This window comes from Stegodyphus dumicola, chromosome 7 (genome assembly GCF_044657685.1).
Source record: "Stegodyphus dumicola isolate Sdum_Otavi_A_Nest chromosome 7, ASM4465768v1".
Taxonomy (NCBI): Eukaryota; Metazoa; Arthropoda; class Arachnida; order Araneae; family Eresidae; genus Stegodyphus; species Stegodyphus dumicola.
Window position 1 is genome coordinate 88,034,342 of NC_140774.1, and position 72,089 is coordinate 88,106,430.

Genomic DNA, 72,089 nt, shown 5'->3' on the forward strand with positions numbered 1-72,089 from the left:
AAAGTGGAAGCTATAATAAATATACCTTTTATCTGAAGATGAAGGGCCTCCAAACTTAATTTGATTTCAGGTGACGTAGGCTCCCCATTTCATGAATCCTACATGTGTACTATATTTTATAATTCGGTACTTATAAATTCATTCCGCGGCTGAAGTCTTGCTCGAAAGCGATTCTTCGGAATAGTTGAACTCACTGGTCTTTCAGCTATGTCATCAACAAGAATATTACCTGAAGTGTACTAAACTGGGTGGACGGATTTTGGTAATCGCGAGAAAGGCGGTAGGGCCATACGTAAAATAAGAAACTCTTTATGTGGGATTCGAGAGCACACCATTGGTTTCGAGCTAGTAGATAGCCTATGCTAGCTACCAGGTCTGGCTCTAGCATTTTAAGGAGGCTAAGCAATCAGTACGTTTGGTAGCCAATTTAAATAAAACATATGCACAGTTCAAAGCGAAATTACTTTTACTTTACCTAGAACTGGCCCTGCTAATTACTATATTACTTACCAGGATGATGTCTTAAATCGTTTTTCTCATAAATTACTAACAATGGCAAAGTACTTTTTTTTGCACTTCTTGTTTTAATAAAATGTAATTTCGATATTAGAGTGAAATAAAAAGTCTGATGTGGGCATCAAAGGACTTCTTTGTACGGCCTATTAAATATTGTTTTTAGATCAACAATAACTGATTTTAAATATTGTTAGACTAACTACTTGTATAAACTGTTATTATATATGCAGTTAGATTTCGTTATTTGTCAAAAATTATGGTTTTTCAATTTGACATTGCCACAAAATGAATATTTTCGTCATTTAAAACACTTCTATAACTGGAAGTACATGACTACCACCAAGGATTGCGAACATGAAAGTCGGGTAAAGACTTTTAACACTCATTAAAGGTACGATACATACATCAATACGTTTGCTGCTGCCTGTGAGAACACAGAATTCTCACAGTGAACAATATGTCATCATCGATTCTTGAATCGTTATCGCGCGCTACCACGGGCGTCGCAGTGTATAAAAACTGGAAGAACTGGTTTTTTTCCTTTTTCTCCCTGACGTCGTGTTAAGTTAGTGTGTGGGACTTCACGCACACTCAGCAGTCGCCATAGTTCCTGCATATTTTCACGTGGAATGTCGTCGTATTATGCATAGAAAGAAGCAGAATTAAGAGATGTAATATCTAGAGGAAAATGCTTGGTTTGAGACTCACGAAGTCCTGCTGCCGTGAATAACATAGAGGAAAAAAAAAAAAAAAAAAAAAAAAAAAAAAAAAAAAAAAAAACGCTCAAGCAGATTATCAATAGGTGTTCGACTCCAAGATGTGCTTGACGTGGTCACCACGTGATGATAAGTGTGTTAAAAATGTGAGTGTGAAAAAAGAAGAGCTTGCACGTGTGTAATAAGACTGCGCGACAATACGAAAATGAATATGAGAAAATTTCGACTGCAGATATATTCGATGAGACAGGATTGCAATTTATCTACGAATAGTCACATTTCGGCATTCACCGACCATTCCATTTTAATTTATCACGTTGTGTGTATTTAAGTTATGATATTTTAATAGTTTATATGCGTGTGATAAATGTTCCTTATTTAATCCAGAAAATGTGTTTGATAAAATAAATGTGAGATTAGAAAAAGAGAGTTACCGACTGTTGCATGCCTTATTGGGTAGGTCATTTTATTCTTATGAGTAAAGATCATGCAATGTACTAATTACTAAATTTTAGTTTAAATATTTGCGCGGAATTAATTTGTATTTGATACTCTTAGTATCGTTACTTTTAGGCGGTCACGCCAACAACACCACACTGCCAATTGCAATCAAAAAGGAGGTTCATAACTAGATATTATAGCAGTTCCATGCATAAAATATCAAAGGTCTACGGCTTATCGTTTTTGAGTTATGCGAGATATATATATACATAACATACGTACGTGTACAGACGTCACGAAAAAAATCTCTTTTGAAACGGTGAAAATGGATATTTCCGTTGAAAAATGATACACACGTTTTTTCAAGATTACAGCACTTCCTTTACTTCTTACAAGGAAGTAAAAATATAAAAGTCCCAAATTAAAATAATAATAATAAAAAAAATCTGAAATGTTTTAGATTTTAAATTGCGTCTAAAGGGGCGTTTTTTTTTTTTTTTTTTTTTACGTTTTTGTATGTTGCGTTTATTTCTTAAATATCATGTTCTTTGCGCTTAAACCATAAAATTTACTTCAATAGCAGTGTCGCAAAATAATTTTAAAATGAGCATATCTTTGGAATTTCCAAAGATGTTCGAAGGAAATGTTCGACGCGCTGGAGATAAAAAGTTTTTTTTTCCTCCCCGTAGAGTGTTGCCATTACTCGCTTTTAAATCGTTGGGTTTGTTACTCAAAAATTCGTTAGTGTTTTACAAAATATGAAGCCGATAATAAAACAAATTCCAAATTTCAAATTTAAAAATGGGATTTCAGATGCCCTTAGACATTTCCACACTGGGATCGTGCCAGAGTAATATGAGTAAATCCCAATATGAGAAATTAGCAAAGAGAAAGCTAAAAATATTTTAAGCGAACAGTTACCTTAAGCTTATTAGTTTAGGAATTAAATCGTACAGGAATTACAGATAAAGAACGCAAAATTATACACAGGTTTTTTTCGTAAATTTACACACATTTTAAAAAGGTCTATGAAATCAGAAAATTGGTGAATCAGACTGCGCTTTGCATATAAAACCTCTTAGGTCGGTTTGTTTATTTGTTTATAGTAAGCAACATTTTAGTCTGTGAGACAGATGACGTTGTACTGTTTATACTGGGAAAACGAGCAAATTTTAATATTTGAAAGGTGATATGCAGTCGAGAGCACAATTTGGAATATTACACTATTACGGCATTGTAATATTGTCGCATAATACAAAAGAATAAATGCTGTACAATCTTAATTATTTTTATTTTATTTACAGCGTGCTCCCACCTATTGGTGCAGAATCATCTATTGGTTAAACTATGAGTTAAGATGACTTTTTTTTTTTTTTTTTTTTTTCATCTCAACACGATACAAAATTTATCTTTGTGGTAAGTCTTAAAGTTGCGAACAGGGCCAGTGCTGGACATTCGCCACCGTTAAATTTTGCTGTTTGATGCCTCTGTAAATCAAAAAATTTTGTCGCTCCTAAATTCGCTGCCCGTGCATTAACTAAATTAAAATTCAAAAATTTTAAAAGGTATAACATGACATTCTAAATGTGTAAAAATATAATTTTACATTAGAAAATTAAAACAAACTACTATAAATATTTCGTTTTATACTTTAATATAAAAACAACATCTACTTTATTTATGACCACAAAATCGAAACAATTTAAAAAAAAAATTAATTTTTACGTAAAATTCCGAGACAGGGTTTATGTTCAAGTCCCTCTCTTCCAAAAGCTTTCGTTATACAAACACACATACACACACACACGCTCGCATATTGAAACAGGTCCTTTATTTAATATCAGTGAAACAGAAACTATTTAATGCTTGGTTTCGTAGAGTAAAACCGTAAACATGCTTTGAAATATATTTTCGTCATCATTAACAGAATTGATTCATGCAGAGTATTTTATTAAAATCTTAGAAATACAAATATAATAACTGATCAGTCAAATCATTATGATCGCCCCCTCACACTTCGAGAATGTGCAGGTGAGAATAACGTGTCAAAGTAGGAGCATTACTTAGCCACTACCAGAGCTACTGAGCCATCTGGTATGATTTTATGCATATTTATTATGTCATGTTCCTCCTTTATTTAGTTTCTACCACTGGACAAAGTTCTATAAGTTATCATATGACCTGCAATCAAGGATACACTGAAATTTTCACTCAGTGGTTCTAAAGATCTTAACTCCAGAAATAATGGTTCCCCCCCTCCTTGATTCTCTTCTCTGTTTTTTCCATAGAGGAAGGAGAGAACTTTATATTCATACCTCCATAGCTCTTTCTATTAGAGGATTCTACTCTACAGACTCTTCATTGTCATGTGTCTCCACTGATATTATGGTATGAGTGTGCGGCAAGAGGTTACCAGAAGAGGTGTCGTAATATGTGACTAATCAACAGATATCAGACATATTGTAAAGCTATCTTACCATTTTATATAGCTAATATCCAAATTACTTACAATTCAGAGAGTATATATAACAGGAAATGGGAAGTGTAGAAACAAGAACAAGAATTAAGCTATTAATGCTAGGCATTTCATGAGATATTTTCTGGCAGAGGCCCTTCTACGATTTTTTTTTGTGTATGATATTTTTTTTATGTGTTTTATTTTGTGATTTTTTTTTATGTGTATGAGAGAAATTTATCAATAGCCCTTATAAAACTAAGCGTTATTTAATTAAATTTCGACCAGATGAAGACCAAAAAACCAAATTATTAAATTAAAAAGAGACACATAAACTTTTCGCCTTCCCTAATGACGTATTTAAAAATTATGACAGCCAATGTCATATTCTTCACTACCATTAATTAAATGAATAGTAGGAATTTGAATTTAGTGCTTACAGCAAGAGTGGGAATGCATGCAAGTATGAGTAACTCTACTACAGAAGAGGAAGAAATTTATTTCTTGAATGAAAAAATTTGCATACCGTGACAGGCACTTTGTAAGCAAAGCCATCATGTCACATTCCCAATGTGCTTATTACTCAAAGGCTGTCAACTTTGTCTCTGAGTAATTTAAAAGTTACGGGCGTTTTGAAAATTAGAATGGGCTCTAAAGGCTGTTGACCTTGATCTTGCGTTACTTGTTGAAACACAAGAAATTAACCAGAATCATTAATATATCAATATAAGCCATATATTTCAAATGTAAAGTTTAATTATTGTGATGCAGTTTGTTCGAAGTAATAAATTGTAGATCGTATGAGCATAGGAAGGATAATGCGTGGCAGCTATTAATTCATTTGACATTTAATAAAGATTTACTTTCTTTATTTTCATGAAAGTTTAAAGGTTGTGGTCTGAAAGCCAAACATTAGGTTTTAATAAAACAATAATAAAATTCAGTAAAATTTTAAAGCCTAAAATGGGTTTATCGGAACCATACGAGTTTAAAGTTTTCTTAAATAAGGAAAAATATTAAAATTTCATATTTTAGGCAGATTCCTTTTCTCAAGTCGAGTTATAATGTTTCGTTGTGTATTTTTCGCCGCCTTTCATTTTTTTTCTAGATTTTGTTCTGTTTATACAATTCCCAATTTTTTTTCCCAGCTAAAAAAAAAAAAAAAAAAAAAAAAAAAAAGTCTTTTATACAATAATTTTATACAGTATAATTATACAATAGGAATTAATGTACTAAAAGGAGAAAAATAATTTATGCTATAGTTTAATGGGAGAAAGAGATTACACAATTCTCTTATTTAGAGAATTCTTCTACAATTTCATATCGCGAATAATAAAAGCGTGGCGCACCTAATTAACAGAATCTATTAGCTTAATTCCATTGTCAAATGTGTAAGCCATCATCCTTTTTAATTCACCAAGGGTACATTTATTATTCGCGAAGTAAAATTGAAAATGAATTCTGTAAATATGTAGAATAATTAATCTATTACTCGCGTTAAACTGTATGATAACTTTTTTCCTTTTAGTGCTTGAATTACTGTACCCATTTTAAATAAAAAATACTGCATAAAAACATTTTTTTTTCTTTTTAGTTCAATTACACGTTATGAATACAAATTAACAAAAGTTATGAAAAAGAATATCGCAATTTCGTCACTGGTTGCGCCGAGATGGCAAACTTAGAAGCAATTTCTGAAAACACTTTGAACGTTGAAAGTTTAAAATCGTAAACATCAACTAGCCTAAAAAGGGAAAAATTTTGAAAAATTCGCCAAAAATACAGCTCTTATATAAGTTTCACTGAATTTTTTTCTCTGCTGTATTAGATGGTGGAATAAAATTCTGATATATTTAGTTTGTTCCTTAAACAATAAATTCGACAACATTTCACGAAGTAGGTTAAAATTAAAGACAAAATTCCGCTCACATTGAAAGATCCTGAGTGAATAAAACAAAAGCTTAAAAAAATAAAATTCTCCTTTCTTTATCCATAGGTCGTATTCAATTTTTCTGTTTGTGGACCTTTTAACCGTAACAAAAATCTTCAATCTAAACTACATAGCCTAACAGGAATTTTTTTCATAGATGTATTCCTAAGAACGTTCCATTAGTAAGGAAAATAACAGAATTTACTTTCCTAATGACAATCGAATTCTTTGAAAAGTACTTTCCAAACATTTTATTATTCTTTGAAAACTTTGATATAATATTAATATTAGTATTTTTATTCACAGGTATTTTTAATTTACTAAGAAGAGAGGTTATCCTTTAAGCTTCTTCTTTAATGTTTAATACCTCATAATTTCTATTTTTGATTTACAAGCAGTAAAATTTGTTTAAGAGAGGAAAAATGCTAGAGTAAATATAGTATAAGTATTTTCTATTCATTTAAAGTTTTATTATTTTGAAGATTTTTCTCTCTCTCTTACCAAAAAAAAAAAAAAAAAAAAAAAAAAAGAAAGCATTTTCGAAAGGGGGGATCAAAAAAAAATAACGGTAAGGGAGAAAAAATGTTTTGAGATGTAGCAGAGTTTGAAAGATGTAATTTAGAAAGAAAAGATGTTTAGTATTTTTTTACTCATAGAACATAACTGTGAAAAGCCTGAAAAAAGGAAATGTCCTAACAATGTTAGTCGCATATTATACTTAAGAAACTTTTGCATGCCAAGCATTACTCGGCAACAATAAAAAAAGGGGCATTCACCCCCTAACTTTGTTTTTTAAATCATGGTGGCGATAATGAAGCGATAAAACAGCTTGAAACTTACATTCATTCCGATAGAGTCATAACATCATTTTTCTCTGAGACGAGGCTTAAATTTAAAATATATAAAGTTCGAATAAGTAATGAAAAGCCATAAAAAGTTGAAAAAATAAAATAAATTCAGTGCTTTAAATTAAATTTCCTAATGAAACAAAACATTCTTCTCAGTTCATGACGCTGAAAGTTTAATGACCCGAATCCGATCGACATTTACACTTAAAAGACTTGACTTGTTTTTTGCGCTTAGTTCTAATAGTTACTTCGTATTTCTGGAATTAAAAAGGCGAGGTATGCAAATAAGGGCTTTTTGTGTCATGTTGCATGTATCTGGTAAATAGCGATAAAACTCCAGAGATCGAAGAGAAAGAACAGTGTTAATAAGAAATGAAAACTGATTATTTTATCCATGGAATATTTTATACAGTACTCCTCAAAATGCTATTTTACTTCTAAGAAGTCGTTAAGAGAATATATAATTACTTAAATCTGTTTTGGACAAAGGTTGTTTAAACTGATTTCATTGAGTTCCAAACAGGTTAAATAAACTCACGGAGTTTTAGAGACTGGTCAGTTAGTGGTTACCAGAGTAATTTCTACTGCTTAAAGTTGCATGAATGTAACCATTCACGTTCTTTCTGCCCAAATAAGAAGCAAATACTTTAAATCATGGTCGTTGGCTGCAGATGGTGCTGGCACATAGAATGCGTAATTGCATAACAGAATGATGAAAGCAGACAACAGTAAAACAGAAAAGAAAGCAGACAACGGAGAATATGCGACGAATTCCAAAGAAAATCTGGGGGAGAAAGTTTGGTGGTTTCGCAAAATGTTTTGATTTCAACTGAAGTTGTAAGAATTATGTTAATTTTATTAACAGTTAAATTTTGAGTTAAAGTTCCTTTCCTATCGCTTCTTAATTTCAACTTAAAACTTCCGGCCAGAACGTACTTTTAGAATCATGTTTGAATGCACATTGAGGAAGAGCGGTATTTAACGGCGAAATTCAACTGTCTTAGTCAGAGAGAACCAGAGATTCTGGTTAGCACGCGTCCGCCTTTTTAGGCTACTCTCTCTCACGTAATTTTTACGCCCGGCCGTACTTTATAGCTTCGCAGTCAATTAGTGTCAAGGGGCCAACTCCGTTAGAATCTTGATAACTTACACTAAAACCTTTCAGTTAAGAATAGTTAAGTTTTAATTCTTAGTTCCTAAGTTCAAGCCCGAGTGTCGGCTTTATTGTAAACGCCAAGACGAAGTTCTGTTAAATCTTATTTGAATAATAAAGGGTTTTTTAACCCTTTCCAAGTTTTGATTACTGTCTCACAAACTCGAGCGATTATTCGTTTACCAAGTTCTTAAGATTCTTCAATTTCAACTGTAACTTAAAAGCACACAGTACAGAATCTTACAAAGTCTTATTCGTTGATTGGATAAATCATATTTGCATTAGCAGTTTTATAAAGATCATATGACAGATTAATTTGGAAAGGACGCAGTTTAGAGGTTAGGTGCTATGTAATTGACAGAAAGAGGAAATAGCCAAACGAAAGGAAGAATACGAGTGGCTCTTGTCAATTAAAATGAGAAGATCGTTTTACATATTTTTTCATCTTATATACATAAATTAAAAAAACTACATCGAAGCCTTTTATACCTTTATTCATCGTGTTATTCATTTAGTATACTTCACTCCTTCTGCTTTGGCAAAAGTACTGAACATTCTGGAAGGTATGTTTCCTTAATGTGGTTATTCCTCTACGCCCATTCGCAAAAATTTAAAAACTTTTAAGGCATCCATTTCCGTAAACGCTAAGACTTCAAACTAAGGACGCTGGGGCTATCTGCCTAAGGGAGAAATTCCTTCGTGGAGGGTTTTCTAAGGGAAACTGCTTCGTATATACATTATGCATGGGAAACACACGAAAATGCCCATGCAACCAGCCCGCTCGCCTGGATTCGAACCCAGGTCGGAACTACCAGTATCCAACGATTTTACTGCTCGGCCACCGGTGAGCCCTTTACCTGATACCAGATTTTTAAGAAAATACTCAGCTAGGCAAGCGAGCAAACATCTATATGGAATTAACTGTTTAGAGATCTCGGATTTCATCTTCCGCATTTTTATTGATGATTGCTTCTTATAAATAAAGAGAAAAGCGAAGTTACACTGCAAGAGCCATCTACGCGTTAAAAGGTTCATTGGATTAGAGCCCTTAATTCTAAAACCACGGCAGGCACGAGGCAATTTTGTCAGTGACTGTGCTCAGAAGCAGATACTTCTAGTACTTTCCGGATTAAGGAAATGGATGTTTTGTAGATAGCCAAATCTTGGTGACACATCGAATATTGAAAATCCAAACAGAGAAGTCCACATACTACAGCTGAATCAGCCGCGAATCCAAAGAAGGGAAAAAGTAGACATAAGCAACAAAATATTATTTGAATATTATTTGAACATTTTTAAGAAGTTTAAAAACATAACTGAAATACTTTTATAAATATAATTAAATAAAAAGAGTTAAAATATTTATGTCAATTAAAAAAGTATTCAAGATTTCATTAAAATGATAGATCTTAGTTATAACGATTTTCGGCAGAAAATATTTTGGAATAATTCTGTGGCAGCAGAATTTTTATTGAAATTTAAATAGTATGTAAAGTTCGCGTGGTACATAAAATTTTGCTTCTGTTTTAGTAAGAAAAATATTTATCTACATGTTTACTTTAAAACAGCTCTCAAACTTACAATATTAAAAAGATGACTTCTAAACTTTAATGTAAGTACTTAAAATTTTTTAGTTCTGAGTATATTTTTAAGATAATGCTGCCTAGAATTTTGACTTTATATTTCAGTACTCGGATAGAAGTACTGGAAATGATACCTCAAATTTCTTAGCTTTTGTTTATTTAATATATGACTGTTAATAAAGACGCAGTATGGTATCCGGCTGATTTTTAAATTCATTTTAGCGGAGAAAACTAGAGAATCAATAAAACATAAGAAGAGATTGAATATACACAGGAGGAGAACGTAAATTTCCTTCTGCTAAGTGTCAGTTTAATTATGAAAAACTCAACATTTCGCGTGTTGTGAAGTCTTCAATAATTCTTTGTGAATATTCATAAAGCCTATGAAAAGTAAGTAAGACTGTAGAGACATTAGGTAATCGTGGGAAGCAGAAGAGATGAAAAATTAGCAACGCCTTCGCCGGGAATCGAACCACGGATTTCTGAAATACCGGCTCAGTGTGCTGACCACTACACCAGGAAGGCACGCTAGGAAGGTAGGAGAAATACCTTACAAGACTAGTGAAAGCGTTACGAAGAATTTTGAGTAATTAAGTATAAGTGCTGAATTAATTGAAATTTTAAAAAAATGAACTGAGTTAACAAATTCAGCCTTTGTTTACACATCTTTAGTTCCAGCAGGACATTAATCAGTAATAGTATCAAAAACTGATAGTATTTCAGAAAGCAGAGTACGCATAGCTACAGGGCAAAACAAATGAGGTTAACAAGCAAACTAATAGAAAACTCAGAAATGAAATACTGATCAACTTCACTTATCTGCGATCCTAATTTATATCATGCTTTGAGTCAGTGGTCTTTAACTGGTAGCCAGCGGGCGTGCGAAGACCGAAGCAGATTACTTCCATTACCATTAAAACCCGCCAGAAAATCTGTATATAAAACTGATTAGTTTTCCAGTGTGATACAAATATTCTTCAAGGATCTGTACAAATCTAATTAGCTTTTATTCGTGTTTGTAAAATGATAAATAACCTCAATAACGAAATGTTTTAGTAAGAATAATCATTTTGTTTGGGAATACTTTTATATGTGTTGTCGTCTGCTTGTTAAGTACTGACTTATTTTATATATATATGCGGTTTAAGTGTTTACCGCCGATAGTTTATTGGTTGCTTGCGTAACTGTAAAGGCTAATTCAGAAGTCAAACAACAAAAATCAGCGTTATATTTACAAAATCTGTGAAAATTTTGTAAATATAACGCTGATTTTTGTTGTTTGACTTCTGAATTAGTATTTATTCGGCGTGTTATTGTGTCTTAATTAACTGTAAAGGGTTTTATTCCCCGTGCAGTGTAGTGCGTGACGAATATTATGAGAAAGCTAAGCCAGAAAAATTAAAAATACAAGAGCACGTGCATTTAACATTTAATAAATAAATTTAACATCTATATATAATAGAATTCGGAACTATGCAACCGGCGAAAACCGGTAAGGATGAAAAAACAAATAAAATGAAATAAATAAATATTTTTATTAAATGCGTCTTAAGTGTCTGTTTGTCGTCGATACTTAATTGGTCGCTTTCGTAACTTTACTAGCCAATGGGGTGAAGTTGCTACGGCACAGGGTTGTCGTTTCAATTGAGACGTAGACAATTTCCTGTAAAACTTGCCTTTGCTATAACCATCAATAAGTCTCAAGGCCAAACGCTTAACCCATTAACCTCCAAGGCTACAAAGAATGTTTCTTTTCTCATGAAAATAATAGCAAATATTAAATCAAGCATGTATAACATAAATTTAGCATTGAAAATAAAAAAAAAAATGCTCTTACTTGTGCAAAAAGCGAGTGTTGCGTTTGCACAACGTCAGCGGAATAAGACTACGGATGTTTAGTGACTACGGATGTACTCGTGTGATGTTTCTTTTGAGTGGAGCGCAGGATTACTTTTTAGCTCTATAACGTTTTATAAATCTACAAATCACTTTACTTGTAATTAATTTAATATAAAATATACATTGTATTTCTTTTACAAATACAGATTATTTCAACTGAAAGATTCAAGCATGAAAAGCTTGATTACAATCATGATGTAAAGCTACATTACATACTTATCAGAACAGTCTGGCTATAGTACTCTTTACAAGAAAGTCTTTTGTTATCAACGAACTTTACGATAAAATGTCTACCATCTCCATGCAATGGTTTTTGAATGCTGAATTTACTAGGTCTCCCTGTTGCTGATCTATTTCTGGCTAATTCTACACTCTCAGTAGGAGTTTGCAAAAGGAACAATGCATTCTCGCTTCTGAAATCTAAAAGAGACTATGTATTTCCAGTAGTAAAAAGTGGTGATATTTAGTAAGTTTAGATACGGTCTCACCCCGTATAATTTATCAGTATTGTCAATTTCATTATTATCAAATGCAAATTCTGCTTCATATTCCTGTACTGCAAACGTGATATCGATTCTCGTACAACAGGAACAGAAATGTCTTTATCAAAAGACCAATACATTTTTTCTTGAGGTAAAGAATGATATCCTGTAAGCAATAATATTCCAATAAATTTTCTCATAACAAATCTTCTTCTTTTTTTTTTTTTTTTTCTGAGCGTATATATTTGTCTATTCAACGAGAAGAGAGTAAATGTCTAAACCAAAAAGAAAATCGAAAATCTGCGCACTAGTTTTATCTTATATTTTGTCTTTTATAATTTCTCTTCTATCTCTTTCTTCATGTTCTTTCTGAGACATAACTAACAGTTCCTTTTTTATCCACTTCAAGATTTCAAGTCTTCTGCTTTTTAAACTTTTTAGTATGACTATAACTGCTTTTAGAAGGCTGAAACTTACTTCTTACGTGAATTTCAACTTCCCCAGCATTATCATTTGGTAAACTATCGCTATCATTATTTAAAACATTGCCATTTCTTTCTTCATTGTCACTAGCTTCTGCAATTTCTTGGGAAACAACATCAATATCAGTTTCATTCTGTTTATTATGCACGGGGAATAAAAAGATGATTATTAACATTATCATCATCTGTTTCTTCATCAAAAAATCTTTGAAAGGCTTCTTCTAATGTAAGATACCTCGTTCTAGGCATTTTTAAATAACCAGAACATCGAAAGGAATGAGTGAAAAAGGAGACTGACTACCCGTTTCCTGCTGACGTTGCATCGGCGCTACACCTATTTTCCCTTCCTTCCCAACACAAATATAAACATCTGACTGATGTAATGTTCTGATAAACGGTGACCTTGACTAAAAACATATCACTCATAAAGACGGCGATTCTTTCGTTAAATATTTTCAGCAAAAATACCTGGTCGAAAATTTTGCTTAAAGTATGTGAATAATTATTATAAACAAAATGATTGTTGAAGGCAAATATTTTTTTACAGAAATAATCTTCATAATATTCCCTACACAAAATCATCTGCTGGTATAAAATATCTTAGGTAGTTATATTTATATACCCATTTATTTTGACCGTTGCGTCAACGCAACACCAGCAACTAATGGGTTAAGCGTGTTGGCATTTTTTTACCTCAGCCTGCATTTGAACACGGTCAACTTTATGTTATCTGTTCAAGAGTTCGTGAAATTAAAAATTTAGACGTATTCGGACGTAGAATTAAAAATAATGGATGGTCCCTGCAAGGCGAGCTTAAAAATGATGGAAAGGTATACACAAGAAATGTTGTGTACAAAGAGATCTTTGACAGGGGAATTAACATTTCATTATTTTCATCACCTTTATTTATTGATCTACCGGTGACTCTTAAGAAGCCAGTGGTTTCCTTCATTGTACTATACTTTAAATAATTAAGCAAGTAGAAGGGGGAAACCCCGTGGGGCAGTAAGCAAAGGGGCGTCCCCGCCGCCTGCCCTGGGTAATTCAGTTTGAATTAGCAGACACCTTTGCACAAATCATTTTAATTACAATTTATAATATCTAGAACCACCGGGCTTTCTAGTTTTAATATAACCGCACTAGCTTTAAACAAAACAAATGATACATGTTATTAAATAATTTTTAAGGGTCAACATTTAATTTCAATTTATTGTTGTTCTAAAAACAACATTTTTTAAATTTATGTATTAGAATGCAGAGTTCTCTAGATATAATTAGTAGAATTATATGCTGTAAATAAAACATTTTTTTTCATTTTCTGAGAATCTTTGATATGCAAGGTTTCTTTATCCAAGAACTTCTCTATTAAAGTCTTTGTGGAGCCTAAGGATCAAAGGTAGATAGTTTGATAGCAGAAAATGCGGTGAATTTTCGGATTGCATTGTAAACTTAGCATCCGCATATATAACTTTGTAAAGTTAACCAGTATTTATTAATCGTAGTTTAAATAATATTTTTATGTGAAATATGTCAAGAAAGAAGATTTAAAACGTCTGGCAGATGAAATTGGCCAGGTAGTGCCACTACCAGCAAAATTATCGGATTTAAAGAATATTATTCTAAATAGCAATGAGTATAAAAGTGATTTAGATATTGTTAAGAAATCCTAAATAATATATTATTGATGACTGAATCAAGAACCAAGATCAATACTTTAAGTTAGAGAAAATTAAATTAAATATTGAAGCAGAATTGGCAAGAATACAAGCTAAAGCTCCAAGCGAAAGTTTGATTTTTTCTCAGCCAGTTTTAGAAACTAGTAGCTCGAAGAAAAAGTTTATTTCGCTTAAAATGCAGTTTAGACTGGTTTAGCGATGGATTGAAAAAATAGCTACCATTTGGGAGACAATTTGAGCGTATTGATTAAGATGATGATATTGCTCCTAAAAACAAATTCTAATATTTAGTGCAAGCAACCGTCATTGGTTCAAGAGCGAGAGAGGTAAGGAAAGTTTCCCACCAACCGGGAGAGATTTATGCAAAGGCTGTAAGTAACTTAAAGGCTCGTTTCTCTAGAGAAGACATTTTGGTGGAAATATATGTTGCGGAGTTGTTGAAATTAATAATCTCTGTACAATACAACCCAAAAAAGTTATCACTGATATCCCTCTACAGCAACTTAAAACTTATTTGCGAGCTCTTGAAACAATGGGAGTAATAACGGACAAACGTGTATCAGTTTTATATCCAATGGTAAAATACTGCTTCGACGAGGATTTTCTAAAAGCTTGGAATAGAAGCCAGTCTTCCAATTCTGTAAAGGGTGAGAAGGAACATCTGAATAACTTAATGTCATTCTTCAAGGGCGAATTAGAGGTAAAGGAAAGAATGCCTTTGGGGATGTCGGCTTTTGATTTAACTACAAATAAAGATAGGAAGAAGGTGTCCAGAAAAGAAAGAAATATAACTTGGAAACTCAGAGTGGCAAAATTCTACAATTATCCATGCTGCTGACGTCCACTAAAGAATTTGAAAGAATGTAACTTGGATGAGAGCTAGTTTCCTTTAAAAAGGGGCATCTTTCTCTTTGACGAATACCATTATGACTCCGTAATAACAATAATAATAAAAAACTTCTCAAATATAAATTAAAATCCAAAGGTATTCATACTTCTAAAGCCAACCTTATCTCTGGTAAAAAAAAGACAAAATGGTAGACACGTGATGTAAAATCGTCAGTTTAATTTCTTAAAAGTTAGTATAAGCTGGATAAAGTTAGTATAAGGACTTAAACCTTGAGATGATAATTACGTGAGTAACTCTCAGTAGTACCATTAAGATTTTGATCCTATTGGATATACCGCTTCATGAGAGGAAGACAATGCTACAAAAGGCTTGGAACATGAATGTGAAAAGGGAAACAAAAATCACTGGTAACCAGGAGCGGTTACAGTGGTTTAAAGAGTGTAAAATTAAAGATTCTGAACTACTACCTTTGTATTTTTCAAAATTTAATTTTATAAGTGATTAAATCTTAGTTTTATTTTTTTTACCTTGTAGGGATTTATATTTATTTTAAATAATCAATTTAGTTTAATTTTACGTTCTTTCCTATAAGCCTTCATTCCCGTAATTGCCAATGCGAGAATATTTAAATTTGGTAGCACGCGTAAAGTAATGCAATTTCTACCTTGAGAAGAAGAGGTTTAAATACCGAGTTCTAGAAGGGAAATTTAGAAAGATTTTCGGCAAGCGCTGTATTTTTGTAGCATGAGCTTCTGTTTCTGAAGTTATTGCTGGTTAACGTGGCGTAACAGCTATTACTTTGCTGCCACCAGATTTTCGACGCGGTTTTTATTTCTACTGCTTGTTAATATCTTCGAATTTTTAGTTCTTGTTATTTGAGTTATCGCCCGAGTGAGGCGTAGTGTGTTAGCGTCAAGTCGACGCATTGTGAATTTTAAAGAGTTTAATAAATTACATTTTTAACCCTTCTCCTGTGTGGTTTTTACTCATACTTCAACTGTCACATTAGAAGATAAACAAGTAAATCTTACATCCTTTTTACCAGTAGGAAGAATGCACATTCATCTTCACGAATGTCTTTGACATACGTTGCTTTATGCATCCTATGAAGACTACCAATCGTATATAATGTATATATACCAATCGTATATAATCGTATATAATGAATTTATGTATTGGATTGAATTATTTTATTTAAGACAAATCCATTAGGATTAACTGCCTAAAACAAAAGATGCCTTCCTGGATGATTTATTCAAGGGAATCTGGTTCGTAATAACGTCACATTTCAGTTGCAAAAGATAACATCATTACAGACAATGTTAGATGATTTGTAAGCTTTAATTCGTTTATCTAAATGTTTAAACTAATTCCAGTAGGAGATTTCACGTTTCATAAAAATTTAAGAATTAATTATAGTTTTGAAGTATGGGAGTTATGGTATTATGGTAGTTACAGAGCCATACTTATTTCCTGAGGGATAGAAAATAAACTTGCATTCTTATGCAATACAAAATTAAATATATATGCACAGAGTTTTATTGAATAAATTTTAAAGTAACTTCAGTAACCCTGAGATTATTATTGCAGTTTCTTATAAGTAAATACAAAGAAAAGCATTAACAACAATACAGATAAAAAGTCAAGTATTTTGTTTGCTTTATCTATTGCATGTTAAAGCCATTCAAAAGCATTTTGAAAACTTCAGGTTGCAGCCTAACACACGTGAAAGGATTTTATTATTAAATAAATAAATTTATAAAAGTGTGCATTCTGAAACCTTCAGCTTATCCTCAGAGGGGATTTTCTATGAATAAAAGAAAATTTGTATTCTTCTGAAAGTTTCAGATTATATTCTAATGCCTCAAAGGGCATTAAGAAAACAACAACAAAAAAATATCTTCTGTTGCCTACTGATAAAACTAAATCTTTACTGCTAAGTTAAACTAAAACTCAATTCAAAATTGAATTTCAAATTCGAAAGCTTGTTTCTGCTCTACGTTTTTGAAAGTGAAATAGTATAAACAGGTAAATATTAAAACAGTAAAAAGTGCATTGCTATGGAAACTTACTATTTGAATAAGATTAAAAATAGAAATACGTTCAGAAGCTTAGAAGCTATATATTATTACACAATTAGATTAATTATATTCAGTTACAATCAGTTTTTAATTTTGATGAAAAAGATAAAATGCCAAGGAGAGAAATTTTGTATCTGACATATTAGTTGGTACCAAAAACAAATTTCATCGATTTCTCTAATCGTCTTGTGTAACAGATCTAAAAATATCATTAAAAACTAAAAAGAAAGAAATCATTTTTAATTATCATTTTTATTATGATGACCAATACATTTTTATAATAAATAAAAATAATGATAAGAGAAATGAAAGATAAGATGATAAATGAAAGATCTTATCATTTATCGTAATATAAATGAAAGGTCTTAAGTACTTTGATTGGCAATAGTTTCTAATCTTTTGTAGCTAATAAAAACCTGTGAGCGAAAACAATAACCCTTTTTCCTTTCTAAATATAAATATTGAAAAGTAATAAAATTAATATATTTTGCAACTTTTAATACTTGTTACCAAGCGATAGTTATTCGGAAAATTATTAAAAAAAAATTAATTCGTTCTTAACAGATAAAGGGAAAGTTCGAAATAAATGGTTCCAGATTTCATTTTCTTCAATTTTGATCCATGATATGTTCTTCCAATTAATTACAATCTTCTTGAAGGAAAGTATCGAATTTTGTGAACAAGGTTTCAATGATAGGAGTTGCAAAAATATTATTTAATCTTAAATAAAGTTTAACCTTTTACATATTCTTCATGTATTAAATATTTCAATTTACAGTGTATTAGTTTGATAGTTAAAAGCGAAAGTTTGATACTGTTACATGAAACATTTATGGATATGCAGTTATTCGCCTTTTTAGAAACGTTTGCTATAGGAAAGCTTTTTTTTTTTTTTTTTGAAAGACCTAAATTCAGGGCTTAACATCTAACAGTAGAAGTACTATAGCCGTTTGGAAAGCCGTTTGGGATTAGAAAACGACAAATAAAAAAATATTATTAATTAAATAAAATATAAGGAAACAAATACGGAATAGATAAATTAATCTAATAACAAATAATAAAGTAATAAATTAAAATACTGGAGATCTTTATTTGGAGCTTCGACTTATGATTACGATCTTACAGAAAAACTAAAAAATATCGAGTTCTAATCTCCGACTGAGTTTAAGCTGTGCCAGAATACGTACCTGTTTCGTTTTGGAGAAAGAAATCTGGTTAAAGTGAAAAAGATTTTCATTTTCACGAAGAAAGAAAGATAAAACGTTGTTAAATGTTTCTTTTATACAAAAACTAAAAAGATGACGTTAATTATGATACAACATGCAAATTTAGCAAATTATTTTTATTGTTTGCGAAGAACAACATGGTAGGAAAAGCAAAGGACGTCTTTGCAATCAAACACAGTACGTATTTTAAGTCTTTCAAACCGGCTAAATCACAATATATTTCAGCTTTCCAACACCAGGACAGACAGGCAGTAGAAGCTGCAAAAACGTGACTGGATGCCGCTACAAATGCTAGGTGTTCTAATAGCTGAAACTCCATTTCTCTTCGCTAAATCATAAGACTTCAGACCTTCCAAATTTGTGATAATTCAATACATCAACGTTACTACTGCTAAAATTTTGACGGCTTCCGGCTTGTTTTTATTTAGATTACAAAACTGTACGTTTTACATATATAACAGAATCTATATTATCCGAGATAATTAGAACGGCAACTACCTAGGATAGTAGAAAACTCCATTAAAGAAATTAAACTTTAAATCGTTCTAATTATTTTTTAAAACTTTTCTAAAATTGTTTTCTTGACATTCTAAAATTAAACGCACAAGAACTACAATTAACATTTTAAAAAACGTTTTTTAGTAGAGAATAAAATTAAATTTCTTCATTTAACCAAATAATTCATAAAATATTTTATTTCGTGGTAAAAATATTCATAAAAATCCTCGACTAAAAAAAACCTCTTAAAAATGTATACGAGTTCCATGAATTTTAATGAAACATTCTTTCTTTCTTTATTCATTTATGAAAATTCTACTACCATAATTTGGGATAGAGCTATAACTCTATCAACTGTCGCATGATCAAGTTACACTTCTGTTAACGAAAGATTTCAGAGGAAGGATAATAAAAACTTTCTTCAAGGGTCCAGCATAGCTAATTGTCTCATTGTTCTTTTCGAGAGCTAACCTGTCGTAATGAACGACTTTAGGTTTACAGTTCGAAGACTTACGGATCCGAACCACGAGGTCATTCAGCCTGTTTAGGACCATGTACGGACCATCCCTAGGCAACTGAAATTTAGGCCTGACTCCTTTTCGTCGAATCAGGTTCCACAACCACACCTTGTCTCCTTCGTTGAATCTGTGTCCAGTAGCTCTCGTGTCATATCTTGTCTTCAATTTCTCCGTCGCCAAGTTGACTCGCTTTCGTGCAGAACGGTGCATTACTTCAAACCGGGCCTGGACATCTTGGATGTGTTCCTCAGGCGATGAAGGCGCATCCGTAGGGTGACCAAACAGGCGCTCACAAGGCAGACGAAGGTCTCGACCTAAGAGCATCTGGAGATGGAGAATAGCTGGTAGTCTTGCATTTTTTTTCGACCCTAGCATGATTTCGGCAGCTTCTCGAGCTGGTTCTTTCGAACAAAGCGTCGGCGTTTCCAGGTGAGGATCCCTTTTGAAGATGGATAGTCATGTCTTCAGATCCCGAAAGCAGTTTGTTGTTTTTGAAGTCTAAGGAAAAATTGTATTTCCTTAAAAAGTCCAGTCCGAGTATGCATGGATCTGTAATATCCGCCACATATGCTGCGTGATGGTAGGCGGCACTTCCAAACGTGATGTTCAGGTTTAACTTCCCAGCTATGTCAATCTTGTCACCAGACTCAGTCTGAAGGGTAACACAGGATGGCGTCCAAATAAGTTTATCTTTAAATTGTTTAGTTAAATCTTTCCCAATGATGGTAACATTAGCTCCTGTGTCAGTGATCATATTGCAAGGAACTCCATCGATATGCCCATTGATGGACAGTCCGTTACTTTTGCCACTGACCGTAGAAATCTTGAGTGCTGTAAAACAAGGTTTTTCATTATCTGGCAACCTCCGTTCCTTGATCTGGTCATTAATTTGTTTCCTGCGTCGTTGCTGGGAAATAGTCTTAATTTCCGTGCTCTGGGGTGATCTGCAATTCTTTCGTACGTGGCCTTCAGTTCCACAGTTCCAGCACTTTGGTTTATTGTCAATCCTTTTCTGTCCCATGGCATTTAATTGTCTGTTTAAATCGTATGCTTTATTTTTCGTGCTTTATTTTCACCAACATTCCGTATCAAGGCATTCACTGGTCTTGTCAACTCATCCGTTTTATTATCTGTGCCCTGGGGTGTTCTGCAATGCCGTCGTATGTGCCCTTCAATACCACATTTCCAACACCTTACAGCCACTTTAGTCTCCCTCCTACTCCGTATCAAATCATTGACTTCTGTAGCTAAATCATCTAAACGAGTCATCAGTTGATCTACTGGCTCATGGACTCGCGCAGCTCTGACTAGGTAGCGATCTCTACGAGTTGCTTGTTGAGCTGCCTCGAATTTTACGGCGTACAACAGAGCGCTTTTTATGTCTTTAACATCCGCTATTCGTAGAGCTTTCTGTATTTCAGGGTCCCGGATACCATCGATGAAATATTCAGCGACAGGATTTCTCTAGTTTCTGTCGGGCACTCAGAAAAGGCGTGATGTGACAGCCTTTCAACATCCGTGGTGAGCTCCTGAAGTGTTTCGGTGGGCTTCTGTTGACGGGGTTTTAGTTGAAGCCTGCTGTAGTCTTTCAAACACTTTTCCCCAAAAGCGCCGGATAGAGCTTCAAAATCTAGTCTCTGATTTTCGGGAAGCGTCTGTAGGATATCTGCTGCCGAGAGGTCCGTGGTTCGAGTCCCGGGGAGGGCATTGCTCATTTTTTATCTCTCCTTCGAAATAACCTAATGTTAATAAAGAGCTCAAACTGAGTTTTCAACCGGTTCCTTTAATAGCTATATCTACGTTAAGGCACCTGGGTTTTCTGTTTACAAATTGTAAAGCATTTTACCATATCGAAATAGTATGCTATCTTTAGTATTTGTGAAGACTAAAGGAAAATAGCATTAAGTTACTATTTATTCTAAGATTACTCTTACTCTGCTTCTACTCCTTTGATAGGGACTTCTATTATTTAATTGCGTCCTTTATAAATTTCTAGAAATTAACATTCGTAGAAAAATATGCAACTGTTCGATTATTGTAATTATTCTCAGAATTAAAAAAACTTAACTGTTATGTTTCTTTTTTATAATTAATGAGATTTTGATTATGTGTATATTTAGGTAAAATATATTGACAGTCTACCTTAAAAGAATCGATGCACTGATGACTTCGCTGTTTTCAACAAGACTGCCTTGCTTCACTTGCTATCCTAAAGTGGCACAAGTGAGACACAAAAGCTGTGACTGCGCTTATGTGATACCCGTACGGCACGTTTCCTTCTCTTGTTTTAGTCATGGAGATCACATCGACAATCACTGCACCAGAAGTACTTGCTGCCATGGTTTCCCAACTTACATGTGGCCTCCAAATTTCCAAGCATCTCAGCAAACGAAGCCGAAGATATGTAACGAAAAATGCCATGACGTTCGTATTAAACCTTCTCTGTGGTGGCCGCCTCGAAACAGATTCGAAAAGCTTCCTGATCCTCGAGATATGTATGTGGTACATGTTTGCGAATGTTTCAACCCTTCTAAGATTCTCAATTGCATGCGTCTCCGCTGAATCTCGTAAACAATCAAAATAATGCATTAAAGCCAATCATTTCAATTCATAAATTTGGCCTTATGTGGTGCTAGCATTCGTTAATTAAATAATTACAAACATTTACTCTAAGTAAAATTCTAATGAAGTAAGCAAAATTTTGAAACGAGAAGAAATTAATTTTCTCTTTTTGAGCAGAATTTTCAGTTTTATAGAGTAATTCGTTTACAAAACATGTTATGTTTAACTAATACTTAGAAATCCTTGTATATTCACACTGTATAAGGATACGAGTAGGCATTGGTAGAATTCTTTTAATACAAATAGTAGAAAAACATACACTCAACACAAAATTAGAAGTTTTGTAGCTTTAGGTACATAGATTTGGCAAATATTGGCATTTAGTACTTGAAAAGATGAAGCTAACTTGCTTCGCCAGATGACAATAAAATTTTGACAAAACAAGAAATACTACAAATAAGAAAGCGATAAAATCCTGTGGGGATAAAAACATAATGTTTTTACAGATTACTTAAATGCTTTGATATACATTTTAAATTTCAGATTCATTAGATCTAAATTTGCGCATGAGGCATAAACTGATATTCTTTTCTTTTCTTTTGTTTTCAAACGCATTGTAAACTTAGCATGTATAGTAAAAATTAAATTATTTACATGTACAGGAGAAATTCACATATTTACTTAAAGAATGTCAGCAGAAAACTACTAGTACTACTACTAATAATAAAAAAAATAAAAATAAGAATAGTTATTCGAAACTGGAACTTTAAGTTAGTTCACAAGTTGTAATGTGATGAATGCTACGTTGCAAAAGAGAAAAATGTACCATGATGTAATTTTAAGAAAGTTATTATTCATTTTTATTACGGTTGCAACTGACAAACAATAATATTTTATTCTTATTTTTAAAGAAACATTTGATATTAAAACAAACAAAAGAACGGCATATTTTTTTCTGTTCCGTTGACAAATATGGTGTAAACTAGAGCAGATATTGCAGTTGAAAGTACTTACTTTGAAGAAAATATAACTTTAAAAACTTTTTAAGTAAGGATTAGTTGTCTAAATACGCATGACAAGCTTGTAAAAGGGAAATGATCACCAGTAAAAGAATTCTTGAGAAACCATGGTGATTCTACCAACCCAAGTCCGAAAGTATCGAAAAGCACCGAAAGTACTAAAAAGGATTGCTTGGAAAGTTTTCCTGTTCTAATGAAACCACTTTTTCTCCTCGTTATTGTAACGAGGAGAAATACCCCTTTTAATATTTAAAATAACTTTTAAAAGTTGATAGAAACTACGAGCTAAGCGCATGGGTACTAAATCTCTGAATTTCAACAACTGCATATGATTTTCTCCGACATCACCAAAAACGATATCATTAATAGTTTACGGAAGACTTATTGATAACATAAATTGTTGATTAAAGCCTATTGATATTAGAAATGTTTTTAGGGAAGACTACAAATTATCGGACCATTGGTTTATGTTACTCTACCATGTCATTTATTATTCTCTAGATTTGGCAACTATTACCATACCATGAAACGTTTCAAGTTATAAAATTATTAATTTAGTTACCAAACTATCTAACAAATATCTCATTTTTAGAGTACTGCTATTGGACATAACATATCTTCGATTTCCAAATTACACTATGCATTGCTTGATAAAAAGCTACAAGCGAAAGTTTTAATAAATTAAGTTTTCATTTTATTTTTTGGAAATATATCTAACTTATACAATTTAAAATAAATTTAATTTATATTGTATTCTGTTGGTAATTGACACTTTTGAAATTAATAAAAAAATTTCCTCTGTAGGGGAGCTAGGAGTTAGGGTTAAAAGGGATAAACAGTTACACTCAAGTCACGCAGTAATTAAAAAAAATTGATTAGAATTTTCACTAACAGAACTCTTATCACAGACTGTATTACGCAAGCAAAGTTAGTACCCCACGAAACTAGTAGGTGGGAGGCTGTGTGGACGTGCTCAGTTTTAGCTAGTTAATGCAAAAATTATATTTTGTAAATTTTGATTGAAGGTAAGATCTTTAAGATAGATCGTTTTACAAATGATTTCACCCATTTATTTTGCCTATTCATAAAGTTTTAAAACGCTGTTTTAATTTTTCTGCTAATTGCAATATTTTTTTCTAATTCAACAAGAATGCTCGAAACCATATGATGGAGTAAGACGTAACAAAATATCCGGCAAGTTGCAACATGTTGCAGTTTCCTTCAAGATTCTGATTCAGGTAGCTAGATTTTCTTCTTTAAACGTTAACACGCAGATTAATTCCCAAAATGGAAAAATTGGTTTCTCACCTTCAAAGATTAGACCTCTCTCTCAGGCTTCACCTAGAGAACAGATGTCGACAAAAAAGGAAATGGCCAATCACACTAACACACCCAAAAAAGAATCGCTAGAAATAGAATATGAAGCGGTAACTAATGAGAAACGAAAAAAAGAAGAGAAAGATGAAGGAAAAAAAAGGGTGAAGAAAAAATCCAGAAAGTAAATGAAGAGGTAAAATGGGTGAAGAAGACGATTTTGATTGCAGATAGGGTTCTAAAACAAAAAATAGTTTTGCTTAACTTGAGGAAATGCCTACAGTAACACCGAGGAAAAAGAATAGACACAATGTTTTACTTGGAAAATCGTACCAAACATGTTATGTTTTACTTGGAAAATCGTACCAAACATGTTATGTTTAACTAATACTTAGAAATCCTTGTATATTCACACTGTATAAGGATACGAGTAGGCATTGGTAGAATTCTTTTAATACAAATAGTAGAAAAACATACACTCAACACAAAATTAGAAGTTTTGTAGCTTTAGGTACATAGATTTGGCAAATATTGGCATTTAGTACTTGAAAAGATGAAGCTAACTTGCTTCGCCAGATGACAATAAAATTTTGACAAAACAAGAAATACTACAAATAAGAAAGCGATAAAATCCTGTGGGGATAAAAACATAATGTTTTTACAGATTACTTAAATGCTTTGATATACATTTTAAATTTCAGATTCATTAGATCTAAATTTGCGCATGAGGCATAAACTGATATTCTTTTCTTTTCTTTTGTTTTCAAACGCATTGTAAACTTAGCATGTATAGTAAAGTATGTATAGTAAAGTATGTATAGTAAAGGGCGCAAGTTAAATGTGTGAGAGGAAATAATCTGTTATTTATTTGTGTTTAACTGCAGTTTTGACGAAGACTGTTTTTATACTGATTGTTAAATAATTAAAAAATATTTATTAAAATTACTTAACTATTTATATAAAAATAATATTATAATTTTGTCTAATATAAAAATAATGATATAGCAGTACAAAAATAGTACTACAGTTTTGTCTAATATAAGAATATTAATATATCAAAAAATAATAATATATCAAAAAATAATAATATATCAAAATAATAATATAATTTTGTAAAAGAATAATATAATTTCGGCTAAATAATTTTATCTTTGTTTTATTACAAACAACTTGATATCATTCATTACGACTATACCAAGCAATAACAATCAACAAATGTTTTTTAAATATTGTCGTTTTTACTGTTAAAATTTGCCCCAAGTCCAGAACAAGCGGTAACAGACGAATAGTTTTGCTTAATAATTTTTGTGCTAAAATCGACAAAAATGCCGAAGGTTTATTAGCATTATGAATGAATTTTTATGCTATAAAAAGAGCAGTTTTAATCTGGTAATCATAAATACAGTTAAGAATATAAATATTTTTCAAAAATTGTCACAACTCTCCCCTAGCTCCCCTACACATATTACGGACCTCAAAACAGAATAATTTGGTTAAATGTTATATGTGCATTATATGCTGCATTCTTACCGCAAAATAAATTAGAAAAGGTTAAATGCTTAGAATTACACCTATGATATCAGTAAGAAGAAAAATTTAGTAATTTGAAAATCAATTACATTCATAATAGCGAATCATATTTATGGATATTTCTATATGTTTTTACAAGATGAAATGAAAATCAAATCTGTCAGTGACACCAGTAATACTTTTAAAACATTAAACAACAAAAGGCAAAGATTTAATGGATTATAATGGACTTCTGGTCATTGTAGGGTAGTATACTATCTGTGTTATATCAAAGCACGCGAGGTAAAGGAAGGGATACATTCGTGAGGGTTTCTAAAAAAACTCTCTCTAACAAAACCTGTAAAAAGCTCGTTCTTTGGGTTTCGAACCTAGGTGTTTATGCACTTAGCATAAGAAATAAGTAGAGTTTTACATTTTCAAATTTTTCTTTTTTTCTTTTTTTGAAAGCTGCGTATTTCATCCATAAAGTTTTCAAACTATCTCAGCTGTCAAAATCTTTCCTGAGTTTTATCGAGAAAACTTTATGTAAAAGTGCAATCCCCAGTTTCAACTGATTTTTAAAGCTACAAATACAACTCTATTTCCTGAACTATATAAAACTTTCTGCTTCAGGAATACAGTTTGGGACTTTACTGGCATCAAGATATACACTTGAATATTCGGTGGAATACATCTGTACCTGAGCGAAGACTCAAACTGTTTTGAATTATTGCAAACGTAATGTTTGTTTGGGAATGGTACGATATTAAAACTACACTAATTGTAATGTATGTTGTTTGCAGAGCATCGTACCATTCTCATCTGTTGTAGAAACTCATTAACAAAAGATTGAAGTTTTAAAACTTTCCTTTAACTTCGGAGGAAAGGAAATTATTTGAAGTTTAATATCTTTCCTACAGCCTCACTCTCTCTCATTCTCTTTACTCATGAGCATTATTTGATCAGTTTGCATTTACGTAAATAGAGCATCTCGTTATAAACGTAAGTTCTGAGTTCAGCTTGCATAAATATTGAAATAAATTATTTCTTCCTGACATTTAAAACACTTTTTTTTAATAAGGATGCATTTAAGAAAAGGTAAAACATTATTAAGTAATTATTCACTTAAAAGTTATTTTTTACAAAGACTAGTAATGTTCCAATTAGATCGCTTTTTTATCTCAAAAAATTTTCGAAGATTGTGTTTACTTAAGTATCGTTAGAAAATAAATTCTTTACATAAGTTCTGAAATACGTTTTTACTATAAAACCAATGAAAAACTTATTCAACCTAATATTTCATTTCTTTGATACATTGTAAGTTTGTTCTTTAATTAGCCGAAATATTGGTACCTTACCAATGTCCACCATAGTACAGTAATCTCGGATTTTCTGTGCATAGAAATAGAAGTTGCGAAGGGCAGTTAAATGTTAGAATCTAGAATATGAAACTGAGCCTTTCTTGGGATAACAGATGCCCTACTCTCTACGAAAATTTGCTTTACGCTTTTGCATTTTTTAAAAAGACGAAAACAGGTTTCAGTTAATGAAAGAAATCTAAAGAAAAATTTTGATTTAGAACAACAAAGACCAAAAATTTGATGTGCACACCCCATGACTCCCTTGTGCGGAATATTAAATTATACGCCTTTTTTCTGAAGAATTATCTAATCGTTGCCAAATGTTCTATTCAAATATTATAATAAATCTAAAAAGATGTATACAAGAAATTAAATACCCCCCTAAAAAAAGAAAAGAAACAGTTTTTCACAGACGATTCAGTATTTCTCATTCAATCAGCTCAGTCCTCCCTCCTCTACACGGATAAAATACATAAAAACTCAAAACATCTATATTAAAAATTACAAAGCAAATCTTAAGCACTTATTTCCTCGAAACAATTCCAGAAAGGATTAAGCATGATTTAATTCGCAATAATAAAAAAAGGCGTTATCTTTGTTGTTGCGAAGCTTAGTTTCTCTAGATTGACATGCCAAGTTTCAAATGTAAACAAACGTGGCCGCCATGGCAAAAATAATTAGGTTTAGCCGCACTTAAACAACTTTTAAATTGTTGATAATTCTACAAATATTGCATACGGATTTACTAAAGGCATAAAAACCTTAACCGGAAGATAAGAACAACATAATTCAATCATTTTTAAAGCAAAGAGTGCACAATTTACAAACATATAAGAAGAAACTGAGATCACTGTGCCGAGTAACAGAGTGGATATATATATATATAGATATATATACACATATATTTAATATACTTTTGGTACGACCGATTGCAACCAAAATACGAGGTCACATCTACGTGTTATAGCAGTCCTATATACAAAATTTCAACATTCTGTGTCTACTCGTTTTTGAGTTATGCGAGATACGTACTTACGTACGTTAGAACAGACGAAAAGAAAAATTCTCTTCAGAATTCATTTTAAATTGGTTTTAACATTATGTTTTTGGGGGGGGGCGGGGAGAGTCCTTTATTCTGTCCTTACGTATAGATATCACGTAAAAACATCGTTACACTGCATTCGATAGCGGTCAAAATCAATATTTGCGTTGAAATACAATGCCTTAAACTTTTTGCGATGACAATATTTCCTTTTTACTTCGTACAAAGAAATAAAAAGAGTCGACTATAATTACAGAAAAATGTTACTTTAATTAGAAAACAGCATGCATCCAATGAGGTTCTGTCGAACATTTTTATTGTTTGAGAAGGACAGTATAGCAACAAAAAATGTCAATCGTAGAAGTAAAGTAGATTTTTTGACCTTTTAGTTTTTCACATTAGAAACGAAGAGCGAGAGACTGTTAATCCCTTATCTTCACTTCTTTGGTTAAAAAACCGACTTTTCGAACACTCTGAACAAACAAAACAAACAAAACCTTTGTTTTATCCAATCAGATGTCTTTCCGCAGATGAAGGGTAAAAAATGTTAATCATTGTTTCACCTTCTACACGTTTTCTTTCTTATAGCAGTAAATAAATTATTTCAATATTTATGCGTGTTTCCGTACATTGTGTTTTTATTACCTTTAAACAGGTAATCTAATTCTATTCTATTTCTAATTTCTATTCCATTTATTGTCCATTGACGGCTAACAGTATTCAGATAATATGTAAGCTTACTGCGCGTCCCTTCCACAACCATAACATCCCATTACCACTGCCACTTTCTTTAATCTTAAAGTTTGTTCGATATCCTTCGAAATTTGAAAGGTTAGACTTCGTCATAGGCATGCCCATTTTATTTACATGTACTATGTATTTATCACATTATTGTTTCTTTTAGGGTTATTTTAGATTGCAAGAAATGTTTGATATGATTTGATAAGCTACTTTGAACACCAGGCTGCGCTTAAAATCTTTCCCCATACAACCGGACAGTAAATGTTTTAAGGTTTAATTTGGATACTTTTCCAAATCGGTGTTTTCAAAGTTGTGCGTTCTGTTGCGTCAGTTGCGCATTCTGTAAAGGATTTAAATTAAAACTAATAACTATATTCTGCACTACTTGAAAAATTTCATTATTATTTTTAAAATCGTCGTCGTTTTCATTTGAGGTTTTCAAAATCAAATACATCCAGTAATTTTGGGGCTTTCTAATCTTCACCCTCAGTTTTGTGGAAGTTATTTCTTCGTAAAGAACACTTATAACAGCCAGATGCAATCTTTGTGCAAGAGAGTGAATTCATGACTTCCATTAAAAATATTCATTGCTAAAGCGTAACTGAAATAGGAAGGACAGAAGCCAGCAACGAAGAAAGCCTTCATTGGTGCATTATTCAATATTTATTTCTGTAGTTATTATAGCAATGTTTGCTGAAGAGATGAGAAATTGTTTCAGTGTATTTTTGATGAGAGTTACATGTTTTTTAAGGTAAAGATCCGCGAGTACAAAATATGTCAACATTCCAGAGTTTTATGTCACCTTCATGGATTATGTTCGAATATTAACGGTTTTTATAGATACTTAGCAATTAAAAATAAAGCTATTATTATCAATATCACAAGATTTATATGACGATGCTTTACTGATAATTTCCTGCTTAATTTGATCTAATATGGCATTATTATTTTTTGTTTTGAATTAGTATTTTTGAGGATTAAGGAATATAGTTATGCAGAAAGAAAAAGCATAAATGCGTACTATTGATGTATGTTGTTTACTGAATTACCGTAAAAACTGTTTATTTATTGGTACGGCATTTCAGCTATTTTTTTTTCCACTCTATCGAAAAATCGCCTTATCGGTATTACAATCCCCATTCGAAAACTTTCTGTTAACGGAACACTTACCTTACACATGTTTTGATAAGAAAACATTACATTCAAACCATCAACACTATTTTAAAGAGGATAAAATAGTAGCTGAAGAAATATTTAATTTAGTACTTATGCAGGTTTGAAATAAATATTTGTAAAAGCTTTGAAATTAATACTAATGACGAAACTATTCTGAGAAATTTTTTTTTTCTAATTTTATTAGGATCATGAAAGGTTAGACACTATCAGTTGATTGTCTTTAAGAACTTGATATCAAAATTTATTGAAAGGCAAGAACTATTAAGCGTCGGTGACAGTAAGACATTAATCATCAGGGACAGGAGTGATCAGGCAGCTCATACATTTCCCTTTGAATACTACAGCTCTGTTTCATTGCCATGTCTGACATTTTTGATAAAATGCCCGAATTTTTATCTTTTCCTGTAAATGCTTAAAAAATCCTTAACCGCTACTCAATCATAACTTGTAAACAAGTATGGAGTAGTAGTATAAGCCATTTCTGCAGTGACAAGTAGATCGAGATCGGAAAGGACAGGAGAGTAAAGTTTTGGAAATACATCCTAACGTTGTCGCTTTAGCTCTTTTTTGGGTTTTGCACTTCTTTATGTTACTCTTTATACCGTCAATTTTCTTTTCCCGGCGCACGCATAATGGTTCTTTTTAAAATTAGATTTTTTCAAAGTGGGGAAAAAAGTTCTCAAAGTAATAAGCTCTCGATGAAGATGCATGCTCCTGATGAAGCTCTTTAAAAGGAATTCCGATTTATCAGTTTGAATGAAATGTGTAGTGATAAAATAAAAGGGGGGTGTTTAGCATTGCTATGATCATTTTTCCTTTTTCATGGTGATAGGAATGACATTAATTAACATCTTAACCAGAAGTATAAAGTTACTAAAAGGACATTCAAATTAGTTAGTAATTATATTTCATTTGCTTAGCAGTTGCGAAAAACTGATCAAATATTTCTATAAAATTCCTCTGAAAAATGCACCTGATATGAGTACAATGTAACTCCCTCCTATTAGAACTATACCTTACAAATATCTTCGTCCGCTAGGTATAAAACATTTCATGCTTTGTCCTGTAGTGGGTTACACTGATTCTTTCTTATTAACTTTTCTTATTTAAAAAAAGGTGCCTGTAATACTTGTAGTCATGACACCTCAGCAAACAGTCTTGGAGTTACAATTAGGGCTGATATAATCTCCTGGGATTCTCAGTACCAAAAAAAGCTGAAGTTTTGTTTGTCGATGCACCCGTGTAAAGTAAAATTCTCGTCATCACATATTATCAAGTTTTTAAAAAAGTTGCTGTCATCTATAGCTAGTTTTTGAAAGAGAACTGTATATTGCAGGCGCTACACTTTGAGAATAAATCTTCAAACATTTGCATCTCGTATGCGAACATTTTAAAACCCAATTTCAGAATCATCTGAAGTTATGTTCTTTCGATGCTTAGTCGAGCAGAATGACGACAGGTAGGAACAGATGGATCCTCAAAGATGCAGAATTGTACCAATTTCACTATCGCTGCAGTGTGCACAGCGCATTTAAGATCTCTTTTAAAAAGATCGCAGAATGATCCACGTTTTCGAAACGACAGACTAGGTCGCGAAGCATTTTATTGTCCGGACATACTCTGACATTAATGTTGCTGGTATTTTCTCTGCGTTAGAATAATTGATCTTTCACTAGAATAGAAAAATTCAATGAATATTAATTGTTGCTTGAGATCATAAGTAGTCATTTTAATCTCCAAGAGATGCCCTATAATCTACTAAAAATGAGAAAGTAAAACGTTTGAAAACAAATGCTGCCGATTCATGCATACGTTATAGCATAGTGTGGTTTGATGTATATACGCCAACTAAAAATCAGTAAACTTTAGGGTCAAGGAACATGAATCTTAAGCTTAAAAAGACAAAATAAATTTTCAATAGCTAATCAGGAAGCATGATAGCCAAGCAGGACCAAGCTCGAAAATTAGCTTTGCTGATATGCTCTCGCATGTGCATCTTGCTCGCGCATTTTACTTATGGACTCTGCTCATTATTTTACTTATGGCTTATGCTCATGCATCTTGCTCGCGCATTTTGCTTATGGACATTTGCTCATGCATCTTGCTCGTGCACATATTGAAGGGAAACAAACTGAAGGAATTTTTAGTGTATTATATATATATATATATATATATATATATATATATATTTAGAGTATTAAATCTAGTACATTTCATGAGAAAATTAACTGCAAAATAATGGAATTTAATGATGATCAAAATGCTTAATTTATATCCGATAATAAACAAGATGCAGCCCACCAGCGACCGAACGGTAAAGTCACTGAACATTGGTAGTTCGGTCCGAGGTTCGAATTCGCGAACGGGCTGGCTGCATGGGTGTTTTCGTGGTTTTCTCTATATGTAACGTGTCTACGAGTCAGTTTTTCTTAGAAAGTCCTCCACGAAGGCATCCCTTCCCTTAGGCAGATAGCCCTCGAGGCTTTGCCGTAATCGAATTACCTAATAAACAAGATGCAAGTTGTTTCATAAGTCAAGTCATTTAGTAATAATCACTTATGAAACAACTTGCATCTCGTTTACTATTGCATGTAACATTCACACAATGTTTAATAAATCACTTGACTTATGAAACAGTGTGAAATATGAGCTAGTTACATAAACTGAAAACCCTTGATCAGCTTTGATCGCTAAAATTAACAAAAACCTGTGTTGTATGTTTCACTGCTGGAGTACTGTTTGTGTAAAGGAAGCTGTTTTACAGTTCATTGAATTAACCAGTTCGCCGTTAGGAAAATCGTAAACATTTCGTGCCATTTTTCGCATCCAAAGGTAAACTTTTTGTGTCTAAAACTGGGTTCAGAATATTTCTTTCCCCCTTTCACCACCTGTGAAAGCCTATTTAGAAGTTCTGTTCAAATCAGATTGAACAGCGTACCTGTCACACTGAAGGATGGTGAATAACGACCCCCTAAGGAACAACATATAACACAAAGACTGGTGTAAACCTTAGAGCAGATATTTTTCCCTTTGCACCCACCCCACTTCCATTTCCTGCACCTAACCCCAAATCTATTGCAATGTAAATGTAATTTTTAATTGTCAAGAAAAAGCTTTATATAACGTAAAAATAAGGGCATTAGCTAGTATTTGAAATATCCTTGAATTTTGTTTTATTATTTTCTTGATGGCCTGTAACAAAAGAGAAGAATTGAATCGTTAAGAATTGAAAGGATAGCATTCAAATCCCGTTGTCCGTTAATAGAAAAGGAGAAAGCTGTTGTGGATCTCATAAGATATGTTGAGGGGGTAGCTAGTCGAAGAAAGTGTCCCCATCCTTTACTTTCCTGAAACAGCCCCGCTGTGATCCTAATGCAACACCGCTGAGAAGATAAGTAACCCATCAATCACCCCTTTTGATTTTCGACTCATTCTGTGGGGGTTGGAAAAACGTCGCTGCGTCGTATGTGTCTCGGGGGTTACGGTTCAGACCAAATTTCACCCCGACGAGAGTCTGCCGACGCTAACGGATGACGATGCCTTTTCTGTGAACGTATTTCTCTCGGGGCAAACGGTGAACTGGTTAAGAAAGTTCTTCGAAAACGTGATCGGCTTAAGAGTGACACTGTATATGGGTAATATATGAAGGAAGGATCTGTAAAATTAATTTATGCTTATTGGATAATAATTCGAATTAATGTTAAGACGAGCGATTTCTTCTTAAAAATTCTCGGTGTCTTTCTAATTCTTTTGTCACGAGACAATTTGGAGACCTAATAAAATTAACTGCAAATCTTTCACCTGTCTAAATTTATTTGGAGCACGATATAAATGACATTCCTTTTTTTATTATTTATTTAGTTCAGTAGTTTATCGCTTGTCAAAAGTATAGTAGTCGCTAATAATGTATAGTAGTTTATCGCTATGGTTAAAAGTTTGTTATTGATTTTTAAACTACTTCTTGATAAGTTCTCAGTTGGAAAGCTTGTGTCCCGCATGAGAATATATTTTAAAGTTTAAGCACAGTTTTATTCGAACACCATTATTTCACAGTTTCATGACTAAAGATCTCAATATACGTTTAGAAAAAGAAGAGTAGTTAGGGCGTATAACTATAAAGTCTTCATATATCTTTCTCACATTGTACTATTGCAAATATTCCGAATAGAGATTTTTTAGACAGACCTAGGTACATTTTCATTGTATACTAAAATTCAAAACTTCATAAAGAAGCGAGTTTGTTTTATCTATTTTTAAACCACTTCCTGTGCCCTGGCCCATCTACATAAAATGCGATAAATTTGGTCTGCTGCAGATTTTTGCTTAAATTAATGCTGAAAATAACTAATTTTACTGTCGATTTTATTCAGAATAAAAAATTTTAAACAAAAAGAGGTACGAGTTATTTTCTTTCGTTTGATTTTACCCCTAACTGCTGTCTAGATATGGCAGCATTAAGAAAACAAATGTCTTCATTGATAAGAAATGAAATTTAATTCATTGAAGACTTAACTTCTTGCTACTTACTAAAAACGATTGAAATAATTTGTACAAACGTTTTAACATAAACTAAGATATCTGCCAGTTGATTAATCGCAAAGTCCAATTAAGACAATTTTCACATCTGATAGATTATCTTCAAAACTGATGGAGAGATTTTAATAAAACTTGCTATAAACGCAAGTTAATGTTAAAAAATTCAGACAACTATGATAATAATCAGGCATGATCGTGAGCAAATCTCATCGGCATTGGAAGATCTAAAGCAGAAGTTGTAAGATCGGACTAAAAAAGAGGCTAATGGAAAGTACTGTATCCTTCAACAGTCATATGTTTTATATATTAAAAATATACGGTGGAAATTCACGCTTCAATACAGTTCCGTTTATTCGCACTCTGGTTTCATTTCGAATAACCCTTGCGAACGACTTCGGCAGTTAGGTGTAGAAATAACAGTAACTTTGTAAGGTAATAATTTTTTGTAATATAACGGTAACTTTATAAGGAAAAATATGTATTACAATTAATGTACCCTGCAGGATTTTATACCTGGGTGCAATAGAAATATAATTTAGACTAATTGCATAGACTAATTCATAATTTAGACTAATTGCGAAATTAATTAAAATGAGTAATGAATTTGTTAAAAAATAATTATTTATTAATTAAAATTATTACTAATAAAATAAAATAAATTCCAGGTATAAATATGAATTCATAAATGTAAGTCATCTTAAAACGAAATTATCTAAGTAACAAAAAGAATTACAAAGTATTTTAGACTAGTTAGCTAACAATATGCCATTAATTATACTTTTGCTCTCCTAGCTTTAGTCGCAGCAAAATATTTAGTCAAATCTTTTAGAAGAATTTTCTATTCGTGTAGTGAATTTTATCAACTTCTTTTGACATGATTGGCAAATGAGTCCACTTTCTTATCGTGAAATAGTTTTCTTTAACTTGTTCGCTGCCGCTAATTCAAATTTTCTCGATAAATAATGAAACTGCTTTTTATATTTTAGAGCCTGGACTACTAACGCCTTAATTTTTCTCTTTCTCTAATGATGATATGGCATTAGGAAAAGACGTTTACTGAAAATTGTGCATAGCTCACTGACTATACAACTCGCCCCACTTTTGATGGAGAACAGCCCGGAGGATGGTTCGAGGGTCTGCTACTCCGCTTTTCCAACCACAAAGCACTCGAAAGAACTTTGGCTCTTTAGTATGTTGATAGTTACTACACTTAGAATGGCAGTTAGCATCGCTAACCACTACTCTGCACCAAGACAACTAGTGATGGCTGAGTTGAACATATTTCTGCTAATTCAGACAAAATAATACACATTCGCACTTTAGCAGCTGAGTATGATGAATCGGTAAAACCATCGAAACTAGTCCAGTGACAATTTGCAAATATAACGATAATTTTTGTTGTTTGACTTCTAAATTAATATTTCTGCTATTTTAAAGAATTTCCATGTGCATCTCCATTTAGGTTCCTTAGTCAGCCCCATCAACATATTCTTTACATCTGGTCATTTCACACACAAAAAATGAAATGTTTCAGATTTAAACGGTTGCCCCAAAAGGTTTGTTAAGAATTTTTGCTCTCTCTCGGAACTCGCAATTTACCACTCTGCTGTTTCAATCACTCCTGTTAACTCATTTCCCCCTCTTTTTAGCTTTATTCTGAAGTATTGTTTTCTTCATACTTACGCAATGCATAATTCAACAGCAAAAACACAGAAATTTTAAAAGAAGTGTAGCAGCATATGTTTAGAATCCTCGATGATCAAAACAAATAAACACGATAGAATGGAAGAGAAACACGCCAATGTGACAATCAAAATCACAATAACGACCTTGTATTTAGCGTACATATATTGAAACACTCAATCGATTTCGAAGGCAGCTAAAGGTACATCCTCATCAGGAGAACAAAATTACTAGAAAGGGGAAAAAAGGAGAAAAATAAAGCATTGGCAAAGGAGTCTCAGAAACACGTGGTCGTAATCGGATCAGAGTTACACTAGCCGCCTACTTATACTGAGCCAGGCGGCAAGAGATTCATAGTAAGATATAATTTTCTACAAATATGTTAGATGTTTGCTACCAAAGGAAACTAAACTCTAAAGTTTGAACTAATGAGTTTTTTAAGGTATAAACTTAAGGTATGATTTAAACCTATGCTACATGGAATGAGTCACAAATGGACAATTTGCGTGGTTACGAGGCTGTTTTAAAAAGCCAAAGATATTTAGTAGCAGTCTGGAAATTAAAATACGAGGACGCAAAACCTTAAACGACTGGGCTACAAACATTTTTAAAATGATAAAAAGAAGCATTACCGTCGGAAATCGAGGCACCATCATTGTTTTCATTTTCCACATTGGTTTAATTATGATTATTTTAATTTCCTCGTAAATAATTGTTTTATAATTTTTGAGTTTAATTGGGCAAAGTAGTATTTATTAGACCAAAGGAATCTTAGATTAGAAAGGCTATTAGTCACGAAACGGGATTTTGCGTTGAATCACTGTAAAAGGCTGAAACACTTTCCAAATTGTTGACACCAAATATTATCAGCCTGTATTAGTTTTAAAGAAATTAAATAAAGCAGAACGTGCATGAATGCAGGTATGTTTCTCGCATTGTTATAAAAGAACGTTACCTAGATCCATCAAATTTTGAATAACGCGAATCCTCTACCCGAATATGGGCACCTGAAAGCCCAAATTTTGAATTTAAAATTTATTTTATTGTCTATTTCACATTTTGTAAACTTTTAATGAATTTTTTATTAACATATTCAATGATTTCAAACTCAGCAAAGGCCACATTGTATAGAAAAAAATTATCTCCAGTTTGTGAGACTGTCTCTCGGGAATTCTAAAGATACGCTATTTTTAGATATGAATTGAGTTTTAAGTACTTTAAGTGCGAAGAGCATGATATTTAATAAGTAAAGGTAGCACACAAAACGTTAAAAAACGCCTCTTTGAGTGTAATATAAAATCTGTAGACTTTCAGATAATTTTTCTTTTATTAATTTCTTTTATTATTTTAATATACCCTCTGTCGGTATTATCTAGTTTTACCTGTAATTATCTGTTTTAGTTCTTTCTATTTCCCAAATGGCATTAGACAAAAAGTTAGAAATGGAAACTAAGTAGTAGTTAGGATAATAATAGTTGCCACACAGGCGTACAGACTATATAAAAAAATATATTCATTAACGCTAGACCAACGTATTATTCAAGTCGGGCACTAAATATTTTCCCTGTAGCGAAATTAAAAGGAATTAACTAACATAAATAAAGCATTTGACGTTTTCAACAGTTTAAGAACATTTTCCTCTATAATAATGAAAATCCTTTTGTCTTATTCATTTTTAGATAGTTAAATAAATTTAAATACATCAACGTGATGAAAAGAAAACATTATCTAGTTTCATGATCATACTTCGTTAACTTTCCTTTTACTGCATCATAGTTTAACAAGCACTAAGAATGAGCTGAACATATTTGTGAAACCTTTTCTTTTGCCAATTAAGATTTGAATAATTCATTAGAAATCTTACACTTTCTTTAAAAACATTAGAATTCAACACTTCTTGCACTTAACCTGAGCTGAATTTGTAAAGAAACGCGAAAAAGTAAATGAAAAATAAATTAATAGCTTCTTTTATACCAGGTTTTGTGAATTATTTCTTCAGGAAGAGTGCATGGTGATACTAGTAGAGAGGTTTAATTCAAGCTTCGTTAAATACTGTTTCGATATTTGAATTAAACTCCGTTAGACATGAGAAAGTAAAAGTTTTAAATTCAAAGGACCAGAGTTTTATTAAAAAGCAGCTTTTCATTAAAAGCAGTGGTAAATGAATCTTGATTTAAGATTTCCGTCTATGTACTTGTAATATAGGCTTTAGATGCCTATAACTGAAGGACGATATTTACTATTTTTTGCATGTCCCTTTTTAAAGGAACATTTAAAAAAATCTGATCGGGACATTACTTGATTTCCTTGTATGACTTATTAAAGTATACACATTTTTTTCTGCACTTCATTTAAACACATTTCTTAGAATTATTATAACTTAATTAACGGATCTCTCGTGGTAAGTTGAAAATTACATTAAAACTGCAAATTTTGAAATGAAATTTCCCGGTCAATTTTTATCGTCCGGAGTCGAACTCCTTATGATTTTGTTTTTTCATAACGAGTAGAAACCTTTCCCAAATGTAAGTATAGGAACTGGAAAATGGCATTAAAATTTAGGTTTCGTTACTTGCCAAAAATCAGTTTATTTTAAAATTTGAAGTTGCCAAAACAGGAATATGTTTGTTATAAAACATTTCTGTAACTGGAAGTATATAACTATGACCAAAGACTGCGAAAGTAAAGACCGGATAAAGACTTCTTAGCCGAGTAAGGGGGAATGCATATATAAATGTTTGGTACTGTCCGTTGCAATAAAAAAGGAGGTGGACAATTAGATGTTGTAACAGTTCAATATACAAAATTTCAACTTTTTATTGCGAATCTTTTTTTTTATTTATGCGAGATACATGCACACATATTTATGTGCGTATGTATAGATGTCAAGACATATTCTCTTTGAACCCATTTTACACTCTATTTTGGAAAGAAATGAATGGGTTCAGGAAGGGTCGAAAGGGATATTTCCTTTGACATATGATATTCGAAACTTTTCGTGATTACCGCTTCACTTCGTTCAGGGAAGTAAAAAGGAATAAATGAGTTAGATGAATAACAAAAGTTAAAACTTAAAAAAAATCAAAGATAAAAGTGTGTCTTCGAAACCCTTAGGCCTTTCCTTCTGACATATATACTATAGTTAGTTACTTCAAAACAGGAACTTCTTTGTCAGTAGTCCCGCTCGCCTTGCCTCGTAACCATGGGAAAGACAGCTGCGACAGATGATTTAAGTCGGTTAGTTTTCTCCCACTTCATTTCCGTCTAGCGTGTTTCGCTTCATGAAAAGCGCGTGAACGAAAGCTGACCTGAACTACAGTCTCAAATGACGTGGAAGAAAATAAGTTCTACGCGGTGATGACGACACACGTTTACGATCACAATCAGGGCCTTGAAGTGCCTGTTTTAAAGAAACAGACTATAAATGGGTGTAAGAGGTTCGCAGAAGGCCAAAAGGTTGTTCATGTAATTGGGTCGTATTGGTCAATACTCAGTGTATCTGTCTGTTAGTTGGACTGTGCAGTCACAGTATTGAGAAATACCAAAGAAAAATATAGTTGTAAGTAGTATATTAGTTAAGCAGTATTTAGATCAAGAAAGACGATAAATGTACATTGTATTTACGAACATTTGAATTTCATGGCTATGAATGCTGTAATAAAGAAAATAATTCTTGTGCGTTTTTGAAATTTAAAATTAGAAAAAACAAACGTAGGCTCGAAATTTAAGGGAATGTGACACTAGTACTACACTTTCAGAAAATAAAATTATTCTGTAGATTAATATTTTTATTAAAGAAGAGAGATCTGTGTCAGAAACTTTTAAAATAATAATATTGTAAATAATTTAATATATTAAGAATGAAAACATGAATTTGATTAACGGAAGAGAACATGATTTGGAATTCGAACTTTCAGAGAACTAACACAGTTATGTCTTTCATAAAATCTTTCAGATATTTTAGCAATAACAGAAGAAGAGAATTTTATCAAATAACAGCTTGTCTATATAACTCAGACCTTTGGTAAGGGCAGATGGTACAGAATGAACATTAAGCGCATAAAATGCATTTAGAAGCACGTAACTAACTGTATTCACGTAACTGAAAAAAGTGAAGTCAATAAATACACGGAAATTGGAGATTTTGCATAGTTTTATATTCCTCATAGTATGAAAGTGAGCGTTCACCAGCAAGAGGAGCAGTGTTCAGCAAGCCCGCAAGGGGAGCGGAGATATTCAGAAGGGGAAGTTATTTTTCTACGTATTTGCATTTTGTGAGAAAAGAGTCCTAAGAAACAGCAACTCAATTACGCATCTTATCAGTTTCGTTTCGTTTGGAACTTTCCTTTTTGTTTCCTTGTATGAAGTAAAGCAAGTAAAGTAGGTTAGGTTATTTAATTACGGCAAAGCTTCGAGGGCTATCTGCCTAACGAAAGGGATGCCTTCGTGGAGGACTTTCTAAGGGAAACTGGCTCGTATACACGCTACACATGGGGAAAACCACAAAAAAAACCCATGCAGCCAGCCCGTTCGCGGGATTCGTACCTCGGACCGAATATCCAGTGTTCAGCGAATTTACCGCTCGAGCGCTAGGAAGTAATGCAACGACGAAAAATTCCTTGAACCATATTTCAACGTAAATATCCATTTTGAATGCTGTCGAATGTAATTTAACGATGTTTTTCGGTGGCAATTGCATGTAAAAACAGAATAAATCACTATTTCCCCCAAACGAATTATAAAACTGATTTAAAATGGATTTAGCAGAGATTTTTTCGTGGCGTCTGTACATACGTACGTATGTATCTCGCATAACTCAAAAACGAATTGGCTGAGAACGTTGAAATTTTGTATATAGGACTGCTATAACATGCAGTTGTGCACCTCCCGTTTTCATTGCAATCGTCCGCACCAAAAGTATGTATATATAAAAGTATATATATATACTTTAAAAACTGCACAATTTACCAACATGTAAGAATAAAAAAGTGAGCTCACTGAGCCGAGTAACAGAGTAGGTATATATATGTATCCACTCTGTTATTTGTTACTGTTACTATAAATATCTGTTATCTGTTACTATAAATTGTGCAGTTTTTGCTTTAAAAATGGTTGAAATATGTATTTCTTATCTTCAGGTTAAGGTTTCTATGCCTTTAGTTAATCTGCATGCAATATTTGTAGAATTATCAACAATTTAAAAGCTGTTTAAGTGCGACTAAGCATAATTTCTTTTTACCATAGCAGCCATATTTGTGTATATTTCAAACTTAGCAGAATAGTCAATTAATTCTTTCTGCACCTTTAGTGTCTTTTTGCCGAACGGGTACAAAAGGAAACTTTTAAGTTTTGTGCATCAAAAATCTGCCTGCTGGTCGTATTGTTTTCTTTTACGTAGAAGTTCTATTTTAATTATAAAAATTGTTTTCTAATTGTGCTTGGTGTTTTATGTTTTTCTATATCTTTCAATTTTTAATTAAAATATTTTATGTATTTTTGCCTAGCCGCGAAGTGAGAAGTGAATTAGTTGAATGAGAAATATATCTTTAACGAAATTCTAATTAAATAAGTCTTTTACATTAGCAGCATATATTGTCGCCAGTCTGTCTCGGACAGAGAAAAATATTTACGAGTAGCGCATGCGCATTAGGTAAGCGGAGCTGAATTGTCTGTGAAAAACTATTTATTTTTTATTTGTTTAATTTCTTTTGTACATCGTCTTAGATTTATTATAGTATTTGAATAGAACATGTAGCAACAATTAGCTAATACTTCAGATGATATTTTATTTATTTATTTATTTTTTTGCATTCTGAGTCGTAAAATGAATGATATGTAGAGTTATTAAGTAAACCTAGCGCCAGAGCGTCGCTATGGTAAACAAATATAGTGAATTATAAAGAATGCATTTACTCTATTGTGGTTTATGCGCTATCGACGAAGTAGATTTAATTCAATTCAATAAATTTAAATGAAATGTACGAAAAATTTGTATAATTTAATATTCCGTACGAGGAAGTCATGTGGTGTACACATCAACTTTTTTCTTATTACTAAACCAAACAGCATTTTAATGTCTTAAATGTTAACTTTCACCCTCCTAACATCTCTGCTTGCGTCATCGTTTACATGCCACTGAAATTTATTAAATTTGATAGGGTAATTTAGGAAATGGAATAAGTTATATACGCAAAACTTACTTAGAGTTGAAAGCATATCGTGATATGAAAGAACAAGAAAGCTGCAAGGAAATTAAATATAATTTTTTATGAGAAAAGTATATGATATTCGGAAAATCTGAAATATTTCAAAATGTAGTAGAATAAAAATGATTACAAACAAACATGAAATAAAATAGATTGTAAAATAAATAGAATTAAAAATAAGATTGTAAAATAAATAGAATTGTTGATAAATAGGCTATTGCCTAAACTTTCAGTTAAACTTTGAGATAAGTGTGAAATTAAAATTCTAATTTACAAAGCTGTTACATTGCTGTTTCTACACACAATATTACAAACACATTGAAAACTTTACGCACACTATTTTATTATTAACACACAGAAAATGAAATATTATGAATATGATTCATGTTGAATAATTTAATCTCCGGAAATAATGAGAAGAAGAAAAAAACTTCGTATTAAGTAACAAGAGTGACTATAGTAGTCAAACAGGATAAAGAAGTAATACGCTATAGTAATTCTAATATAAATAAAAGTAGTAAGTAATAAATATGTAAACGTACATACTACTTATGAAATACCGTGTCGCAAAATTTATAGACCTTTACATAACATACTGATAAAGGCATCTTGCAATAAAACAATAAAAAAGTAGGAAATGAGATACGTTTCTAAACAATACCTCATTAGAAAGATAAAACTCCTTTGGTAACAAGAAAAGCTAACGAAAGTATTAATAGCCTATTTACCAAAAAACATTTTAGGTAAATAAATAATTTAGGAACTGCCTTTAAAAAAAAAGAAAAAGAGGCCGTTTTTCTATCCCATTCATTAAAGTGATATTCGGTGTTTATTTAAGTTCTAACTTGTTGACGATGCTTCCAAAATATGAAAATAGTCTAATGTTTATTTTATCCTACATTCTGTAACTTATAAAAGATATCAACTATCTACAGCATTTTACATCCACACCATGTAGAAATAAAACCTGTTTCCATCTTTCACACAAGAAATTTCCCTATTTGAAAATCTATCTTCAAATATTTTATGAAGATCATTGCATTTCTTTTTATTATTTGCAACCTTCACTCCGACTAAGAGACGAAATCCTGAAAAAAGAATAAGAGTGTTTCTTTCGGTGTAGAGGAGTACCTCAGAAGCACAAATATATACGATTTAGTATATCGAAAAGTGAGGTGTAATAAGTATGTAAATAGTACGTACATTGATGGCAGCAATAAACGTAATGTTTATAGTAAGCAGTGATACATCTTTACAAACTAACTCTTATTTATAACTTAAAAGATAAAGTATTTTATGTAATGATAATTCCAGTTATTCTCTATTGAATTTAGATCCTTGATTTCAGTTCTTGATGCGTAATTACACTCGTAAATCATGCGGTGATGACTAACTATTTCAAAGTTTGAAGAGCTAACCAAACTCCTTTAATTATGCTGTTAAAAACAACAAAGATAGATAGATGTATATTATCTAAGCTGCCTTTAACAGAAACATTAACATATGAGTAAACAGTTAATGCTTTTATGATGGTATTAAGATGAATATTTTGAAAGATAAAAATGATTTGCCTTTTGAGAAGTAATTATGAAGACCATTATCGCTTACTTTTGGATTTTGATCATCAATCTTAATTTTAATTATATAGCTGAGTAAAACTGAAAACCATTTGAAATTCTGAACAGCATAGTTTATGGAAATCAACATTCTCATAAAGAAATATGTGAGAATGCAAATTACACTGCCATTATGGAAAGCTAAAATTATGCTAAAATTATGGTTACATTTATTACTGTAATCAGCTGAATGAAGTATTCCATCAGATCATCCCTAGAGATCTAATTTTTACCGCACCATTTTGTTTCTTAAACCTAAATTTTTTATTTTGTAGCATAAAATGAATAATTAAGAGTTCTTATAATAAAGCAATGAAAACAATAAACCTTTTCTCAAAAGTAAGTTAGCAAACAAGAACAATTATACCCAAAGTAGATGACAAAGACAGAATGAAAGAAAGTTGGATTGATGACGTTAAAGGTTGCTATGAATTCAAATAAGACGAAGATTCGCTAAAATATTTAATTTTACATTTTGTGATGGCAGAATAATAATTTCTCTCGTAGTAATTATACCACGACCATCTCTATATTAAAATTCGCTGCTTTATCCTCATTCTTTCTTATAAGCTTTTATAAGTTCACTCACTGTGCTTCTCTGTGAGCAGAACTTTTTCATCTATTTTCAACATATTTCTCAATATGCTTTCGAGTTCAAATTGTGCACATATTGTCGGTCGATGACAATGCAACGTAGTAAAACGATGTTTCCCAAATTCGATTTAGACTTTTTTTATTCAATGTTTCAATGATATTTTTTCACATATGTTCATTTAATGAGCAGACTAAGCATGTCGAAATTTTACAGTTTGCATCCATCGAACACAGCGAAAAACATCTTAATGAAATTTGTACGAAAGTTATAATTTTATTTCTGAAATTTTGGTAAATTTTTGAAAACCACTCGTTGTGTTAGATTATTTGACATTTATGATGTTAAAAGTTCAGCATCTAAACTGTACTGGATAAAAAGTTTTGAAATTTTTAAGGAGTATGAAACAAACCTTTCGCTCTATTTTGAAACAAGAATGAGAAAAAATATTAATTAAGCGATCTGATATTTTTTCAAGTCTTTTTTTTTTTTTTTTTTTTTTTTGCAATCTGAAGCAGACAGAAAGAAAAAGTCTTGAGTTTACCATCTTGGCCTACGTAATGGCAAAGTTTGCCATCTTGGCGTATATAATGACGAAGTGGAGATATTCGATTTTTATTTGTGAGGTTCCTTTGTGTTAATTAACGAGTTTCGCTATGTTTTAGATGTAAATTCTCCTCTCTCTGTTTTCAGCCAAAATAAAAATTAGTTCGTGTGTATTTAAGATAAGGTTTTAGACTGTAAGACAGAGAATTACATAGAATTACATGATCCTCTAATGTCAGACCATCTTAGCATGAGAAAAACGGTATAGCGAGTTTGTGAAGCTGTTTATTTTCCACGACTGCAAACATTTTTTATTTAGCATGCCAAGTCATGCCATATTTGCCAATTAGTTAACAATATTAATTATAGTCCGGTTGGGTATCTAACTAGCATAAAAGCCACCTTCACAAATGAATTAATAGAAATTGATTAGGGTAACTGGTAGAAACGTTTACCATTAAAAGAGACTCCGCTAAAATTGTATCAAATTTGATCTAAATAAGTGTAAAATATGGAACTCTATTGAAAGTAATTTCAGACAAGGGCAACCAACTTGTTAGCCAAATCTTTAAGGACATATGAGTAGGGCTCGACGACGACATTTAAAAATGATTCCTCATCAACCGCAGTCAAGTATTATACAAAGAGTAAATAAGAATATAGTTAAGATTCTTCACAGTTGTGTAAAGAACTATCATAAGTGCTGGGGCTGCTGTGTCAACAAATTGACAGTTTGCTTTGAGGAAAACTAAACATGATACTACCGGGAAGATGCCAACTGAATTATTTCATGGTAGAAAGTTAATTATCCTGATGTAAAAACTAGTTTTCATTCAATAGAGGACTTCGAAGTTTAAAGTGGCAGATATTCAGAAATCGGCCGATGAAGCAATCTGTAAATTCAAATACTTCATGGAAAGTCATACTATGATAAGAAACGTAAGTGTAATTTGAAAGTGGGAGATAAAGTTCTGAAAATTAAACAATCTCTGACATGTGCACCTGAAGACAAAGTGGGAAAATTCTTTCCCAAATACGAAGGCCCATTGTTCATCCAGCGAATATGAGAGTGAACTTAATTATTTAACTTAAATCAACAATGGGAGATAATGTGGTAAATATACATCAATAAAGAAATATTACGAGCGAGCTGACACGCTCATTTCAAAAGATGTTTTTACAGACATCACATCCTGATAGAAATGAAGTGCCAACGAGAAATACCATAGAAGTTGCAGCCCAGAAATAGTTTTCGAGAGTGCAAGTCCCGCAAAAGGACAAGGAATACTGCAAATGATGAAGGTGAGAAGAAAGACCATTGGTAATATAAATAGAAGGGAGGTTACCTGCAGGAGACAAAGGAGCCAGATTCAAGAACTAGCAAAGTTTGGAAAAGAAACGTAGAGTACGACATTCCATTAGATCCAGCAAACTACTGATACAGAGCCAGCGCCAGATCAAGGATCAATAGAAAGGATCCCAAGTTTCTAAAACAAATGCCAGAGACTGATCTTCATGGCAACCTCTACGCCCAGAACACTGAGCGGAGGAGGATTCAGCGCAGAGGAGAAAAGGTTACAAAAAATGTGCACATATTAAGTCAGGTCCAGCTAACCAGCAGATGAGGATGAAGAGGAAACTAGGACTGGCAGCGAGTCTAGAGACGAAGAGGCGTTCCGCAACTTCAGATTTCTCCCATCAGAATCAAGCAGAATTCAAGAGATTCCAGGAAAGAGCACAGAAGCGAAAGTTTCCAGATCAAACAGAGCCACAGTCGAGGAGCCGGTTAAAGGGAAACAAGAGGAATAGAAAATGAATATTTAAAATGTCTTACATGCTAATTGCTAAATTATTTTACTTTCAGTTGCTTGGAGCTAGATAAGAGTACACTTTTGGATATAATGAAAATATTGTACCATGACGTCTTCATCTGTAAACTTTAGTTTGTACGCTTAGATTGTATGTTTACTAGATCGGAAAAAGTTTGATCTTGTTTAGTTTAAAATTAAGATCCTACAAAAGGACGTTAAAGACTTTTGTTGCGATTACTTTAAATTCTGGCCGGGAAAGATGTGAGATTCCTTTATGTTAATTAGTCCCTTATTTTATATTTTGTTTCATTTAGGGCATTAATTATTATAGTCATTTTTAATAAAAAATATTGTATAAAAACCCTTTTTTCAATTATATTTTATTGTGACCTATTGTTGCTTTCTGAGTGAGAGTTGGTGAAGACAAAATTAAAAACACTGAAATATCACTTTTTTACCTGTGCATATAAAAGCAGTTACTGAATATATAATAGATGAAATAAAACATGATGAAAACATTAGCGATTTCAATAAACTGAATAATTTTCATATAAATTTTATGATGCAAAATCCGTTTCGATAAAATGGATCATAATTCTTTAATTGTTTTGAATCTCGGCTTTTCATCCTGGCAATAAGACACTTTAACCGCTGCCTTCCCTAAATGGCATATTTGCTCAAACAGAGGTATCCGAAGGAACGTTGGTAGTCACTGGCATACAAAGCATGTAACTTTCTAACAAATTGATAGAAAAATGATAATTTGTTACACAGTCAAAATGAAATAAAATTTTAACCTAGATCGGATTTATGGATAGTACGGTGTATTTCGATATTAAAGTATTGCTTTATTTGTTGCACTAAGCCACAAAAAGTATATAGCTACTGCTCTTCCCTTGAGTGAAAATTTGCAAACGGTTTCTCAAAAGTAAATCAATGTCAGAAGCAATTTTTAGTGCCTATACGCTTCTTAATTCGGCATTTCTAAGATTTTGATGACTATCAAGCCTAACTTAAAATTTAGCACAGAAGTAAATAAGGAGACGCAGACTTATTCGAAAATTTTGAGGAAATTTGAATAGTTGACTTGCTGAAAATTCTTTAATAGTTCGTTCCTTAATTGCTTTATTTAAACTGCTTTGCACCCTCCTTTTTTATTCCTCACTTCAATTCTTTATCCTACTACTGAATGCTGGTAATATATTATTAGATTCGCTCTATATTAAACAAAATTCTTCTGAGAAGTCTTGGTTTTACTTCAGAGCCTTATATGGTATTTAAGGCATTCTGAACAGCTAGTGAATATTTGCTACCACAGCGCATATATTTTGCTTTCTACCCTGTTGGATAAATACTAGCATGCGACTGATCTCCATCTGCGTGCTTTAAGAGTTCCTGATAGTGTCCGGACTCTGGCAATTGTAGCAATGGGCATACGTTTGAATAATTCAATCTCCAATCAAGAAGATGCTTTTGATATCATTTAGAGCAATGAGGTAACCGTCAATAGTACATAGCGACATTTGTTACTGTTTTATTTTTAAAGTGAGGAGATTGAGTTTTCTAATAAACCAGCGTCAACTTCAGGTAAGTTTTATTTTAATTTTTAGTTCGTCCTAAATTTCTCTGCGGTTTCTTTAGGAAACCTTTTTATATCTTTCTTGATTATATTCTTTCTAAATTTGAAAGAGTGATAAAGCAATCCAACCTTTAGTCGATCGGTAGCAACGATCTGTCGATTCCAGTTATATTTTTTGAGAATTTCTGTAAATATCTTTTCTTTACTTTTATGTTTGAAACATTTATTGATGTCAGCCTTAAATTGGTTCCTACAAATAAGTCAAAAGAAGACGATTTGTTGTGTCTTTTGCTGTCGCAACTTACTTGATTACTTAGGAGAAAAGAAAAATTATTCTTTTTCTTTATTCCTGCGCTTTGCTATTATGGTATGTCTGTTTTTTAACTTTTTGGTTGTCTACATTTTTATTTTTCTTTATATTTGGATTACCGTTCTTTCTTTGCCTTGTCATTTTCATCACAATTTATCCGATCTAAGTCTGTATTTGAGAAAATCCTTTTTACGTGCTAGATATAGTTATTTTCTTGCTTAGAGGCAATCAAAATTGTGTTTTGTTCAGGAATGAATCTCACTTTGATATCAGTTGAAACTATTATGTCTGGGCTCATAATATTGCATGAGCACATCTGCTGCATTTTTCAGATTACCCTAGGCTAGTTCTTTAAAAAAAGATTATTAATGTTAAATCTATCCTTTAGGCATCTTAATAATATAAAATGTACATGATAAGAATCATCATTAGATCTAAATTCGTTTGCCATCTTTCATTAAAATGGTACGTGGTCTTTTGGAAGGTGGAAGCGTTAAATAAACGCAGCCCATTTATATATTAATGAACTCAAAGTTTTACAGTTACAGCTCTTGCCTGTTATCAAATGGTCTAACACCGTTGTTCTCAAACTTTGACAATGCACCCCTTGCCCCATTGCTAGAAGATAATCTTCCTTTTCCAAAATTGTAAAATAAATATACACAATTATTTAGATTTAGATTATTTTCTAACGTATTTGAGGAATTATAGAACAAAAATATAGAAAATGTTGGTAAATTCTAAAACTTGAAGAAGAGTGTTTTACATTCATAAACTCAAATTAAATACGTAACAGCTGAGTAAAAGGATGATAGTCATTCCTCCCCTGAAACTTTTAAATTCCCTTAGTTGAGAACAGAGTATATACATATTCTGTTAGACCAGGGTTTATATATCTATATCTATATCTATATTTATAATATATATATGTGTATAAATATGTAAGTAAACAATCACAATAAATTGCCTAATACTTGCGCAAAGCTACAAAGTAATAAAATAATATTCTATTTTTTAATAGATGTTTATTATTTCCTTGGTATATTATCTCCTTGGTTCAGTAAAGTATCTCCTTGGACAAAGTTAGTTAGAATTCTATTGAAATTAAGTAACTCATTAGTATATTTAAAAATTGAATCTTGAATAAACTTAAAATAGAAACAACAAAAAATGAATCTTGAATATATTTAAAATGGAAACATTAAAAAGGTATAATTAAAAGTGAAAATGTAATCAATTATACCAAGTAATTATCGTCATTGACCGGGAATTAGTTGAATTTTCAAGGGGAACAAACTAACTTCTGATCAATTAACAGTTATTAATAAATGCTAATGTGTTTCGTCTTTTTCTCAAATAAGAATTATTATGTCAAAAAAGCTTTTCAGTAAGATGAGTTAAGTGAGGTGAATTGAAGTAAAATTGCTGTTTATAATTCAATAAGAAATTGGCTATTCCGTCAAGTTTTAAAAATCAATCATAAAATCGGGATATATTTTTGTAAGAGTGAGTTTTATTTTCTTACTTGAGAAAATTATCCCCCCACACCAACACTTTTGCTCTTAATCATATAAACTTATTGTAAACTTCGTAAAAATAATGAACACAATGCAATCTTTGTAGAGACAATTAAACAAGGAAGGAAAGGTGAATAAAATATATTCACATAACACTAAAAGGTAATATTAAAAATGTATAAAAAGGAAATTTACATAATATACATAAATGGCCAGAATATTAATAGATTTATTGCATCTATACAAATAATTTTAACGTGTTGTATCTGAATTAAACTTTCTTGAAAATGTTGGAATCTAATTTATTAATCTGTTAATATTGAAATCGAAGCTGCCTGTTTCGTCAAACAGTGAAAGCTTTTGTAGTAAATTATTTGAAGATCTAGATAGTCAACTATATTTTGGAGAAGTATTAATTTTATTAAGAGTAAGGTACTCTGGATAAATTTGTGAATTTTCAATCTTGTTAAAATGTATTAAAGGTAATAAGATCATCTATATATCTGTAAGTATGGGCGCAGTAAATCGTGTTGCTGTAAATTTTTTGGAAGAAAAATTCTTTTATGAATAAAAATATATTACAAACGCTTGTACTTGTGTGACCTCCTATTGGTATACCTCTGACTTGTTTGAAAAATTGATTTTGAAATTTAATATAGTCATTACGTCCACAATTGCATGCATAAAATAACAGATTTCCGTAGGTGTTTACAGTGTAGGTTTTTCACGATTAAAGTATTTCTTAATGTGGCCAAATGGATGGATTTCGTGTCCTGTTTACAGCATTTTAGATGTACAGACGAAATTAATTTTTGCATATAATCATTTGAAATGTGCGCCGGGATTGAAAAATTCTGACAAAATTTTGAACTTGAAATAACAGTGCAGCCGTAAAATATTTTTTGGTGAACATGATCAGCAACAGCTGGCAAAAAGCATTATGCACAATAGGTATGGAGCTCAACAAACATCAGCGTAAAGAAATCTGAAACTACTTAATTTTATTACATGGATTTACATGGTTTTCAGAATCCAGTTCCCAAAAGTATCCTTGATGGAAATAAGACACAAGGCTACACAATGTGGTTGGTCTTATCAGTTCGAACAATGGGCACTTTCCAATTGTTTTAGCCAGATGCAAGGAACTATGTGAGGAGAAAGTTCTATAAATGCATACATCTTACATAATACGAACAGGCTGTACAAGCGGTGGTGGTTCTTTAAATGTGTTGAAGTTTCGGTACTCGATTTTTTTGTAGTATCAATGGTATGTCTATAAACATGTTTGAAAGATGAACACAATGTTTGTAGTTTTATTTAATTGCATTCTTTCATACACTGCATTTATTGTGATGGATTTAGCACTTTTAACCGAACGATGCATAGCCACAAGAGTCTACAGAAGCCAACTTATGGTTATAGGAACACTCATTTAAATTTAGATTCTTGCTGTTGTCATCTAAGTCATTAGATCTCAGTGTTATCGAAGATATCTGAGATTACATAGAGGTATCTGTGGAATGCAGAAATCCTGTATCTCCTAATACAACAAAATTATGAACAGTATCCTGTTCACTGCCTTCAGAATACACTCATATTTGCAGAGTCCGTGCTTTTGCATACACGCCGTGAAAGTTGCATATACACCGTGAAAGACCTAACAAAAATTAGATTGTTAATACAAGTGTTCCTTTTTTCATTTTATATATACTTTTGTTTTATACAGTTTCACTGCGTTTGCATTTTTTATTTTTTATTATCTTTAGAATTAGCGTTTTGTAAGTATTCTAATAAAATAGAACATAAATTTAAGAAAAATATGTCAGATGGAATGAAATGTAAGCTTTTTATATATTAACTTTCCTTTACTTTTGAAAAACTCTGAAGTTACATTTTGAATTAGCGGACAATTTTGTGACTCTGTGAATGCAGTTTTTTAGACATTCCCTCATATATCTGTCTTTCTGCGAAGCATATTAAACAGTTGTTTTATGGCAAAAATTAAATTCCTTCATGTATATTTCCATGAAGCTTTTCAAGACTATTAAATCAATTTGTAATAGAATTCAGCATAATTTCTTTACTCTAGTTACAATTTTTCTATCTTACTTGTCGCATCTCTTTGTAAAAGCAGATATGTGAAGAAGATATTCTTTCATCTATTTAGAATTATGGAGAAATTTTTATAAATTAACAAAGTTTTGCAGAATAGTTGCATTTACGTCATTAGAATTAGTTTGCAATATATAAAAATTACCTCAGGATTTCTAATTGAATCCTATTAAAATTATGTTTTACAATACAGATCAGGTATTTTTAAGATCAATTATTCTTGTCTTGGTAAAACATCATCAAACAATATTTAAAAATAATATGCCAGTATGGACACTAAATAGAATTTTTTCTAGATTAACCTCTTAAATGCAAGGTTGTAATAGGAGTTTGAACATGAAGTAATTGAAGTCACAAAATAACCTTTGCTGTGATTGAGCATTTAAGAGAAAAATAAACGTGATGGTAGACAGTAGTTAAAGTCAAGATATTAAGCCAGGTAAAAGCTATAAAAAACACGATGTTCTTGCAGTTGCATTGAGAAAATAGTCTTTAATGGTAATTTAGTTGGATTTGATTAAATTATTCTCCTTAAATAGTACTGCTAGCTAAATTCTTGTAAATTTAAGGGAAAAGTAAGTTCGCAGATTACACAAAGTAAGTTATAAAACGAAAAAGGAATGTAATTTGTATTATATCTCTTTTTATGTATAGTCAATTTATTTAATGACTTCAAAGTTAAACTTGAGTCTTATCTGTATTTTAAAAAAGTAAATAAAGCTTTCGATTTTATATATTTTAGAACTAAAAATACGAGTTCGTGTAAACACAAATAAAAGAGCAAAGCTGTGACAAAATAATAAATTTTTAAATGCTTTCCAATTCGTTCAACACTACCGAAGTTTTTTTCATCATTGGCGGGGACTTAGTCGACTTAGGCTTGGCCACTACGAAGATTGGAATTGGTGGCCACTTTATTACGGAAGCACATGGGCCACCGTTACCTTCTATGAAGAGACGGACAATTACAGCCATGCCTTCTCAGCGATTCGAAGCCGGACCCTTCGGTATCGCAGTAGGCTCACCTAACCGTCTGGGCGGTACATTATTGAAAGTAGAAATAGCAAATATTAAAGGCCCGAATTTTAAAGCTACAACTTTTGGTAAAATATTCAAAGAAACAAAGGTCTTCTCAACAACTGATGGATATTCATATAAAAAGCAAACATTATGAAGTTCCGTATTACTGACAATAATTTACAAACATATGCCTGGGAAATTTAAGATTCAAGTACTCTAAATGACGTTAAGTAGCATTTTGGATCAATGCTACTTTCAATTTAATGTTGCAACTTTAAAATAAAGGACTTCAAGGCATATAGTGTATCTTACACATGTGCAATAGACGATTCCAACAAGCAACTAAGTAAAGAAAAATTTTTTGAGAAAACTCCAAATAGATTGCTGAAAAAAATCCAAACATATTAGACAAGAATAAACCGTCAAACAGTTTTCAGCCTACGTGAAAGGAAATGTTGGCGCTATTTTGGCTGATGCTTTATTTTTTAAGTCATTTATCATCGAAACCTATTTAGGTTTCCTAACTGAATTTTTTTTCGCTCTTTATTTGTTTATTAATGCATTTTCGGAAAATACCACCAACATATTTTAGGAAGAAATAGCTAAGAGTGTCAGAGGAAAGTATTAGTCATATATTTTTAATATAAAAAAGTGAGAAGTGCTTTATAACAAAAATCGAATAAAAGACCTGGAGAAACGCTTCATAAAAAATATTTATTTAGGAATCCCAAGAAAGAGTGAAGTAAGATATATTAGATTCCAAAGTTGTTGACAAATTAAAAAAATGATCTAAACCTATAAAAAGTACTGTAGCAAGACACCTTCACTTGAATTAATCCTACAGTGCTTCCGAATATTTTTAATTATGCAACGGGCTGGAAACCTCAATATATTCTAACTGAAACTGCACAAAATGCACAAAAAAAAAAAAAAAAAAAAAAAAAAAAAAGATTTAATTTTGTTATTAATAATACTTAACTCTTTTGTGTATCAAATAGACATTACAATTTCTTTAGTCTCCCACATAAATGCTTTCTTTAATATTAATTAAAATAAATGTTTCGCTAGACTGTGTATCGGAAATTCTAAAGATAAGCTCATTTTAAAATTATTTTGCGATATTGCTCTTGAACTGAATTTTATGGTGTAAGTGCGAAAAACATGATATTTAATAAATAAAAGTAACAGACAAAGTGTTAAAAAGCATTTTGGACGTAATTTAAAATCTGAAACCTTTCAGATTTTTTTAAAAAAATTTATTTTTAAATACATTTTATCAATTACAATAAAGCTACAAATGCCCATAAATTATCACTGGAATTTTTGTAAATTATACGAACTATTTAGAAAAGAAAAATGGGTATTTAAATGAGCAAAACTGGCGTTTACTAATTAAAAATTGCTCCATTTGTTAATCAATAACAGATTGATTAAATTTTAACTATGAAATCTTTATGCTGTACCAAATATCAACATCCTGAGAATCTGCTAAGTGAGGAAAAGCGTGAAAAAAATGAAAGGTCTTATTTCTGAGCAATGACTACCTTTTTCCAAGGGTCTTTTTAGCTTATTTCTATTCTTTTCAACTGTAAATATTGAAGGATAAGATTCTATATGTTAAGTGAAAATAGTACATTTCTTTAGAGGCATGATATATTATATTCGGAATGCAGCAATACTTTGAAAAGAAATTCTGATAAATTATACAAAATATTTATGGAAAATAATATATATACAAAATATTTATGGAATATAATGGAAAATTATTCAAAATAAACTGCAGAAAAGTAATATATTGTTTTATAGAGAAAACTGTATAACCGCTGTATTAGAAAAAATTATTATAAAATTTTGGTGAGGTATTTTTCAATGAAATATTTTAGAAAAAAAAACAGTAGCAAGCATTTTATAACAGGCGATCTTTAATGTCACATTTTTTTTAGAGTAGAAAATTTCTTAGAGTATAACAGCCCAAAACAGCCAAGATAGAATAATAAAATCATTTTCTTCGTAAATGTTAGAATATTCTCACTACAAACAAATACAGAATATTTCAGTATGAAATCCTAAATCAATATCTGCAAGTTGTTTAACAAAGTAGTGCACAAAATGCTCAACGTATTTAAAAGCTAAGAAGTGTGCAGAAATATTTTAAGCTCTTCCATTACCGAAATTATTTTAAATGAAAACATTCTGAATAAGCACTAGTTACTCTTCGAAAAATATATGAATTCAGTATTAAAATATTAATATTCATATGTGAAGTATCCAACTACGTATAAGACCTAAGCGTTTTCTCAATCTGTTACGTCTTTTTGCAATTTTACCATAAAGATCAATTTTTACAACAAACATCTTCAATTCTACTTACCATGCAATTACACGCGATCGAAGCTTTAATTCTATGGAAATGTATAAAGACAATATTAGTTTAAAACAGAAAATGTTTAAAAAAAGTTAGCTTAATATATAAATTTCGTATATGATCATATTACGTTAACATTTGCATGCATAAATGTATATATGATGGAATTTGGAGATACTAACAGGCGTACAACAGTATGAATTTAAATTTAAATTAAATATTCTTCAGCAGATTTAATTTAAACTTCAAAAATAGTCTTCAGAAGCAATTTAAAAGATTAAATCTTTCAGAAACAGTTTCTTCAGCATTTTGATGTTAGAAATATCTGCAGCTTATTTATTGTATTTTATCTTGTCCCAATACGTATTTTTCCTTTATATACTAGGGTATTTGTTATCCATTCCGACTTGCAAGTGTTGTCACTTTTGAGTCATGGGATCTTTAACTTATTTTTAGGGCGACATGACAAAAAATGAGTTCTGAAAATGTTGCCCTTTAATACTCCATCACATGCCTAATTCATTTTACAAATTATAATTATGCGTGCTTGAAAACAATGAGTGGGTTACAAGGTATTTCTCCCGCCTTCTTGGCATGCCTTCGTGTGGTGGTCTGCATGTTGGGCGCGTATTCCAGGAGTCCGTTTTTCGATTCTCGGCGAAAGCGTTTGTTATTCTTCATCTTTCCTGCTTACAAATTACCTAATGTCTCCACAGAGGCGCCCGAGCTAAAAGGGTGCTGGATGATGATTCCCTACACCGAGGATTTGGTGACTGGAACCCATAAAAACCTCAGTGGCCCTTTAAAAGGGGAGTATATAAAGTATTTTTTCCGCCTTCTTGGTGTGGTGGTCTGCCGGACGCGTATTTCATAGTCCGTGGTTCGATTCCATATTTTTTTATCTTGCCTGCTTCCAAAAAATACCTAATGTCTCTACAGTGTATTAAAAAATATATATCTTTATTTTGTTTTTCGTGTAATACATATTTTTAACATAATTTCTAATACATCCAACTGACAATTTTTTGAACATTTGCAGCATTATTGAAATTAATAAAATTGTTTTTAATACTATATAACACATATTCTCTCTATAAAATATTTATTTATATGCTGTATTTTTAATTATATATCTAAGTAAACTAATTATTACTTTGCCTAAATCCTATGCTTTATATATATTATAAATAATATATATTAGCCGAATACATGCCAGTAACTCGAACGGAAATTCATAATTATATTCATTATGTTTAATCCGTTCATTCTTCTCTGTATCTTATGATATTATCGTTAAGCTCCTTTCTTGATCTCTTTTTTCATTGTTCTTTCAGAAAGCTTCGCTATGTTTCGTCGCGCAGATATAACCCTCCCAAAAAAAAAAAAAAAAAAAAAAAAAAAATTATTATTTAAATAATATATAGATAACTGCTGGAGAGTGATTATTGCGCATTTCATCGTTGAATTGTTCAATAAAAACGAAAGCAAAAACTATTTGTATTTAAGTGTCAAACAAACAATAAGATGCTTTTGTGCACTTAATACTATGGTATAATGATTAGGGGAGTCTACTGAGAAACAGAAGGACCCGGATTCGAGTCTCGGAAAAGGCATGGATGTTTGTAAATGTCTAGTGTCTTTGCTGAATGGGGGCACTCTAGATACATGGCGAGTGAAAGTCCTCTTGAGAGGTTGATGGTAGGAGAAGAGAGGTGGGAGACTCTCGGATCCGTTTTCCGGGATGCTCTCCATCAAAATTGGGGCTAACTGAGCGAAGTCGTACTGTCATCTGTATGGTGCTTAAGGCTCAACCAACGACAGGCGCAATCTTTCTCTCCCTACCATCATGAATTTCGTGGGCTTGTTCTGATGATACTGACAGACAAGTGAGATAAGTCACAAAATTAAAGTAATGTTAGAAAATTATCGCGAATAAAGAACTAATGCTTAACTCTTTCCCCTCCTGAATTTTTTTTTCTTAATAACTAACAACTCATTAATTCATTTACCAAACAGATAAAAAAGAGGGTCTTAATAAAAGGTTGTATTCCAACAGCGCAGAGTGTGTAATACATATTTTTTCGATTATATTGAGTAGTAGGATAGTAAATAAATACAAATTTATAATATTCAACCAATTTATTTACCTTAATTACTTATAATTTTTCAAAGTATGATACTCTTTAAATCATTCTCCTGAATAAAGACCGGGTTTCCTATCACAAGTATTGCAATAGAATGTTTTCTTTTCTCCCTCATTTGACCCTTCCGGTTCGAACACACCATGCAGTCCTTGTGTTTTTTATGAGAAAAAATAAAATGAGTCTTCCCATCTGAACATTAGATAATGTCATCTGCGGATAATCGGCCGGGGGTTTTGTGTAGGAGCACGAAAGTCTTTGACTAGACTCATCAGTAAATTTTTTCTATAATCTAATAGGATAGCCGGTTTGTTTATTTCTTTTTCACTAGCATTTTCAGTCGTCTTTTATCTTTTTCTCGCAGGTTGTGAAACAGAAGATTGTTTTGTACTAAACATTGTGACCACTCTTTTTTCACGCCATGTTACTAACGTTTTCCCTTTTCTATAAGCGATTTTATGTCTAACAGCTAATTTTGGTTTTTTTATTTGTTCTGGCAATCTTTTTCGATTGGTCATAATTGTTCCATTAAGAACGCAATTGGGTTTTAGAAGCACTGCACCTGAAGTGGGGTTGGTATAAAATCTATCAGTAAAAATAGGATACCCTTTACCTTCAGGAATCGAATTTCGTAAATTTCGATAGCGCTGCATCACAATTCTGCTAGGGAAAGTAAGATCTGGTCTAATTAGCTCATATGTTGTAATTTTACCATAATATGGAACAAATGTATATAAATAACTTGTCTTAGAATCTGCTAGAAACATAAACTCGAAGTCCCCATTTTGTTGGCCTTTTAAGGTTAGATAGGAGAAAGAATATTTTCCCCTTGAACGATATTGTAGATTTGTCAACTGCCAAATTTTTACTAGTCACACAGTTTTTCAAGTCACACAATTCACACACATTTCACAATTCAACTGCAAAATTTATGGAAAATTCAAAATAATTTTCTATAAATTTTTGGTTTAGGTAATCCAGAAACTTGCTCACTTCTTCTGTCCTTTTCCTCGTCCTTTGAGTGTTTGGTGAAATTGATTTCCAATGTAGTCAACAAAATATTTGGAAAAAACGTTTGTGTGAAAAAATGTTTCTAAAAAATGACATCTTCAAATGAAGTGGCTTGAGACCAGTATGATTCCAAAGCTGGTGAAACAATAAGGCCCATATTTATGATGACACTAATAAAGGCTCTCATTTCACTCTCAGTTACATCTTTCCAATTTTACCAAATGAAATATTTGTTCGGTGTTTTTTCTGATATTATTTTTGCTCCGTATGCATTAGTTTCACTCACTAAAAAAATTCTACTACTAAAAAAATTCTAGAGCTGAATGTGCAGCTGTATGGAAGTTGTGGCCCAACAACATTTTCACCAACTGAGAATTTTATGTTATGACGATAATTGTCTTCTTCAGTGACATTTGTCCATAATGTTTCATCATTTCCAACAAACTGCAAAGTTTCAACAAACAAACAACAACAAAGTTGTTCCAACAAACTTCCAACAAACAAAAAAATTTCCAAAAAAACTTATATGTAGAAATAAAGGTTGCTCATTGATGTCCTCATTTATCGTTTTATCGTCGTCTTCTTACAATACATTCTTCGTCATAATCGGTCTCGGTTTGAAAAGGAACCGAAAATAATAGCTCAGACGCTTTTGTAAAATTTATATCATCTTCCAATAATTCAGGTTCATTATCTATTTGAGTCATACATTCGTCATCACTACCTTCATATTCATTGGTGAATGATTGTTTTCTCTTGATTCGAGACATCTATATTTTTATACTTATTAGCACATAAAATAAATAAATATAACAGTTCAATTATTATTATTTTAATTAAAACATATGTTTTTATATAAACAAAATATCAAAGACGACAAAAAATAAGAATTTTTCTGTAAAGCGTCGGAAACTTGCTTTCCTGAAGACAGCACTACTGTGACAACTTCACGCAGATCTTCCTTATCTCGCGCTCCAAGGATATAGTTCTCAGAGAAAAAGGGATCTTGCACGGGGCTTGGAAAGCGACTGCAATTGTACCTGTTTCTTACCCGAGGGATATTCTCGCTATGATTCAGCGTATGACAAGCGACGGGCGTCAACGTATGACAAGCGACGGGCGTTAACGTATGACAAGCGACGGGCGTCAACGTATGACAAGCGACGGGCGTCAAAGTATGACAAGCCCTTTACCTTCAGGAAGTCGAAGTTTCGACATCGTGAAGCGAGGTTGTTTCAAGAGAGCGTTCAATAAGCCTACGTTTCCAAGCTAGAAGACCGTATATCCACTGGGAATACTGAAGGTAGCATTGTTCTGCTTGGGAGTATTTTGTCGTGCTAGGAGATTTAGCGCGGACTAATCTTTTCGAATATACTGTTGTTTTAGAACAGTACATTTGTAACCGTTTACAAGTACTATTGGATTAAGTGTTATCCACATACCAGATTGATATAATCTTAACTTCTTACATTTGTATTTTTACCATGTATTACCATGTATAATACCAGAAATTACCATATTTACCAGAAATTACCATGTATAATCTCGAATCTAACTTGACAAAAGAGTTGGTGTAAGAAACATGATGTCCAGCCACACTCGACATATGTTACAATAATACTAAAAATAATTTTAAATTATCTAACTTGGTCAAACATAATAAATTTAGTCTTTATTTACATATTACAAAATATCTGAAAGAAAAAAGTAGATTTAAACATTTAAAATTATTTTAGAAAATACAATGTATAATGTCGAGTCTAGCTCGAGAAAGGAGTTGGTGTAAGAAATACGAAGCCGAGGCCACACTCAACAAAAGAGTCCTAAGGGTTAAGGTAATCGTCCTCATTCAAAAGGCTGAATTCAGCTAAATCTCTTTGTTTTGTTAATTTAACATGTTTAAAGGTCACATTCTTAGCTAACCAAAAAAAAAAAAAATCTTTACTTTTCTTGCTATGTTTATTAAAAGTGGAAAGACACTAGTTTTTCTGACTGAAAACAAACTGGAAGTCTTCACACCGAAAGTCAAAAGTTTAAAGGGCAAATTACAGATACAGTTTTACCCTTTTATATGTTACTTTTTAAATAAATAATTTTAAGCATTTCAGTATGTCTGGAGGATCTGTCAAAATATTTTTATTAAGTATTTTCTCATTTTCGTTTGACAACATTAATGGTTCTATACACGTGTCATATAACGTTAACCTGAAAACTTGTATGCAAATTTTGATTATTTTTTATACGATTTATGTTCACAGCAACTACGATAACGACAAAATTTTCTTATAGAAATATTTGAAATTTTTCATACCATGTTTGCACATTATTATGCATAATGTAGAGTAAAAGTTAAAAAAATAGCCTTATAGAATTTAAATTCCATAATTTTTCGGTTAATAGTGTATGTATTTTTTTAATTGAGTGTTGATGAACATATTTGACCATATATTTTTAGCGAATCAATATTTTCCAATTACCGTACTTCACTGTATCCTTATTATTAGTATATATAAAAGAAAATCAAAAATTTTTTAGCATCATCCTTTTCTTGTCAGCGATGGTTAATGCTTTTATTAATTTCCATTTAAACTTTTCATTTTTTTTTGTTTGGTCAAAAATAAATAAAGTAATAAAACATCAATTAACTTTGTGAAATTTATATTTCACAAAATAATGAATTTTTTATTTTACAATGATTACATTTAAGTGCGAGTGCAATCCAATGAAAAATCTCATAAATTCAGAAATATAACGCACATTTTCAAAGCCCTTCGAAGGAGGTCGGTTATCTTAAAAGGAATTTTTTTTTCACTCAGTAAAAATTCAAAAACTTTATGCCGAAACCAGTTTATCATTACTGGTTTTCCTTTCCTTTCTTTTTCTCTCTTTCTTTGTCATACTTTTAAGTTTTATTTTATGCAGTTTTGAAATTTAATCTTTCATTCCGCAGTTTCCAAATTTGAATCTTTAAAAGCCATAAAGCACGCGGGCATTATTATACAAAGTGCGTAAGAAAATAACATAAATTGATTTCACTAATCTTTTAAAATATAAAATTCGTTAAATTTACACAAAATATAAATAAAAAATCTGATGTGTACATCACATGACTTCTTTGAACGGGATAATAAATTATACGCAATTTTTTGCTTCATTTCATTTAAACTTATTTCCTCGAATTTTATTAGAGATATATTTCTCATTCAATTCATTCAGTTCTCACTACGCGGCAATTCAAAAATACATAAATCTTCAAAATATCTTTATTAAAAATTGAAAATACAGAACAAAATAAAACGCCAAATACAGTTAAAGCAATTAAAAAAACAACTTTTATAATTAAAATAAGAGCTTTTACGCCAATACAAGTAATTCGGCCAGCAGGCAAGAAGGCAGATTTTTCGGTGCAGAAATCAGAAAGTTTACTTTGTGAACAAAAAGATACTGAAGGTACAGAAACTGTTTTAATTCACTGTGCTGCTAAGTTTCAAATGCAAACAAATATGGCTGCTATGGTAAAAAAATAAACAACTTTTAAGTTGCTAATAATTCTACAACTATTGCATGCAGATTAACTGCAGTTTGCCTGTTTACAGTAAATTGGTCATGTTACCTCAAATTAATTTGTTAAACAAAATATTCACTAACGGTGTAAACCTGTTTTGTGAATAATCCTTCATGAATAACCCTTTTCAGTATTGAAAGATGAGTTTGCTATTATTTTAATTGGTTCCTATTTTTGCCATTTACAGTTGCTTAAAGGTTCATTCATAGAGTGTTTATTGCAACATTAAAGGAGCAGGGCCCTCCGCTCATGGTTATGTTAGAAATGCTTAAGGTATGTTTTATCTTCTTATTTGTATTTTAACTAATGTTGATAACCAGCCACCACTTTACCAATTGTAACTTTGTACTATTAAGTCACCAAAATAAACGTTAGTTTGTTTTTCTAACTTATTTGTATTGTTTTTTATTTAATTAATTTTGACACTGGAACAATATACTTTATTTACTGAGTTTAATTTGTTTTTTCACAACGCTAAATGTATGCTAAATGTTGACCTGTTATAATGATTGTGCTCACGTGAATTACTCTACAAAAATAGTTTACTGATGTTGAACACATTCACACATTCACCAAATACAATATTGTCATTAACACGAATTTTCAATTACACAGTGGTGATGTTTAGTAGCACCTATTGTAAATGACTTATGTTATAGTATTCTATACTTAATATAGAACAATTGCATTCTATTTATTGGTTTTAGTAGTTTGGTGTATAAATACTGATTATTACTGCGTGATATTGTGAATACTTGTACGAATATCTCTAAGGAAAATACCAGCGTTCTATTACATTTCTTTTGATAAGAATAAATTTTATCAACCTTTTATCGGACTTGTGCATTCAATCTATTACGAATCCGTACGCACGCAACAATACATGATGACACGAAAAAATTCTTTTCTGAATCCATTTTAAATCCTTTTTGCAACCCCTTTTTGGGAAAAAGAGCCTTTTAATCTGTCCTTACGTACAGATGTTAATCAAAAACATTGTTAAATTGCATTTGATAGCAGCTAAAATACTGGATATTTTCTTTCAAACACAATAGCAGAAAATGTTCGCGATTACAATACTTCCTTTACTTCGTACAAAGAAGTAAAAAGGAAGTTCCAAACTTCTCATTCTGGCTTCGAGGTGCACATGTTAGGGTGCAGGATTATATATGCTAGAAATATGGTAGCTCAATTTCATAATCCTCTGTTTTATCAAAACAAAAATACGAAAATAAGTATTTTATCACATCTTTAAATATTTATATCACACATAATTTTATAATATCTCTGCGTAACATCAACAAAGAATGTTATAACTAAATTTTTATATCTGATATGTACTTGAGTGCAAAATGAAGAGAATTTGCTCATTATATCTATTTTTGCGAGAAGTGTTGAACTAAAGATACTAATTATGCCACAAAGAATTATACATATGCCTGTTTGCGGAGCTGTGATTGTGGAGCGGATATAGGCGCACGAGGGGTGTTCGACGACTTTTATGCACCTGTTCGCGATATAAGCCCTCTTTCTCACAAGAGTTGGGTAAATTTTATAAGATCGTAGAGGAATTAGGTTATTTAGAAGCAGAAGACATGACAGATGAGCCATGCGCTCGCCGGGACTCGAATACACGCTGAGCGATCATATGGATAACTAAAGTATATGGAGAATTTTAGGTAGATCAGAGACAGACCTATCATAAGCGCAGATAAAAACAATTTTAGGATACGTAATCGAGAAGATCTGGAGAAGATCGACCAAAATCCTAAACGAGAAATGAGTATCGTTATTTTGCACTTTTAGCGTGGCGACTTAGGACTGCTACTGCTTCACATCTGTCATGTGAACTGTATGCTGCCACTGGAACCCGAATTTCACCGTCTACAATTGTCCGAAGTTTCATAAGATAGGACTGCATTGCAGAAGACCCGACTTTTGTGTCCCGCTCACTGCAGCACACAAGAAAGCGCGTTCAGCATGGTGTAAAAAACACGCTTCTTGAACCGTGCCTCACTCGAGCAGCGTGCCGTTTACAGATGAGTTGAGATTTAGCTGGACACTGATTCTCATCGTACCTGTATTTGGAGAGAGACTGTAACACCATAGGTTCCCTTCTTCACCAGGGGGAAAAATGATCATTACGGTGGTGAAGGTGTAATGGGTTAAGTAGGCATTATGCTGGGCGGCCACACACTCCAGCATGTGCTTAGCAAAGTCTCCCCGACTGGTACGAGGTATATAGAGATCTCAGAGCGCTACACATAGACGTTTCAGGGATGCCGTTTGTCTTGTGTTTCTGCAATGGACAGCAAAGCTCGTCCACGCCGAGTTCAATCAGTCGAGGATTACCTGAAAAGTGAAGATGTTCGCTGCTTGGCTTAGCCATCCAGACCTGCTGACCTTAGCCCCATAGAGAATGTCCAAGACTCTCTTGGAAGGGCAATTTAATCTCGCTGTTTCCCTAAAAGAACAGTGCTGGAGTTGAAAACTGCCTTGCTCCAAGAATGAGATCGATTACCCATAGGGACTTCTCAACTACCTCTTCTTCAGTATGCAGTCATGCTGCGCGATCTGTCTTGCTGTAAGCAGAACCATACCCCATATTAAACTCATTTTCAGCTCGATATCACAACGTGGATTTTGGACATCTCTGCACTATGAGCTGTACTGATAATTATGCTTACATAAAATGTCTTTTGAATATTGTATCTCTTTCTCTGTTATAATTTTTTTTACAACTGGCGAGCACTTGTCTATAACGGCATTGGCCACTCCTAAGGCCAGAAGCGGTGACAATTTTATTATGGAGGCACCTAATAGGTGGCCACCGTTCTCCTATGAAGGGACAGACAGTTTTACGTCCAAGCCTTCTCCGGGATTCGAACCCGGGCCCTTTGGTATGGCAGTCAGGCTCCCCTAACCACTATAACGTCTGGGCGGTCTGTTATAAATGTAAATTCATACCAAATTTCATTAAAATATGTTTTTCAGAAATTCGACATAATATGGAAATTTTCTTAATTTTGCACAGAATGTACTTTATGACACATATAAAACATAGCATTTACATGACACTGATAATTTTCCCATTTCCAATATTACGATTTATTAAATAAGTATTTTGGCACTTAATCGTCATTTGTGCTTAACCAAAAAATGGATTTCTCTACGATATTTTTTGTCCTTTACTTTTGTTGACAAAATACCCAAGAATGGTTTTCCAGATTTATATTAACGATGCAGATAATATTCATTTCATTAATTCTGTAAATACTCAAATTTTTAACAGGTTAATGAACAGTGTCATCCAAGTTTATTATTGGCATCTGATAATCTTTAGCAAAGGAGCATTAGTTATGAAAATGAAAGCTTAGCACTTTCTCTTTAGTCCGCTCAGCAATGAGAAGTAGTAGTTCTAAGTCAGGGTACATTGGTAGCAGTCCACCTTTTCATAGCTCTTCTCCTTTAATAAAGTTATAATACTCAATACGCATTAATCAGATTGGCTATTAAATTGAAAATTAAATTTACCGTAGGAACAGCTCAGACTTTGTTGGAATAATGCAGAATAAGTCAGAGTTCTCTTTCGTTTTTCATTCGGAGATGGAAAATATAAAATTTTTCGATTTGTGCTATTTTAATAAAAATAATTTTCTAGAATCGTTTAAATTCCATAAATGAGGATTTTATACTGAACAGAGAGAGTGAAATGTGAAATCGATTCTTGGCATGTCACTGAAAGAAACAGATCATGGAAATAAACTACTCCATTACCCTTTTCTGCTAAAATGAAGATGGCCTCATATTTTTTTAGCTCATGTACTCATTTCACAAAAATGATAGAATAGTATTCATTTGATTAAGTTAAATTGTAACTTTTATTTTTATATTCCTTACATTCCGCAACGATGTATTTTCTTTGGAATGTTATGTAATTCGAAAAAAAGTTAGATAATATTTCAAAATTCTCCTGGGCATGAAAAATATAACAAAAGAAGCAAAAGACAGAAAAACGAAATTCTTCAACACATAAACAGTGTTAAAATAAGTGAATAAAAAACGTTTTACAACTTGGAAAGCAGGATCTTTTCCTGCAGACTGATTATACATTGTCAGATATTTCATGAATAATTTTAGCAATAATTATTCAATTGAATCGGTGAATTAAAATAAAACATGGTAAAATAAAAAATAGTAAGATAGAACAGAAAACATTTATTTCGTTTTTTACTCACGATGTGTAAACACTTATTAAAATCACTTCGAAATTATATAGTACAAATCTAGCATTAAAAATTAATATTTTTCTTATTTGAAAACGATTATTTTACTTAAAAAGTAAAACTGGTTGACTTTTTTGCTAAGCACTTTGGACGGTAACTTTTTCCGAGTAGATTTTCTATAAAATTAATTAAAAAATTCTATCTCCAAAGTGAACCATTTTATTTAAATCGTACAGAATTAAACATTATCTGTCTTTGGTTACTAAAAATAAATTTGTACGTTTTCATTTTTATCTCAAAAGTGTTTTTAAACAGCAAAGTCATTAATCCATGAATGACATTGTATAAATGCATAGCGACATTAAATAAGACGGCTTATTAACCAGAATAAATCTGATGAAATTTAAAAGAAACACCTATGACAACAAATAAAATCTTATATTTTCCGCATTCGGAAATCTCGATATCTTATTGTGAAGCATTATTAAAATCATTTGGCATGTCACTTAGAATAATTTTTCTTAGATCTACAACAATTTTCTCAGATGTTAAATGCAAAAATATTTTCAGAACTTACTGAAACTAAATAACATGAAGAATTTTGTAGTTCAACCATGTTAAAAAACTGTATTAGTACCGGCAAATTTTAATTAAAAACCCCGATGAAAGTAGATAACTGGAAGTGTTCTGCACATATATTTCAGAGTCCATTTTTAGGAGCAATATATTGAGTTTATTTGCCATGGTTCAGAATTATGTATTAATCACTAAAGGACACAAAAGTAAAAAAAAAAAAAAAAAAGAAGAACTGAAAGAAAAAAATGAAGATGACTAGATTTTGATTTCATTTAGTTGTGTTTTATTTTTTTATTCAGTTTTCAAGCATAAATATGATAAATATTAATTTAAAACCCACATAATATTGTATGCATACATTAATATAAATTGGAAAAAGCCATGCACATAATATTGTACATTTTATTACCCTTAGAACACTTAAAGAATTTCATTTAAATGGAATGTACATGTTAGATATGAAAACCAGGGAATAGATAATTGAAAAAAGAAACCTCCATTTATTTAATTAGATGAGTTGCAACTTATATTTGTTGCAATATCATATTTTTGGTGAAGAATCATAGAGGAATGGTTTACTTCCGAGTCTTCATCTGAGTCTTTAGAACGTATGCGTTGCTTTTGTTAAGTAATACGTATACAGTACAATTCAAAGAGTTTTATTTAAAACGTCTCTCCGCTTCAGTATACTGACACCGTTTGTTGTAAATAGCACGAGAGAAAGATACTCAAGCTGCAGTTATGTTCCCTACAGCTGATCGCAATCAGTAAGATGGTGTTTGAATACAACATGATTGCTAGTGCCGAGTAGAGGAAAGACTGTTGACTATTGGAGCTTCATCTCGTATTTGGTTCCTGGCGAACAAGTTGACTCTACTTAATTTCGTTTATTTCCCCACGCATAACGTGAAATCTGCTATTTTTCTTTATAAAGTTCTTTGCAAAGACGTCTATTTTGAAGCAGATAGTTCTTGTTTATTTTGCCATGAGCAATTAAATAAATAGTGGAGCAACACAAATCTGTTTCAGGTCCGTATGTTCTGCAATTTTGTATAATACCTGACATCATTGACATTATATTACAAGAAGGATTATAAGAAAGGAAAGAAGTAACCAGTGAATTTCAATTCATGGATAAGGGAAAGTTTAGTTTATGAGAATTTGTATAAATTTTTTCACACTGATGATTGCGTCGTCCTGCTAAGCGACGGCAGTGAATGCTTGGAACTGTAATACCATAACTTCGCTACTGAGATTTAGGTACATTTCTTCACGAATCGCTTCCGAACAATAAAAAATCATTATACAGTTGTGCAAGATACCTCAATGCACATTTGCATTAATAATGTTTTGTATACTTTTTATAGTTTCATGCAGTTTTCAAATCTCTGCATTTCTAAATTTGGTTAGTTTTAAGACATAGGAGAGCTTTTTATTAAGTTATGTGACTTATTCTTTTAGAACTCCTAGTAATATCGTAACTGCTAAGCTAAGTTGTCGTTTTCAAAAGTCTTTTTTACTACCATACACCCAGACAGCCTTGGATCCACTCTCGTCACACAGCTTTGTCATATTTTATTTCTCAAGGGAATATGTTTTGAATACCCTGAAATCTTTTCCCTTTAGAAGTGTTTTTTTTTATTTGTAAAAGAAGAAATATCACAAGTGGCAAGATGAAGCTGAAAGACCACCAGAAATTTTTGGACAAGAAATTCTGATACTACTGTTAGCTTTACTTCCTGTATTCAAAAACATTTCCGTCAGACATTACCGTTTAAACATTAATTGTTAGATACTTGCTTTATCCCGAAACATTGCCGTCAAACATTACCGTTAAAGAAAACTGTTGTTGCCAATCGGGAAAATATATTAAAAAAAACTGTTTACATCAGGGCATTCTGACATTGTTACGACCTCGGAACATTAAGGACTTATACTTAAAAAATTAAATCTGTAATATTAAAATTGATAGTTATAAAGTCTTTAACTGTTATATAGATTCACCGTCGATTTCTATTCTTTTTCCGTGTCCTAGTTTTAGTAGTATGCGGCGTGTTGTTATCGTTATCCCCAGCAACACTAATGTCATCCCCATCATCATTGTCCTCCTCTAATTCAGCTTGACACTGCCATGACTTTAATTGGCTCACATAAAAGTCTACTACTAAAGAAACTAAAGAAACGTCCTTTCACTTTCTCGTCTAATTGAGTCACTCTATAGGTATCACTTGGTAAAACTTCTGTAACTACCAAAGGCCCTCGATACTTTTGTTATGTTTTGGTTATGTTTGTTATGCTCCAATTGATTTAGGTACTCTTCTCATAACTACTACTCTCATAACTACTGTTAAAGAATTACTTTTCCTTTTATCATAATTTGCTTTCATTTTCATCTGCATATCTTCAATTCGTTTTCTTTAACTTCTCTACCTTTTTAGATACTCTCTTTTACCAGTAATTGTTTTCTTAGGAGATCTGTCTATCCCTCATTTATCTTAGATTGCTTTACAGATGGATTTACATTCTCCCGAGATTTATTTCCTTTTGCAATACCTTTCCCCGGTTGTCTTTTATTTTGTTTCTCAACAAATTTCTTTCCTTTTAATTTTGTTTCTTCACAAATAAAATTATCTATTACAGTTTCTTTTTGTAAACATTTTTCTTTCCCTGCATTAATCTCTTTCTCAAGTGCTGTAATTTTACAATTCTTGCTATATTTCTTAAACTTTTGATTATATTGTTTTTCTTGAATAGATTTACATTCTCTAATATCATTGATATCATCACTTCTACTAGTTCATTCTTTAGGATATTTATTTTCTTCACTTGTATTCTCTTTAACGATTTTCTTTGAAGTCCTTTTCCTTTTCAATGGCTTTTTACCTTTGGAATTAGTGACTTTTACAGTATATGGATTTTCAAACTTTTCATCATAGTCCAGAGTTGCTGCCTTTTCATCGTTGTCAGTTGATTCTGGACAGGAAGCTTCATCATTTAAATTAAAATTTTCTGCTGATTCACTTGCATTTTTATATTTTTTAACTATTATTTTGCCATCTCTAAATACTTTTACTTTTTTTTTTGGCAAAGTGCTTAACTCTTCAGCTTCGAATAATTCTGCTACTTCCGCTCTACCGATATATTGATTCTCTTTCAAAATTAATTTTTCATTGCTGTAGTTAGTGACTGGTATCACTGTTTCTCCCTGTATTACTTCCAAAAATGAGCCCAACTCATCTTCCGATCCACTTATTAAAACATAACCGTTATTTACTTCACTTATTTATTATTACTTTTAACTTTCACGAAATTAACCGTATTACTTTCGATTTCAGTTTCTTGGGAAGTCTTCAGTTTAATTGGCGGAAAGTTGATATTATTTTGCAACTGTGAAAATGGACAATCATTAGCATAGCCGTATGTGCAAAGTATTACCTGTCTTGGCGTATGCAATATGTTGTAAATCAATCCATGTTTGACCAACTAATAAATCGCATGGTTGCGTTTCATCTCCTACAATTAGAACTGTAATGTCCTTTCCTTCCACATTATCAATCTCTAAATTAACAGTTACATTTTCCAATGTTCTAGAGGCTGGTTTACTCTGGTTCCCAAAGCCAAACAATTCCTTCACATCAGGTTTTATATTAAGATTCAGTTTCTTAGCCACAAACTGTTTCAATAAACACGAACTAGAATCCGTATCTATGATTGCAGTAATTTCTTCTCCATTATGGATGCGAGCATACTTTAAATATACAGTTGGTGGAACACTTGAATTCTGGTTCACGGATAAATTATTTTTAACATTTGTCAAGTTTGAACTCTTAGACTACACTTTTTAAAAGTATGACCCTTTTCATTACATTTTCTGCAAATAATTTCTTTTTTAGGTTGAGGATAATCCGTCGCTATGTGTCCATAATCATTACAATTGAAGCATTTAGGCCCACCCTTTTCATTGCTGATACCAGAATTATATTTCCTTTTCCCATTGTCTATTTTATAAAATTTATCTCTCAAATTGTATTTATTATCAAAACTGTTTTTAAAACCCACTTTGAAATTACCATCTGTCTGCATAGAAACGTTAACATTTTTGAGTCTTGAATACAGATAATAGGATACCTCAGAAAATTTAGAACCAAATTTAGGCTTAGGATTATGCGTAAAAGTTTTGTTTTCTACTTGAAGTACTTTCATCCCTGCCCGAATATTTTCATATTCATCTAGTTTTTTCAACCAACTCTTCAGGATTAATGAATTTAGACCAACCATCAATGAAATGATCTCGTATAGCAGCAGGGACCCTTTTCTTTAATTGAACCGTAATAATAAGCTGTTGTAAAGAGTCAAAATCTGTTACATTTAATCCAGCAAGCCACGCTTCAAAATAATTTTTCAATTCAAACGTGAAATCTCTCCACGTGTTACGTAACGTTTTAATATGATCAACGAACTTTTGCCGAAACTGTTCAGGGCTTGACTTAAATTTTCTCAATAGCAGTTGTTCAACGTGCTTATAGTGGTTAGCTCTTTCTTCTGATTCACGGGCAATTAATTGAGTTATTTCATAAGGCTGTAGGGTTTATATTTATT